The sequence below is a fragment of the Jatropha curcas genome, chromosome 2, assembly GCF_041381405.1.
Source record: "Jatropha curcas cultivar XTBG-Jc1 chromosome 2, XTBG_Jcur_1.0, whole genome shotgun sequence".
Lineage (NCBI taxonomy): Eukaryota > Viridiplantae > Streptophyta > Magnoliopsida > Malpighiales > Euphorbiaceae > Jatropha > Jatropha curcas.
Window position 1 is genome coordinate 27,634,586 of NC_143152.1, and position 71,874 is coordinate 27,706,459.

At 31.7% G+C, this 71,874-nt stretch overlaps 8 protein-coding genes across 11 annotated transcripts in view; 3 read left to right on the forward strand and 5 right to left on the reverse strand.

The window, feature by feature from the left end:
• Nucleotides 1-1,175: 1,175 nt before the first annotated feature.
• LOC149498525 (uncharacterized) lies at nt 1,176-2,276 on the forward strand. The gene is made up of 2 exons (XM_089717560.1): nt 1,176-1,910; nt 2,018-2,276. The coding sequence occupies exons 1-2, from the start codon at nt 1,181-1,183 to the stop codon at nt 2,044-2,046; spliced, it is 759 nt and encodes a 252-aa protein (XP_089573686.1). The 5' UTR covers nt 1,176-1,180; the 3' UTR covers nt 2,047-2,276.
• A 7,404-nt stretch (nt 2,277-9,680) lies between these two features.
• LOC149498526 (uncharacterized) lies at nt 9,681-11,169 on the reverse strand. The gene is made up of 2 exons (XM_089717343.1): nt 10,319-11,169; nt 9,681-9,936 (listed from the first exon to the last, which is right to left on the reverse strand). The coding sequence occupies exons 1-2, from the start codon at nt 11,167-11,169 to the stop codon at nt 9,681-9,683; spliced, it is 1,107 nt and encodes a 368-aa protein (XP_089573469.1).
• Nucleotides 11,170-15,253: 4,084 nt separating this feature from the next.
• LOC105648048 (CBL-interacting serine/threonine-protein kinase 14) lies at nt 15,254-16,754 on the reverse strand. The gene has a single exon (XM_012234310.4). It carries the CDS (start codon nt 16,598-16,600, stop codon nt 15,332-15,334), a length of 1,269 nt encoding a protein of 422 aa, XP_012089700.1. The 5' UTR covers nt 16,601-16,754; the 3' UTR covers nt 15,254-15,331.
• Nucleotides 16,755-27,668: 10,914 nt separating this feature from the next.
• On the forward strand, nt 27,669-30,366 carry SAUR21 (ARM repeat superfamily protein). The gene has a single exon (XM_012234309.4). The coding sequence runs from the start codon at nt 28,127-28,129 to the stop codon at nt 30,170-30,172; it is 2,046 nt and encodes a 681-aa protein (XP_012089699.1). The 5' UTR covers nt 27,669-28,126; the 3' UTR covers nt 30,173-30,366.
• Nucleotides 30,367-37,685: 7,319 nt separating this feature from the next.
• OFP1 (ovate family protein 1) lies at nt 37,686-39,085 on the forward strand. Its single transcript, XM_012234308.4, has one exon. It carries the CDS (start codon nt 37,701-37,703, stop codon nt 38,868-38,870), a length of 1,170 nt encoding a protein of 389 aa, XP_012089698.1. The 5' UTR covers nt 37,686-37,700; the 3' UTR covers nt 38,871-39,085.
• A 6,223-nt stretch (nt 39,086-45,308) lies between these two features.
• On the reverse strand, nt 45,309-49,349 carry LOC149498527 (2-oxoglutarate (2OG) and Fe(II)-dependent oxygenase superfamily protein). Of its 3 annotated transcripts, none has more exons than XM_089717719.1 (3): nt 48,748-49,349; nt 47,327-47,654; nt 45,309-46,037 (listed from the first exon to the last, which is right to left on the reverse strand). In XM_089717719.1, the coding sequence occupies exons 1-3, from the start codon at nt 49,242-49,244 to the stop codon at nt 46,005-46,007; spliced, it is 858 nt and encodes a 285-aa protein (XP_089573845.1). In that variant the 5' UTR covers nt 49,245-49,349; the 3' UTR covers nt 45,309-46,004. The 3 variants fall into 3 exon arrangements, with proteins under 3 accessions (XP_089573845.1, XP_089573844.1, XP_089573846.1); XM_089717718.1 differs by lacking the exon at nt 45,309-46,037 and adding an exon at nt 46,185-46,741; XM_089717720.1 differs by lacking the exon at nt 45,309-46,037 and adding an exon at nt 46,185-46,427 and having other exon boundaries at nt 48,748-49,348.
• Nucleotides 49,350-51,643: 2,294 nt separating this feature from the next.
• WNK5 (WNK family serine/threonine-protein kinase 5) lies at nt 51,644-56,593 on the reverse strand. Its single transcript, XM_089717717.1, has 7 exons — nt 55,681-56,593; nt 53,850-54,115; nt 53,526-53,749; nt 53,279-53,436; nt 52,864-53,176; nt 52,361-52,705; nt 51,644-52,286 (listed from the first exon to the last, which is right to left on the reverse strand). The coding sequence occupies exons 1-7, from the start codon at nt 55,768-55,770 to the stop codon at nt 51,886-51,888; spliced, it is 1,797 nt and encodes a 598-aa protein (XP_089573843.1). The 5' UTR covers nt 55,771-56,593; the 3' UTR covers nt 51,644-51,885.
• A 6,305-nt stretch (nt 56,594-62,898) lies between these two features.
• Nucleotides 62,899-71,874, reverse strand: part of LOC105648043 (PAP/OAS1 substrate-binding domain superfamily) — a 9,710-nt gene continuing 734 nt past the window's right edge. The window contains exons 1-9 of one of the 2 annotated variants that reach the window (XM_089717672.1): nt 71,175-71,874; nt 69,997-70,182; nt 68,690-68,782; nt 68,147-68,329; nt 67,961-68,063; nt 67,688-67,873; nt 63,916-65,096; nt 63,380-63,801; nt 62,899-63,285 (exon numbers count right to left, since the gene is read on the reverse strand). The exon at nt 71,175-71,874 is cut by the window's right edge and continues 39 nt beyond it. In XM_089717672.1, the coding sequence (XP_089573798.1) occupies nt 63,180-63,285; nt 63,380-63,801; nt 63,916-65,096; nt 67,688-67,873; nt 67,961-68,063; nt 68,147-68,329; nt 68,690-68,782; nt 69,997-70,107 (2,385 nt within the window). In that variant the 5' untranslated portion in view covers nt 70,108-70,182; nt 71,175-71,874 and the 3' untranslated portion in view covers nt 62,899-63,179. The remainder of the gene's footprint in view (nt 63,286-63,379; nt 63,802-63,915; nt 65,097-67,687; nt 67,874-67,960; nt 68,064-68,146; nt 68,330-68,689; nt 68,783-69,996; nt 70,183-71,174) is intronic. The other variant, XM_012234304.4, reaches the window with a different exon arrangement.

A 71,874-nucleotide genomic window follows, 5' to 3' on the forward strand; every position in this document is an offset into this window, starting at 1 on the left:
AAAAAAAAATTTTTTTTTCTCACTGTTCTTCGGATTCCCCAAGAACAGGTAAGAGGTTTTGAACAAACGCCATTGACGATTAATTGTTCGTTTGATATTTTATATATATATATATATATTTTTTTTTTCTTCTTCTGGCCGGATTTTGTTTAAAAAAAAAAAAAAAAAAAAATTCAGATCGTTTTTTGGTTGGCGGCGGACCTGTTATCGTTTTTGTTTTTAGGGTTAGGGATGGAAAATTACAGTTAGGTCCCTGGAAAATTTCGGTTTAGGCCCTTAAGTTTCTGTAATTTCGGTTTAGGCCCCTAAGTTTCTGTAACTTCAGATTAGGCCCCTTAATTTTCTGTAACTTCAGATTAGGCCCCTAATTTCCTGTTTTCTTTCGTCTAGACCCATGGATATATATTTAATTAAATTAGATCCCGAACTTTATTTATTCAAATTTATTTAGTCCAATTTTATAACTTAGTCTCTAATTTAGTGACTTAAAGACTAGATTATAATTTTTTTTTTTGACTAAATAATTTTAGATTATTAAATATTTAGACAATCAATTCATTTAATTGCAATTGTTTTGTTTTAATTACAATTAAATGATTTAATTTGTCGACTTGAGATTAAATTTTGGAGTGATTAAGTCCCTATTGTGTTTGATATTTGTTAAAATAAATTGATTTGATCAATAAGTCACCAAAGTGACCTCTATTGCTTGAATTGATTTGTTTTAGAATATTAGACATGTGTATTAGAATTCGTTGCGGATAGTTAATCGGCCCAAAGGAAGGTTGCTATCTGGCTGAGTTTTGAATACATGTTTGGCAATAAATATGTGATAATTGTTTGATTATTTTCCATGACAATGATATATCGGCCCAAAGGAAGATTTATTATTTGTCAGGACTATGTTATCAATATTTGATTGCTGCATTGAGATACTAATTACAAGTTAATGTTTTACATCCAAAGATGAGAATATTAATGTTGTGTCTGTATCTTATTTCCATTTTTTAATCTCTACTTATGTGAATTGTTTCATTTGTGGATTGTGAGCTTATACTTATCTATTTGTTTATTTTCTCTAATGTCAGCTAACATGTCATTTAATCCTGATTGTGTCCCTAAACTTGAGGGATCAAATTTTGAGTCTTGGAAATCAGATATTATAATCTTTCTGGGCTGTATGGATTTGGATCTTGCATTCAGGATGGACGAACCTGCTCCTCTTACTGATACGAGCACTGATGTTCAAAGGGTTCAGTATGAGAAGTGGGAGCGTTCTAATCGCTTAGGTCTAATGATCATGCAGAAAGGAGTCCCAGAACATGTTCGAGACTCTGTCTCAGCTGAAAAGAACAATGCTCAAAACTATCTTGCCGAGCTGGAGAGGGCTTATGTCAAGAATGACAAAGCCGAAGTGGGAACACTTTTAGGAAAATTAACCTCCATGAAGTTTGCTGGCAATGGTGGTGTTCGGGAGCATATTCTTAGCATGTCTCAGATTGCAAAGAGACTGAAGGCGCTGGGTATGGCTTTACCAGATGACCTTTTAGTCCATTTGGTTATGAATTCTCTTCCTTCTCAGTATGCACAAATTAGGACTTCCTATAATTGTCAGCCGAATAAATGGACTCTTAACGAGCTCATTTCTCATTGTGTTGATGAGGAGGAAAAGATGAATTCTAACAAAAGAGAGAGTGCTCATTTTGTTTCTTCAGCTGGGAAGGGCAAGAACAAGAAAAGAAAGAGGCCTTCTGCAAAGCCTGTTGAAAAGGCTATTGAGAAACCTGCTGCTGCTACTGCTGTAGATCCAGTACAAAAGAAGCCTTATGTGCCAAAATGCTTCTTTTGTGGAAAGACGGATCACTTGAGAAAGGACTGTCCTAAATTTGCTATTTGGCTTGCAAAGAAGGGTAAGTACCTTGTTTTAGTCTGTTGTGAAGTTAATTTAACTTCAGCTCCTAAAAACACTTATTGGATGGACTCTGGTGCTACCGCTCATATAAGTGTTTCATTGCAGGGCTGCCTCAACTACAGAAAGCCAACTGACGGTGAAAGATACGTCTATGTGGGAAATGGCGATCTGGTTGAAGTAGAGGCAATTGGACATTTTAGATTATGTTTAAGTACTGGCTATTTTTTGGATCTTATAGATACTTTTGTTATTCCCTCTTTTAGAAGGAATTTGATTTCTGTTTCCTTTTTGGACAAATCTGGTTTTCATTGTTCTTTTGGAGACAGTATATTCACTTTATCTATGAATTCAAAAGTTTTGGGTACTGGTTGCTTGAATGAATGTGATAATCTATATATGTTAGACATTGATACTAGTTATCATGAATCCCTGCATGTTACTACAAGAGGTACCAAAAGAAAGTTGAATATTGATAACTCAGCTGTACTTTGGCATAGACGTTTGGGTCATGTATCCAAATCAAGAATTGAGCGTCTTGTTTCTGATGGTATCTTAGATACACTTGATTACACAGGTTTGGATTCTTGTATTGAGTGTATTAAAGGAAAACAGACTAAACAAAAGAGACTAGGTGTCATTCGGTCATCCAATGTTTTAGAACTGATTCATACAGATATTTGCGGTCCATTCCATATTGCAGCTAGAAATGGCCAAAGATATTTTATATCATTCATTGATGACTATTCTCGTTATGGTTACTTATATCTCATTCATGAAAAATCTGAGTCTTTGGACGTGTTCAAATCTTATAAAGCCGAAGTTGAAAATCAACTAGGAAAGAAGATTAAATCTGTTCGATCTGACCGTGGTGGTGAATATTATGGTAAATATGACGGTTCAGGCGAACAACGTCCAGGACCTTTTGCGCTTTTCCTACAGGAATGTGGAATTGTCCCTCAATATACAATGCCTGGTACACCCAGCATGAATGGTGTATCTGAGAGACGTAATGGGACTCTTATGGATATGGTAAGGAGTATGATTAGTCATTCTACTTTACCAGAGTCTCTGTGGGGTGAAGCGTTAAAGACAGCAGCTTATCTTCTCAATAGGATTCCATCTAAAGCAGTTGCTAAAACACCTTATGAACTTTGGACTGGACGTAAGCCTAGTCTAAAGCATCTTCATGTTTGGGGATGTCCAGCTGAAGCAAGGCCTTACAAGCCGAATGAAACAAAACTGGACTCCAAAACTATCAGCAGCTACTTTGTTGGATATTCTGAGCGGTCTAGGGGTTACAAGTTTTATAATCCTACTTCCAGAACTTTTTTTGAAACGAGAATTGCAACATTTTTTGAGGATGTTGATTTTGGAGGGAGAAATAAAGAAAGAAACATTGTCTTTGAAGAGGAACCAAGTAAGGATGATTCGGTTCTCATTCCTTTTGTTGTTTCTGATAGCGTACAGACTCCAGTTGCTCCTGTAGCTATTCAAGATCCAATTCAAGACAATGCTATTCTTCCTCAAGAACAAATTCAACAACCTCAAGAATTAGAGCCTGTTCAAATGCCTTTGAGGAGATCTACTAGGGAGAGAAGAAGTGCTATTCCAGATGATTATATAGTGTTTCTTCAGGAACATGAGGATACTGTAGACATGATAGATGATGATCCAGTTAGTTTCTATCATGCCATGCAGAGTTCTGACTCTCATAAGTGGATTGAGGCAATGAACGAAGAGTATAAGTCTATGCAAGACAATCAAGTTTGGGATCTTGTTCAATTACCTGAAGGAAAGAAACCCATTGGTTGCAAATGGATATTTAAAACCAAAAGGGATTCTCAAGGTAATGTGGAAAGATATAAAGCACGTCTTGTAGCAAAAGGCTTTACTCAAAAGGAAGGGATTGACTATAAAGAAACCTTCTCTCCAGTTTCTTCGAAGGATTCTTTTAGGACAATCATGGCCTTAGTTGCAAATCTTGATCTTGAGCTTCATCAAATGGATGTTAAGACTGCGTTTCTCAATGGCGACATTGATGAAACAATATATATGGTGCAACCAGAAAATTTTGTAATTGGAGATCCAAAACATCTGGTATGCAAATTAAAGAAATCCATTTATGGACTCAAGCAAGCTTCTCGTCAATGGTACTTTAAGTTCAACCAAGTAATTGTCTCGTTTGGCTTTGAGGCAAATGCTGTTGAAAATTGTGTGTACCATAAGTTCAGTGGGAGTAGGTTTATCTTTTTGGTCTTATATGTGGATGACATACTTCTTGCTACTAATTGTAAAGTCTTGCTGCATGAAACCAAAGTTTTTCTTTCAAAGCATTTTGAGATGAAAGATTTAGGTGAAGCTTCTTTTGTTTTAGGGATTCAGATACATCGAGACCGTTCTTGAGGTATTCTTGGATTATCACAAAAGAGCTATATTGATAAAGTGCTCAAGAGATTTAGTATGCAGAATTCTAGACCATTGGATACCCCTATTGCAAAAGGTGATAAATTTAGTAATCAACAATGTCCAAAGAGTGAACTTGAAATTCAGGAAATGCAAAAGGTTCCTTATGCGTCAGCTGTAGGAAGTCTTATGTATGTTCAAGTTTGTACTCATCCAGACATTTCTTTTATAGTTGGCATGTTAGGTAGATATCTCAGCAATCCAGGAATGGATCATTGGAAAGCAGCCAAAAGAGTCATGAGATATCTTCAGAGGACTAAGGGACATATGCTCACATATAGGAGATCAGATCAGCTTGAGATCATTGGGTATATTGATTCTGATTTTGCTGGATGCCAAGACAGTAGAAAATCCACATCTGGCTACGTTTTTCTATTGGCTGGCGGTGCTATTTCTTGGAAGAGTGTGAAACAAACTCTAGTAGCAACCTCCACCATGGAAGCTGAATTTGTAGCATCTTATGAGGCATCCAATCAAGCTATTTGGCTGAGAAACCTTGTCACTGGGCTGCGTGTAGTAGGTGGAATAGAAAGACCAATGAAGTTGTATTGTGACAGCAGGTCAGCCGTTTTATTCTCCAACAACAACAGGAGCTCTTCTCGATCAAAACACATTGAGATTAAGTTCTTGGCTGTGAAGGAGAGGGTACAGAGTGGACAGATATCCTTAGAGCATATTGGAACAAACTCTATGATTGCGGATCCGCTTACAAAGGCAGTGATACCAAAAGTTTTCCATGAGCACACCGCTCATATGGGTATCGTTTTGTTTGAGACTGTCTAGTTTTAGTGGGAGTTTGCTCTTTATGTTTGCATTATGTTTTTTGAATGCTCTATTTTGTTTTGGATATGTTTTATTATGAAATTTTGTTGAGTACTCATTTTGGTTGATGGTTACACTCTGTATTACTATTATTGTTTTGCTTGATCTCACTTTTGTTGGTGACCAGTTGGAAACAGACATGATGATCACATTGCATGTAGTTTTCATGCTACACTTCTATAATGAATCTATGTCATTTAGGGATATTGGTAATGTAGTTGATAATGAACTTAGTCATGAGATATATGGCGAATGTTTCTTCAGCTCTTTATCAATATAACTAATGGACGAGATTGTTTTTGGATACCTTGTATGACTGCGTTTGTTGAGCTCATTTTGGTGTATGTATTTTATTTAACATATGTTCGCCCAAGTGGGAGATTGTTGGATTTAATTTTCTATTGTGGGCTTAATATGTAAAATTAAATATGTACAGCAGTCCAATTGTAAAGTCAATTTTAAATGTGGTCTTGATTGTGAATAATTGATTATTGAGGTATCAACTAATTATAGATATTAAGTGTAGAGACCATTATATAATTCCTATTACGTTAAAGGACCGAAATAGGAATTGTACTAACCCTACAGGTATATAAAGGTCGTGGTCCCCAGAGGAGTTGAATACGATTCAGTTTTACGTTCCTTTCGTATTGCTTCCGCTAAATCGATTCTTCAATTCTCTGGAAGGCTGCAAACCTAATTCTATACATCAAGATCGACAAACAACGATGTCAGGTACGCAACCTTTTTCTTATTCAATCTATTTTGTTGAATCTAGTGATTTGCACGATCTAGGTTATTGTGGAATTATTTGAGATTAATTCTTAACAATTAATTGCTGGATATTAAATGCTATTGAGGATTTATACAGTTATGACTATATATATAAAGTGTTGTTGTGTTATGATGATTAGTTGGAGATATTGAAAGTTTGAAGTTTAATTGGGAGTGTTTTATATTCATATTTAGCATACAAGATGATATCAGCATGACAGGATATAAGTTCAACCAGATTGTAGCGTTTCGGCTCGGTTCATTCGGGTTAACGGGTGGACCGGGAAGGGATGTTATAAGTATTCAAATCATAAATGTAAAGATCACGAGGCCTTTAACATATCATTCAGGCTAGGGATCATCAAGGGAAAGGGGAGTAAGCATTCGGTTAACAAAATTAAATTAGCTTGGATTCGGTTGATCTGAATATTTTTTATGATGACAGAATTTGAAATCAAATGACATAATAATTGATTTAAATTAAATTAAATCAATTTGGTTCGGTTTAAATCGGTTATTCAAAATTAAATTAATTATTTTATACTTAAAAATAAATTTACTTAGTTAAATATTATAATCAAACTGAAATAAAAAATCAAATAATTTTATTATTCGTACTCATCCAAAATTTGTTTAAAATACCCTTATACTAGTAGGGTACTTGCGAATTTTAACTATTCAAATCTGAACTTACTTAAAATATAATTTTTATTAATAGTGGATAGGATACTCTTAGGTGTCTAATAACGGGTAGCGAATATCCAAAGACCTATATCCGTACTATAATCGTATCCATTACGGGTCGTAATTTCACTATCCGTAACCGTTTTAAACTTACTTATAACCATTTATATTCTATTTAAACTGATCGGAGCGAGGTGGGTAGCCTTAAGTATTCGCATCACTTCCAGCCCCACCTCTTGCTAAATTAGAGGACACTTTTTGTAACACCCCTTCCCGGTCCACCCGTAAACCCGAATGAACCGAACCGAGACGTTACAAACTGGTTGACTTTATGTCTTGTCATGCTGATATCATAATATATATTGAATATAATAGCATGCTGATGTTGTATACAAAAATAATGTAATTTATATTTACAAAACATGATACTAGTGTCAAAATGAAATGGGCCCAACTGTATGCCCTATACATGCCATGAAAAGGATAGACAAAAGATACACATCCAAATGAGTAGCTACCCTGAAGACTGAGTCTTCTACAGATGAACTGCAGCAGTTGTAAGCTGACTCTCTACTGTCCAATCTCAAAACCTGCGAGTTAAACAGGTTACTCGCTGAGCAAATAAAGCTCAGTGGATATCTCAACATATAAAGAAACAATTAAACACATACATGTATAGAAAGAATCATGTAAACACATATGGCACATATAAGCACACACATCATGATACTTTCATGATACCTTGATTATCTTTTGTACTGTTTGTAATAATGTATGATTCATGGAATGTTATGTCAAGATATCTGTATGGCTCCATAAGGTTATAGTGAAACCGAAGTGATAAGAAAAACTGTATGAAACTGGATGAATACTGTATGCTTGGCTGCTATGGCCCATATATAATCATATCCACTCAACGGCCTGTAGCCGGAGTATCAAACTGTATGAGGTGCAGATCTGCTATCCTATGTCGCGACATAGCCTTATCTACATGGTTTCTACCTAACCTCAATGGAGCATAATGTTGGTATGTCAATAATATAACACAACATCATATTAATAGTTCATAACTTCATAATTCATAATGTATATTTGATTTCACATCATTTGCATGCTTGAATGTTGTTTTAATACATGATTTAATGTTGTATTTTGGTATTAAGATGATTGGAGGCATATAAGTGAAGCAAAGGAATACAATTGCATTGAAAAAGAAGTCCAAAAGTGCATGAAAACACAAGTCGCGAGCGCGCCTTGCAAGGTCGTGAGCGCGTAAAGCACCAGATGAGAGACAGTAAGTTATCGGGCACAAGTCGCGAGCGCGTACTTGAAAGTCGCGAGCGCGAGAAGTGCCAAATGAAAGACAGTGAGTTCCCAGGCCAAATTCACAAGCGCGCGATGAAGGTCGCGAGCGCTTACAGGCCAAGGCCCAAGTACGCGAGCGCGTACTTCAAAGTCGCGAGCGTGAGAAGTGCCAAATGAGAGACAGAGAGTTTGCGAGCACAAGTCGCGAGCGCGCATTTGAAAATCGCGAGCGCGAGAAGGCAACGCGAGCTCGTCATGCGATTCGCGCGCGCGCTTCGCGTTTTCCAGCCTGCACAGTCTGTACTCTTTTGGTCATATCTATCAATATACAACTCCGATTTGGATGATTCAAAAACTCATGTAAAGCTAACACATAGAGGAACAAATAACTCTTCTATGACACTTCCTAATTCCATCATTAAATGGGGTCAAAATCAAGATGAATTTACTGGTAAAATTCCCAGCAAAACCTGTTTCAACATAAACTCAATATTCACTTCATTTATTCAATACCTCCCCTGTTCTCCCCTGTTTCTCACCATTACCAGTCCTCCCACTCAACATGAAGCAATATATTGTCTCACTAGCAACACACACACAATTCTCATGCAAAGAAAATGGAAAATAACAAGAGATATCAAACCTTTACTCCAAAAGCTTGAGCTCCTCTTTAACTTCTTTTTTCTACAATCTTTGAACTCCCTTCACCTATAAATAAGAATTCTTATAAATTCTAAAATAATAGCACCAATTGATTCAATTATGAACTTCAAGAAAGTTTACTTACTTGGATAGAAGAAAAATTGAAGTTAAGGCTTAACTACCATTAAAATTGAAAGGAAGGTGGAAGAGGAAAGGAAGAAAATGAAGAAGATGAAGATAAAGATGAAAATGGGAAAGTGAAATGGGTATGCACGGGTAGGCTCTAAAATATCCATGACTTTGTGTGTAAAAGTTCTAAATGGTACCTCAATTGTAAACATGCTACAACTTAATACCCAAGCTTGATCTTTTAATGCAAATCAATCCTCACCCATATGCTTTGATCTTTTTCTCTCACTCAAGTAACTCCACTTATAACCCATTCTACCCCAACCGGGTTTGGTTCAACTCGACTCAACTCGACTACTCAACTCTATGCTAAGACTCGACTCGGTAGGATGTCACACTTTTACAATTTATTGGAACGCAGCAACGTTCAATAAAATAAAATAAAATAGAAAATAGACTGAAATAGATGAACTTGATTAAACTTGTTATACGATTGATTTGGTTTTTTTTTTTTAAATATAAGCCTAAATAGTTAAAACAAATCAAACTAAATCGATTAGAATTAGTTTAGTTTTAAAGTACTTGATTTAATTTCAGTTTGATTTTTATTAAGCCCCCAAAAAAATACTTACAACTAAACTAAGTTAAATAAATAAACTTGATTCGGTTGGTGTGAAAAAATGTCATTTGATTTTCAATTTTGAACCTAAATCCATTGGTTAAATATCTCTAATTTTGATTTACAACATGAGACAAGTGAAATTGTGGAATTTATATTTATAATTGAATGATGAAAAATATTTACCTGTTCTTCGTATATAATTAATTGTTTAAAAAATGTCACTTTTTATTAATGTTACAGTAACTCTTTCTTACTCTTCTACAAGATTTTAGACACAATCTTGTAGAGCAGGTTGCATAATGAAATAGGTCTAAAATCAGTAACAAATTATGGTCTATTTTTCTTGGGGATCAAAACAATTAGGGTATCATTTAGAGAGTCTGAGAAAATACCTTGTTGTAGCCAATGGTTACAAGCAGTTACCAAATCCCCACCAAGTAAAGGCCAAAATTTCTGATAGAAGGCAGGGTTCAAACCATTCGGGCCGGGCGCTTTATCAGGACCCATTTGAAAAACTGCTTCATGTGCTTCTTCGAGCGAGATGGGAGCTGTCAACATGCAATTATCTTCATCTCTTATTGTACTGCGTACCAACCTCAAAATGGGCTCAAAATTTGAGGCATTATGAGTAAAGAGATGAGTGAAATAGTCAACAAACAGCTGCTGCTTCTCACCCTCCTGGTCAACCCACTGCCCCGCAACGTTTTGTATTTTATCAATAGAATTCCTGCGTGTTCTTGCTTTGATTTTAGCATGGAAATATTTGATGTTTCTATCACCATGCTGTAGCCAAAATTGTTTACCAACCTGTCTTCTTCAAGCATCCTCTTGCGCCAGAATATTGCCCCACTCTCTAATTAAAGCTGAGTTATCGGCGTAAGGATCAACCTCTCTAGCAAAATCAATAGCACGGTTCAAGTTGTTCTTTTTCTTCCAAAATCTCGAATTCCTATCCATACCCCCACCTTTGTAGTGCTTCTATACAAGCTTTTTTACGGAGCATTAAATCAGACCCCATGGAGGAGGACCAATTGTCTCGAACTACTCCAACCAAATCTTCGTCATGAAGCCATGCATTATCAAAACGGAACTTCCTCTCCTTCCGATGAGGTACCTCACCCTCCACCGTCGAAACTAACAATGGATCGTGGTCCAATGTTGGTGAAACCAACGTAGTCGTATAAGCTTCCTGGAATAAACAGGACCGGTGATTATTGGCCATAGCACGGTCAAGTTTCTCACGGGTGATAATTCGGCCAAATCTTTTCAAGAACCAAGTAAATTGATATCCTTTTGTAGGAATATCACATAAGTCACTCTCCACTGCCGCCTCCTTAAAACCATTCAACAAGTATCTAGGATATTGGTTTCCACCAATCTTCTTCGAATCAGCCAATAAATTATTAAAATCCCCAACACATAACCAAGGACCATTATGTCTATGAGATAAATTTTTAATCAAGTCCCAGGAGTCCTGCCTTCTACATCTTTCCGGAAACCCATAAAAACCAATTAGGCGCCATGAAACACTAAAACAAAGAACCAAAGCATCAATAAAATTATTTGAGTAACGAGAAATGGAAACATCAACTTCATTCTTCCAAAGCAAACCAAGACCACCACTTCTCCCATTACAATCCACAGAAAAGCAAGAATCAAAACGCAATAAAGAGCAAAGTTGAATAAACTTCATTTTATGAACTAAAGTTTCACAAAGGAACAAAATAACAGGGCGGTAAATTGCAACAAAGTCATATAGAGCTTGTACTGTCCGAGGGTTGCCAAGTCCTCGACAGTTCCACGAAAGGATCTTCATTGCGTCCGGCCATCCTGCATCACAGGATCGATCGATGTATGTTTCTCCGACTGATTGATGGTCGAAGTGTTACCAGATGCAGAATCACTTTTATGAGAAACGACAGTGGTGTTAGGAGTTGTAGGAATAACTCGTTGTCTTTTTTTAGTCTCATCACTGATACATGAAGCCACATCTTCAATTCCGCCCACTTCAAAAAAGAATTTGTTTTCTCCACTGTGGATCTGTTGCCAAACAAGAAGATGTTTATTAAAGAACCAAGGATCACTGGTGACAGCCCTGTCCATATCAACCATATTGTAGAAACTGAAGAGAAAACGTTTGGCTTCAACTTCCTGGATGTCCATTCCGCCTACTGGATGCCAGAGATATGCTAGTGTGTGTTTCATAGCCTCAAAGTTGATTCTGCTATAAGTGAGAAATATGCCAACCAAACAGAAACTATATGGGTCAACTAGAGGGTTATGAGTTGGATTAGGAAGGGAAAGCTCAGTCTCCTCCTCATCTATAGAAAGGTGGGCGAAATTATCTTCCATGACTGAAATGGAAAAATTTCAGGCAAGAGGAAAGAGGTTGATGGTTTCGTTAGTGTCATGGAAATGGGAAGAAACTGGAAAAATGGGAGATGTTTATGGTTTCATGGCGACAAAATACAAGGCGTGCACATGGTTGCGTTAGTGGAAAACAAAAGTTGCATTGTTTAAGGCATCCAAAGCTTGCACAACAAAGAACAAGGCGTGCACATGGTTTCATTGAGTGGAAGACAAAAATTACATTGTTTCAAGGTATCCAAAGCTTGCACATGGCAGAGAGAACGTGCACATGGCAGAGGAAAACACCTAACCAATATTGATGAATCTTGGTGAGAGATTTAAGAACAAAACAAATTAGGCAGTCTAACTAATGCCAAAACAACGCGCATTTAGAGTAAATAAATTTCTCATTTGGGTCCTTGTCAAATGGCAATGCCAATGCCAATGCCTGTGCAACTTGTTATAATAGCTCCTATATTAGGAATAGGAATACGAAGGACGACTGAGTATCCTAGAAATTACAGCTGGGTATACTAATAAAATTTAAATTATTCGTATTCATATCAATTTAAAAATTTATTATCTGTATCCATTTAAAATTCATTTAAATATTCATTTAAATATATGTATCTAAACTTGTTTAAATCTTTACTATCCGTATCCATCCAAAATCTGTTTAAAATACCCTTATACTGGTATGGTACTTGTGAATTTTAACTATTCAAATCTTAACTTATTTAAAATATAATTCTTATTAATAGTGGATAGGACACTCATAGGTACCCAATAGCGGGTAGCGAGTATTCAAAGACCTATATCCGTACTATAATCGTATTTATTACGGTAGTAATTTCACTATCCGTAACCGTCTCAAATTTATTTATAACTACTCATATTCTATTTAAACAGATCAAAGTGAGGTGGGTACCCTTAAGCACTCGCATCACTTCCAGCCTCACATCTTGCTAAATTAGAGAAAACTTTTACCATTTATTGGAACTCAGCAACATTCAAAAAAATAAAATAAAATAGAAAATAGACTGAAATAGATGAACTTGATTAGACCTGTTATATGATTGATTTAGTTTTTTTTTTTCTTTTAAATATAAGCCTAAATAGTTAAAACAAATCAAACTAAATCGATTAGAATTAGTTTAGTTTTAAAGTACTTGATTTAATTTCAGTTTAATTTTTATTAAGCCCCCAAAAAAATACTTACAACTAAACTAAGTTAAATAAATAAACTTGATTCGGTTGGTGTGAAAAAATATCATTTGATTTTCAATTTTGAACCTAAATCCATTGGTTAAATATCTCTAATTTTGATTTACAACATGAGACAAGTGAAATTGTGGAATTTATATTTATAATTGAATGATGAAAAATATTTACCTGTTCTTCGTATATAATTAATTGTTTAAAAAATGTCACTTTTTATTAATGTTACAGTAACTCTTTCTTACTCTTCTACCTTATTTATGCTAAATTTAATTAATTTTGATGTATACAAATTGATATGCCAAGTCTTCGATGGTACTTCGCATATCCTAAGTATTACCAAATTTAGACTAAACGAACGTATTTGCCCCGCGCTGCGCCGGATGTTTTTTTAAATGTGTAATAGAATAAAAAAAAAAAGTAAAAAGATTATATTTGATATTTTTATAAAAGAGTGATGGAGTGGATAGTATAATTTACAGAAATTATTTTGAATAAATAGATTTTTTTTTCAAAAGTTATAAATAATTGGATAGTTAATTATTTTAGAGGTTATTTGAGTTGTAGGGTTTAAAGTAAGAAGATATTTTAGAAAATTATTAGGTATAAAAAGTATATTTTAAACAATTTAATTAATTATAAAAAATAGATGATGATTAAATTGTATTATAAACACTTTTAAAATAATTTATTTAATTTCTAAAATTTGTTGTTACTCAGCGAAGCAAATATTGAAAAAAAAAAAAAAGACATAAGTCACAGTCCAAATAATTGGATAAAATAATTGAAATTAATAATGTTTGCTATTATTTGATGACGTGTTAGATGATTGAGGCTACTATAATCTTTTTGGTAATTGAAAAAGGGCAAAAAAGAAAAAAAGAAATCAAATCACTATTGCTAATTAAAAAGCAATTCGAAGGCCGAACTCTACGCCTTTTTAGTAATATATTTATATTATATATAAAAGTGAAAATGAGAAAAATAATGTGATTATATATAATAACTTTAGTGAAATTTTATAAATTTCAAAATAATTTTTTAGATAATTAATAATAATTTGAATTTATTAAATAGCATGGGTTTTTAATAATTAATAAATTATGATATTAAATTATTAATCAATTGACCTTTTTAAATAATTATTTATTAATTAATTTAAAAGTTTACATTCGATTATTTCTCAATTTCACAATGAATTAATTACTCAATCAATCAATAATTATATTTATCTTTAAAGGTATCAACAATTATATTTATTTTAATGGTATTGAGAAGTATTTGTTTAAACTTTATTTTCTATAATACATGTAATTATTTATTTTATTACAATACCGGAATATGTTCTTTAACTTTTTCTTTAACATTTGTGTAAACTAAGTTATTATATAAAAAAATGTAAATATTTCAAACATATAAGGAAAAAACATATAAAAAACTTTAAAAAATTTTTAATACCAAAATAAATTTATTTTCTCAAAGATATAATGTGGTTGGGAACGCATGATATTTTCTTTTAAAAGAAAAGCAGTATGAACATATTATTTTCTAACAAATACATATGATAACGAGACATTTGAAATTTTATATTTTATTTTATTAAATTTAATTTTTAAATATTTGATTCTATTGTTATTATAATTTAAAATGTTTTATTTAGGAGAGATATGAAAAGGAAAAAAAGTATATTTTTTTTATAAAATAGAATATAAATAATTAATCCTTTTAAAGTTTTTAAATTGTTATATAAAATTGTTGTTTTATTAATTAATCGTTATATTTACATTAATTTTATATGAAATTCTATTTTAATATTATAAAATCTAAATAATATAAGATAAAAATTATAATTAATATTTAATATTAAAAAATAAAAATTAACATAAAAAATTAAATAAGTACGAATAACGAGTATAGTCAGGTGATAAAAAGATTTGTAATAATAAAATCACCTAAGTTGTTTGTTATCATTGTTATTAAAAATATTTTGAATTAATGTATGAGTCTATTGAAACTATTAAATTGTTATAGTCCAAAAGTTCCAATGTTTGAGACTTCATTTATATATTTAAAAATTATTTTGTAGGATTCAAAAATCAAATTATGGGTAGAAAGAATATTAGAAACAAAGTACTCCCTTCCCCGCCCCACCTCAATCAACCTTTTTCTTTTTATTTTTTTGAGAAATTTACCTTGTTTTCATGCATAAAAAGCAAAAGATAAAAAAGTACAGAGCAAAAAGTCCCAACTGCCAACCTAATTCCTATTTAGTTGCGGGTAAAAATTAGTTTTTGATTTTTGAATGCTAGATTATTGAATGTCATACGGAATAATTGAAATAATTAAAAATATACATCATATTAGATTCCAGAACAGAGATTCACAGCTAAGACAATTTTCCGGCCAGATAATCAGTCACCGAAGGAGGTGGCCTCCGGTTGATATATCAAGCCACCAAGCTGTGGCCATAGTATATCTTTCCAAATTTCATGGCCTGGATTTACATTTGCTTCCTTCCCTGTCACTTCTACAACAACAAGTTGTTCTGTTAATGGAAAAATATCAATAGCCATCACGAAACAACCATTCAATCCTTCCAATTTCACTCCCCACTTTTTCTTTTTCGTTACTCTTACGTTTTCGCCCTTGAAAACTTCTTCTACTCTCTCTATTATCTTTGCAGGCGATTTGGATGAAACGAACCGTTCACTGCAGGCCGAGATATCGTTGTCATTGAACAAACAAGATAAATCAAAGCCGGACGAAAATGAAATTATGTCGAAAGCGTTCAAACGCTTGTGATTGTCTTGCACCTTGGAATCAAAATCCTCCAAATGAAACTTTGCCTCTTTGTAATCCTTAATAAACCATGGGTCCCGAAGAATCTCATCGACGGTAATTCTAGTCTCGGGATTTGGGTCGAGTAGCCGAGACAAAAATCGTCGTAAATCGGGAGATATCCATCTCGGAAATTTGAACTGACCTCTATAAATCTTCCGATACAAGACCATGAGATTCGTATCATTGAACGGTAAATAACCGGCGATGAGCACATATAAGATGACACCGCATGACCAAACATCCACCTTAGCACCGTCGTAACCTTTCTTACCGAGGATCTCCGGTGCCACGTAAGCTGGAGTACCACATAAAGTGTGAAGCAATCCGTCCGGCGGGATCTGATCCCTTAGAGCGCTGAGACCGAAATCTGAAATTTTCAAATCCCAGTTCTCGTCGAGGAGAAGATTCTCCGGTTTCAAATCACGATGAAACACACCTCTGTCATGACAATATCCGACGGCTGTAATAAGTTGCTGAAAATACCGACGGCTAAGATCTTCACTGAACCGTCCTTTAGCAACCTTAGCGAAAAGCTCACCGCCTTTAGCAAACTCCATAACAAAAAAGATCTTACTTTTGGTGGCCAAAACCTCTAAAAGCTTCACCACGTGAGGGTGACGCAACCGGCGCATGATAGAGATCTCTCTTTTAACATGCGCCATAAATCCACCTTTCAAAACCTTCTGTTTGCTGACTGCTTTAATGGCGACGCTCTGGCCTGTACGGACATTTCTGGCATGATAAACTTTAGCGAAGGCTCCAACACCTAGAAGCTTTCCTAACTCATATTTGTCAAACAAATTAATCTCCGGCGAAGGGTTAATTGAATCGTCCGCCATTCTAGAGTTATCATGAGAGCAAAGTTAATTTAATTGAATAGGAATGGAACGTGCAGATTTTGAATTTGGACAAGTTCTGCAAATGCTAATTTCTAGTAAGGAAGCAGTATCAGAGAGGAACTTTATGAGTTGGAAGAAATATGAATATGAAGATGGAGGATGTGTTGTCTATTTAAAGGGTTTTTTTTATTTTTTCCGCCGAGGTTAAATACAAATAATAATACGGTGTACTATACAGTAAAAATAATAATTTTCCATTTATTAATTAAATAAAGGAGGCGAATCTAATAACTTTTAGATTCCGCCTTTTTAGAAAAGATTAAAACATGTCAGGCCACAACTGATCTAATAAAATTTTACAGTGTAACTGAAGAGGGACTGACGTGAGATAGCAGCAGCAGGTACCACCCACGTGTTTCCTTGGCGGGAATGATACAGACGTTGAAGGAAGGGTTTTAGGTTTCATGACTTCAAGGAACAATAGAACCGATGGCTCGAACCTTTTACTTGTTAATTGAACTTGTGGTTTCAGAAATTGAGTTTTATTAATTGATCAGCATATGAACCTAACTATGGCGATGTTTTAGGTAAGTAGTTGGTGAGGCTGTAAATGTTGCCAAGTTGGATTTTTCTTTATAAGGTATTCTCAACGGGTTGTTCATTGTACATACTATTACTTTTCAAAAAATTTTAGTTAAATACATTTGTATTTTGATGTTTATAGTATTTTAATTGATTGTAATTATAGCTTTGGTGGGCTTTTTGTCATCAGCTAATTTTTAAGCATACAAAAACAGCAACTACAGCCAAACTAGTTGAGGTTGGCATAAAAATAAACATAGAAAGTAAATTTATTTACTTGGTTTTAATTAAATGTAATTTTCTTCTTTTTTTTTTTTTTAGAGAAAATGTAATTTTTCATCTCTAGTTTAGTTAATATGAACCAAAACATCAATTCCTTCAATTGCCTGGGAAGAAACAAGCATGAAGCATTCCTTTCATCAAGCGTAGTTGTCTTTAACAGTAAAAGTGCATTCTCCCCGCTCTACCGGTAGCACTTAATTTGAAGTTTGAATTATTGATGTTCTCTCACTGTTTAATCATATCCACAGCCAAATTTCCAATCTAGAAATTGTTTTTGGAAAAATTACTATTTCAACCTTGGGATTTGATAAAATTATTATAGTTTCCTTGAAATTTCATATGACTGTTTCTATCTATGTGTCCATTTTTAAGTAATTTTTCAGCCACAAATTTGTAAAAATTAAGAAAGAGGTAAGTGAGAAAATTTAAATTGACAATAATTACCCTTACAATACCTTCCACATCATTTAAAATGATAAGAATTGCACTTATTCATTGTTTTTTTTAATCCTGAATAAAAAAAGAAATCCCAAAAATTGAAAATTGAAGAATAAATAACATAAATATTTTGAACCCTTGTGCAAATTGTCACCTTTTGGGGGAGTGGATTTTAAGAATTCCTCATTGGATAAAGGGCAAATAAGAGTGGAAAGCTAGCTATTGCATTGGATCAAGCTTCTTCGACTCTAACAGCCAACAGGTATCCTCAACTAGTGGAGGCTACTGCATTGCGGTCTTGTCTTTTATGGCTTCAACGTAACCTTTCTTCTCCTGGATGTCTTTTATGCGGATGTCAATCTATACTTTTGCTTTAAACTCTAGTGTTATTTATTTTTCTGAATTGAGTTTAATTCAAAGGATTGTGAGTTATTATTGGCATCTTGGTCAAACGTGGCAATTAGATGAATTAGGAGACAAGTGAATAAGGGGCTCACTCACTAGCTAGAGCTTTTCATTTTCATGCTCGTATCCAGTAATAAAACTCCATTCCACAGTGTTTGTTACTTTTTTATGATTATTAATGCAAATTTATGTAAATAACATGTAATAAATAATATATATAAATCGTTTTAGAATGGTTATTCTATTCAAAATATAAGATGCTTTTTTTTTAAATATTTTAAAAAATAATAAATAATATGCTTTCAACTTTCCCTTTATTTATATCAGGGAGAAAGTAAACGAAGGAATGTGTTCGAGAAATGTCCTCAAAGACATTTCTTCAAATACTTAGTTTGATTCACAGGGAAAATAGCGTTATTTGGCAATGTTGAATTTTGGGTTCGATTGAGGAGGGAAGTGACAGTGGCACTGGTTATTTCAGGTGGATTTTGCCGGAAAATTGTTGATGAGGAAAGAGGTAATTCAAGGTACTTTCGTATTTTCATTCCAATTTAAAAGGAAAAAACTATAAAAATGGATGAAAGAACTATTTAGCCAGACGAAGCTAAACTTTAAGAACGTCATACTAATTTATCAATTTGAAGGGACAAAGTCATTAATTTTGTCAAAATTTATTGATGAAATAATAATTTTCCTTTCTTTTTTAATATTAACAATTTTTATTGTAGTGTGCTAATTTCTTGACTTTATATTGTTTATTATGGATAAGCACATCTTTCTTTTCTATTTCTCTCAAATTATAGCTTACTTACGATTTTAATAACTTAGTTAATATATTAAATATCTATTATAAACATATTTAATATTACTTGTTAAAATTAATAACTTTGAAAATTGAAAATATGAGCCTATTAACCAATCTTAGATAATTAATTACTTTCGATTGATGCAAAAGTCTAATAGATTAATGAGTATATCCCATATTAAAATAATGGCATAATAGAAAAATACATGCATATTTACATTTTTAATTAAAATAACTAATTTTTTTTTAATTCTCGGGACATAGAAAATGTGTCTATCAATTGGAGGCGGAAGGAATATGCCATAATATGCTATATTGAGGTTTTTCTCCTGCCATTGTTTTAATTTTTGGCATTATGATGTGATGTCAACATTTGATGATGAATGTTTTGTTACTAATATTAAAATTATCCCTAGAATTATATGATTTTAAGTTTAAAATTTTAATAAAAATCAAATTAAAATTGTGAACTTATGATAATATTTATTAAGTATATTTTATTATTTTTATATTATAATGAAAAATAATTTTATTGAGTTGGTAATTTTATGATTTAGTACGTGTAATAGTGCAAGATAGGAGGTTACAATACATTATTTTTTTCTATAATATTTTATGAAAACAATAGGAACTGATAATCTTTTTTTTTTTTTATTCACAATAAACCGTAAGCCATTGAACTTTATCTATTATTTGAATACTTATCCATCATCTAATTATAGTGCAACAAATGGGAAGTTCAAAGTTTGAATAGTGTGGTTAAATGAGATAAGATTTGAGATAGAGTTTATCTCCGGTAGCCACTACTTCTCCTCCACCATTAAAACCAAAAGCCATAAATGTCCGCCGGAAAAGGCAGAGAATTGAAGGGAGGTGGGCCTAAGCATCAACTCATAAGTCACGACCATTAAAACCAGCCACGGTTTTGTTGCAGCTGGTTTATAGCCACTAATCAAATCCAAAATGCACTTTATTTACGTTATATAGGAGATTAGATTGAGATATATTATGGTTATCTACTTATATCCAATAGCCACTAGTTATCTTCCACCGTGAAACACCAAAAGCCACAAATGTCCGCCAGAGGAAGGCAGAAAGGTAAAGGGAGGTGGGGCTAATAAAGCATCAACTCACAGAACATTAAACACTAGGCGGACAGAATTCGTTGCAGCTCATTTGTTACCACAGCCACAAGTCAAGATTTCTACTCGCAACTTTGTCTCAATCCCATACCTCCTGCGTGTGCTGTCGACAAAGACAGTGCTACAGCAAAAGCACCACCCTATTCAATTTTTGCATAATTATCATATCCACATAGATTTTCATGAAATTAAAACCCTATTTCGAATTTAGGTCAATTATTAGGTCACCCATACATTTATTATTAGACTACATCTTAATATGCAATTGAGATTTATTATTATGAATTTATGATTATTAAATTAACTTTTATTTGAAATAAATGAATTTTAAATTTATTTATAAATCCAAATTTTTATTTTTTGTATAAAAAAATAAAAGTTTACATATCATTTAGTATAAATGAATTCAAAATATGAAATTTATTTATAAAGAAAAATGAATTTTTCATGTTTGGAATAAATTTAAAAATTAAAATTTTATTTGCATTTATTCCTAAAACACTCTTAGCATAGTTTTGTCATAAAGTTTAAGGTTGTTTAAATTTGAGGAATTCATTTGGAAATTCTATCTTTTGTTTAACTGAATTTAGTTGATTCATGTTCAAATCTATAAAATTGAATTCAAAGGATTTAATTCTTTATTTTTATACCAAAAATAAAAATTTAGATTTACAAAAGAATATCGTGGAATTCATTCATTCTAAATAATGAGTTAACTTTTATAAATTTCAATTTTATGAATTTGAATATAATTAAACTAAATTCTTTCAAAAAAAGAAAAAGATAGGATTTCTAAATGAACCCTTAAAGACTTAAACAATTAAAGTTTTATGACCAAACTATCCATCATCATGACCTTTTACAAATTATTATGCCAAGAATATTTTAAAAAATAAAAATAAATAAAACTTTAAATTTAAATCTATTTTAAATATAAAAAGTTTATTTACAAATAAATTCAAACTATATTTTGAATGTATTCATATGAAATGGAGCGGAAGTCATGCATGACGAACTTGGCGGTTACTTTCACATAGTCTTCTATACATTTCATGACATTTGTGATTATGGAACGATGTTTTTGGTTTGCTCATACGAGTGTGGGCCATATATGTTTCGTGACAATGTCTTTTGTTTTCCCATTTGAATTGATGAATCAATCATATTCTCATATTTACCACATGTTTGTTGCCTTTTACGCTGGTATAGTGATTTTAACTGCTCAAGTTTCCATAGTCCGAGAGTACTTATTTTACCATTCTACCTAGATTAACAAGTCAAAAGAGCCATGTATTAATCAAGGTCTTTTCTTGCAATGATTAGCAATAGGAAGAATTTGATCCACTCGATTATTATCATAAATATAAAATTAATATAAACGTCAGTTCACTTGAAAATATTTATATAAAAATAAAAAAATCATTCAAAGGAAACCAACTAATAAAGTGTTGTAATGCTAATGAAAGAGTTGATTCTTCTTACGATTTTTTAAACTTTACAATAGTTCAAACATGATCCAGTAGTTTTATATTTCATTTTGATAAGAAATATAATTATAAAAATAATGGATATTTATAAAATACAGGATCACAAGGATAATTGTTGAATATACAGACTCAAATGTATGTATTAAAATTAATTGCTTAATAGTCTAAACTAACAATAAGTCCATTCGACAAATTTAACTGTTTTGGTAGCTGTAAATTGTTTTATTTTAGTAGCATTTAACTGTCAGCTGTTTGAATAGTTTTTTATAAAATACTAAAAATTAAACATTACATGAATCAACTTTTTATAAAACGCTACTTTAACCTCTAAAAGCTAATTTAAATGTTATGTTACAAAACAATATAAAAAATAGTATTTAATATTTAAAAAAAAATTATTTAAAAAACTCTGAAAGCTAATTTAAATATTATATTACCAAACATTATAAAAATAATATTTAATATTTTAACAAAAATTATTTAAAAAGCTATCCCAGATCACAATGAATATTATGCAAACATGAGCATGCTCAATTAATAAAACACACAGACAGCTCTCCCCGTCTGATTCTGAGGTAGAACCTAGAAGAAATAAATGGCTTGAAGAAAAGAAAAGCAACGTTAATTGGAGAGAGAAATTTTGGAGAGAGTAATTAATTTGTGTGGTCCCTTTGTCTCTTCCTAATAATTGGAGAAAGAGAATAAATGCATCATGAACCAATAAAAAATAAAAAAGAAGAAAAAAAATTATTTGGACTTAATTTCTATTTTCACAAGTTATGTATTTTCTGGAATCAGTTGATTGGGAAAAATATAATGCATTATCCTTCAAACATGAAAAAATATTACTTCATCCGTCCAATAATTTGTGTCATGGCTTGATTGATATATAAATTAAAAAGATTTAGTTAATATAATTAAACTATAATTTTTACTTTTTTTTTCTAATATACCCTTATATTAAAATTATACATCTTAACTCGTTTTTTAAATTAATCAAGCATATAAATAAACAGAGTTGTATTCAAAGATTAAAGATTGATATATTGATTTTATTTATATCAAGATTTAATTAATAATAACAATATAATAGTTTGACTATATTATATTTGTTGGCCAATAAATGTATTAAATAAGGGTAAAAATAGTAAATTTAGAATATCATTCACTCCCAAAAAAGGAAATAAGGTAATAATTTGGAACAGATGAAAAATGAGTAAGACAAAAATTATAAGACGGAGGGAGTAAAAGGATTTAGAAATTTTATAATTAATTTTTAAAAATAGAAAATTTCCTATATTAATTTAATTACTCAATAATTTGAGGACAAATTTATTTTTTTTCCCTAAAATATATTAGAGATCCCAATAATAGAGACCGGTCTATATCACTAATGCCCATCACACAACGGTTGAGTGGGAATCTAACCTTAAAATAAAACCTTGGAAAAAACAGAAAGCCTTCAAGTTAACTGTTAAAGTCTTAAAAGCGCATCCAATATCCAAAAACTTTCTTTCCAATGATTCCGTAGGTTTGCCACTAAGGAATAACTTTGTGGCCTCAAAACCACACGTACAAGCCAACAATGGTGTAGTTACACATTATTTCAAATTATATGACCTAATGCATGAAATTTTTTCTCTAATTCAGAATTTTATTTTTGTGGTATTTTGAAGTACTCATTACGTCTCCAAAATTATAATTTTTAATATAAATAATCAGTTTCAAAGGTTTGATGAATCTCTAAAAATTATTATTATTATTATTATTATTATAAATTACACCCATCAACTGAATTTATAAAGTTGTTATTAAAAATTATAACTTTGAGGACATAATACATCTTCTAAAAACTTTAAGGTATTTAATGCATTAGGTTCAAAATATATAGAACATGTTCATGTTTGTGTATGTAAACAATAACATATGAATAATTTAGATTATCATTTTATATATATAAAAATGATAATTTAAAGATTATTTAAGTTGGACTGATACTTTGCTTTTGAAATATTAGTACTTTCTTTTTTAAGAAAGGGATTTTTTAATTGACAGAGTGCACTTCTCATTAGCCGAATTTCTCATAATCAGCGGCTTCCCTTGTGTATAAGGCGGGTCGGAATAGGTGGGAGTGAGATCACTTCAAATCATATGCCATAATTCGAAAAAAAAAAAATCATTCGACAAATTTTAAAATGACTAAACTCAATTTTAAAATGATTTGTCTGGCAATAAGTTGAATATCCACTTAAAATGTAGTGTCCGGCCACCCCCAATCCCAGATTTTCAACATATGTGATACGTAAGACGTAGTTATTCCATTTATTTATTTTTAATCCATAACTTAAAAAAATAAAAAGCGTCTCGTAGGAGAACGGAATATGTTCGATGAATGTTCCCTTAGAAACACTAAAACAGAAAAGGCCACACCAAGCAGAAAATAGCGAAATCGGTTGACAGAAGCATCAATTATTGAGATGCATTCATCCTTATGAGAATAATATCCCCTACCTACTTGGGGGTCTGAAATTGAATGATGTCACCTTCACCAGTAAATTTCAACTCGCAATTTGGCAGATTTCAATTTGACATATACAATTCCATCCTGCAATGTAAGATCACCATTTTCCAATAACAGATCAATAATATGAAATGGGTAATATTAATTTCTTTCCAGCCGCCGCAGAGCGGTGCTCAGTGTCCGTTTTAGGTAGGTTTGAACGGTTCATTGGATTTTATTTTTGCTTCATACTATTATAATATTGATTCATTTCATTATTTACTCTTGGATTACTGACATAATTAATTATTTTTGAAAAAAATATTACTGGCATAGTTTAATATAGGCAAATCAAATTTCATTAAATTTCCTGGTATTTGTATATTTGATGTGGTGCAATAGGCAAATATAAAAATCAGATAAGTTTTCGCAGAAAAATTATATAAAAATAAACCACCATATATTATTTCTTTTTATTAAATTTTCTCCCATTTCCGTGTAAAACTAATTAAATAAAAATATTAACGGAATTTATATGTAGTTTCCCAATTGCCCTGTTGGTTATTGGACGCGACACGTGCTCTTGTTCTTTTAGGTGCAAGCCCATGGTGCTGGTGACTTGTGCTCCTATAGGGCTTTGTAGTTCATTTAGGGCAAAAAAGATAGGCCTAACTCAAATCGTTGCATAAAACCAGAAGCCATTGTACTAAACCCAACAAGAAAAACACGGACCAAATCATCCTGACCCATGTCAAAATGGCCAGTTCATTGAATTGGTAATGAACCGGCAATTCTACGTCCTGTCCTGAAGACAATGAATCAAGATCAAAGCTGATCCTAAAATTTTGGTCTTGTTCCAGTTCAACCAATGATTTGGAATTGGAATCAGTCCCCCCACGATTTTGATCTAGGATTTATCGATTTAAGACCAGACTGACTATTAGCTTTACCTTGCATTACACTACTTATTTTGATTCATTTTTTAAATTCTTACAAATATTTAATTATCAAGAAATTGATTTATCTAAACTCGAATTATGGATCAACTCATATAACAGACCAATGAAAAATATTTTTTTTTTATTGAAACAAAAGTAAAGATAAAGCAAAAGTAATTTTTTAAAAACTTCCTATTTTCGTGGTTTCAATATTTTTTACATATTAAAATTTTATATATTTTTTTTGAGTATTAACAATTTACTTTTGGTTTTTTTTTTTTATGAATTTTGGTCATATCAAATATGCATTCACAAACAATTGCAAAAGTATTTATTTATCATTTTTTATAATTATCCAATCTCTAATTACCTTCATATATTCATGACCAGCAATTTGAGTGACAATGATTTGGAAAAGGAACAAAATCTAAATGCATTTTCCTTCTGAGGATTAATTTCAGATTTCATTGGATGATTTTGACAAATGCTCCAAAACCTAACCATAAAATGTCTACATAATTAGTGGGTGATTAATAAGTGATCTCTGATGCAACTTTTCAAAAATGTTTTTAACCCTTTTAATGAAAAATTAAATCAGAATTTAATTTTACTTAAATCATATTAATTGGTATTATTAACTTATAAATTTGATCAAATTGATGCTTAGAAATTAAAGAATCTTATCTTAAGTTGGTGAATGGATGGTGAGCAAGCAAGAGGAGAGGAACATATTCTTTTGGTGGTGCTTAGGACAAGCCTTAGTCGTCATTCATGGAAGTTGTTGTGACTAACCACACTCAAAGCAATCTTTGGTTGTATCTGCTCCATCTCTAATTTGCTTCCATCTTTGCTGGCTGTGTCTCATGCCTTTGGATATGAATCACAAATTATGCTCAACAAGTCTTCAACAAATCACCAAACCTATATGCTCGGATGTATTTCACTTTCTAATAATCCTTGTAACATAAATTAATTATCATGCAACTCCTAGCATTATAAAACAAACAGAAAAACATGTTAACTAATCTTTGTTCTGTGGATATTTATTTATTTTTTTTTAAAACTAAATACTCTCTCTACCCACTATAAGTCTTTTTAAAATTGTTCTTTTCTCCATAAATATAAATTGTTTTGAGAATATGTATAAGTAATTAATCAATTTTTTCTAATTTTATACTTATTTATATTAAATGCGTAATATTCCTAATAATTTAGTCAAATTAATGAAAATTTTATTATAATTTAAAAGAATTAAATTACTTCTTTAATCAACGTACAAACGTATTATGTTTATGAATGGAAAAAGTAAACATCTTTCAAGATTTGAAGTGATTAACTAACCAATACAATAGAATTTGTCCCACTAAATATTTCATGGGTTTTTCATGAATTTTAGAAGCCTGACAACACAAGCGGAAAGGATGTATTATGCTAACTCTAACTGTTATTATCTGTTTAATTAATAAATAATTTCCCTTCATCATTAACTAAGCATATAAACAAACCGACCAATTGGATAAAATGAAAATTAATAATAATTAAAAATTTGTGGATTGATATAATAATTTTGTGTATTGATACGAAATACTTGAGCCGCAATTAACCGCAAGTGTCGTGGCGTCTAAAGGAAGAAAACTCCATACCGTTTGCACATTCCCACCGATTTCTCCAACTTGCCAAATCTCCATTTTAGGAAATGACATTGACACATAAATGTTAGCTTCAAACCCTCAACCACACATGTTTAAACTTAATTACCCTTTGGGGATCGTTAAATTCATGAACAATCACACGTAAATATATAGCAACCATACTGATAAAAGTAAAATAAGAACAATGGATAAATTGAAATTGATAAAAAAACCATGATTCATTCCACGTGTATGTACAAAGGAGTTTTTATCGTCTGAATCCGAATGAGAGAACCAAGCGGATATCTCGGCTCATCAATCATTCTTTTGATCAAGCATTTAAAAAAACTAATTATAATCATCGTGTTCTCAACTAAAATTCTTCAAAACAAGGGGAAAAAAGTCTACAATAATTAAGTTTTAACTGATATTAAAACCGTTTTTCAAAATTATAAAAATTTTATTAATTCAAACACCCAAATAGAGAAGATAAGTTAAAACTCAGTTTTTAATTTTCGTTGAAGACTTGGGCAAACTCTAAGACCAATAATTGAAGCCAAACGATCTCCACATGTTTTAAAAGATTAAGCTTTGCTAAAAGCGAAAAGGAAAAACAAAGAAAAGTATCTTTTTTAATAACCTATAGCAGCTGGATATGCATTGGACATTATAAGTAAATGGGCAACAGCGCACGATAATGCATGAATATTATATTCACATATGGATAATATGACGGCTATCCAGAACAAGTCCACAACAACCGCTTACCATAGCAACAGTATTATCATCCCCTTTCTTCCAATATTATTATAACTGTTAGTTCATGCGTTGAATAATAAATATAAATTTAAAAAAAAAAAAAAACAAACATTTACTTACAAAAACACCTGCCGGCGGCTGTTAAAATAGTTCCATCATTGTTTGGTGGACTTAATCCAAGGGCTCAAATTTTATTAGCTAGCCATTCAAGAAATTCAGTTTTTATTATATCTGAAAGAAAAGTCTACTTGTCGTTCGTTTAATTGTTTGTTGAACTCTTTACCCAGTAAACCCGCCTGCCAAATCAAAACACCGGCTTTTATTTCTTTTTAGAGCAGAAACCAACTCGTACACAGTCAAAAACCACCTATCTTATTTCCTTATCTGACCCGTGCTTCATTTGTTTTCTCTAAAAAGTATATTAACCATTTCAAGAAACCTACTTTCTTTGCTTCTGCAACCAACCAATCATTTTTCCGTTGAATGAAATCAAAACCCATATTCCAAATCTAAAATCATTTCGTTCCCAGTTCTCCTCTTTGATTTCTGTTTATCTCATGACGGTTTCTCCTCAAGTTTTCCCGCCCAGAAAACGGCGGCCATCGGCCGGGGCTTTTATTGCTCCTAATTTCTCCGATCAGAAACTCGTCCAATCTCTTCTCATTCTCTCTCAGGAAATCTCCTCTCTTAAGCCTTTACAGTTCCTTCTAAAACGCAATTCTCTTTCGGTTATACGCAAAGCTAAGCTACTGGCTGTATTATTCGATGAGCTTCTTCGTAATCCAATTCCTTTTCTGTCACCAACTCTTCTGTGCTTCGAAGAAATGTACATAGTTTTACAAAGAATCAAAACTCTGATCGAGGACTGCTCAAATGGAAGCAAGATGTGGCTTCTTATACAAATCGAATCTGTCTCTAGCAGTTTTCATGAGCTGATTCTTGAATTGTCAACTCTTTTGGATATTTTCCCTGTCAAAGAGGTTGGTTTAAGCGAAGATATTCAAGAACTCGTGTTGTTAATTAGAAATCAATGTTCACAAGCTAAAGCCTTTTTGGATCCCAAAGATAATAATCTACGACACGGCGTCTTAACTTTGCTCGACCGAATTAAGAAACAGATCGTGCCTGATCATTCCAAGCTCGCAGAGATTTTTGATAAATTGGGTCTACGCAATTCTTCCGATTGTACAGAGGAAATCGAGAGTCTTGAGGAAGAAATTCAAAATCAGATTGATGACAAATCCAAATCTGAGGTGGTTGCTTTGATCGGACTCGTCCGTTACGCGAAATGCGTTCTCTATGGAGCGTCCACGCCCACATCCGATCACGGGGGTAGGAAGGTGTCGCCGGAGGTTAACATTCCAACGGATTTCCGATGTCCTATCAGTCTTGATTTAATGCGGGACCCAGTCGTTGTGGCGACAGGCCAGACATACGATCGCGAGTCAATTACTCTTTGGATTGAATCTGGACACAACACGTGTCCCAAGACAGGTCAGAAGCTGGCCCACACGAACCTGATTCCTAACCTCGCTTTGAAGAACCTAATTGGCATGTGGTGTCGCGAGCAGAAAATACCTTTTGAAACTACGGATGGTAACCAAAAAGCTGACGGCGTCATACGAAACAAGGCCGCGCTAGAGGCTGTGAAGATGACGGTGTCGTTTTTGGTCAACAAGTTGTCCCAATCACAATCATTGGAAGCCGCAAACGGTGTCGTTTACGAGCTTCGTGCGCTTGCCAAAACAAACTCTGATAGTCGAGCCTATATGGCTGAAGCTGGAACTATCCCTTTGTTAGTCCGCTATCTAGGCTCAGATGTAGGCTCGGAACTCCCGAACCTCCAAGTCAACGCCGTTACGACTTTACTCAACCTCTCCATTCTCGAAGCAAACAAAGCAACGATTATGGAAACAGACGGAACATTAAACGGAGTTATTGAGGTGTTACGGTCAGGTGCCACGTGGGAGGCAAAGGCAAATGCAGCGGCTACAATATTCAGCTTGTCAGGCGTGCACTCTTATAGGAAACGACTAGGGAGGAAAACACGTGTCCTAAAAGGGTTGATGGATTTAGCAAAATCCGGAAACACGATTTCTAAAAAAGACGCATTAATGGCGATTTTGAATTTGGCGGGAGATAGAGAAACAGTAGGGAGACTAGTGGAAGGAGGAGTGGTGGAGATGGTGACGGAAGTGGTGAATGTACTACCGGAGGAGGCAGTGACAATACTCGAAGTGGTGGTGAAGAGAGGAGGAATAGCAGCACTCGTGTCTGCGTATAAAGCGATAAAGAAACTTGGGGTTTTATTAAGGGAAGGATCGGATGCCGTGAGAGAGAGTGCATTGGCAACTCTCGTCACGATTTGTAGAAAAGGAGGGTCGGAAATGGTGGCGGAATTGGCATCTATATCTGGGATTGAGAGAATTATATGGGAGTTAATGGGAATGGGGACAATCAGATCGAGAAGAAAGGCGGCGAGTCTGTTGAGGATTCTTCGAAGATGGGCGGCTGGTTTGGATGGTGAACTTGCGGATAGGCAGAGTAATAGTACTGCTTCTACAGTCAGAACTACGACAAGATCAGCCACATTGGCAATTTAGTTAACATTTGTTTGCAAATGTTGATGAATTTGTAAAGAAATGATGTATTCTTTTAATTTTCTTCTTTGATGATGAGGCAATGAATGTGTAATGTATAACTCATTGCTGATCTTAAAACTTAAAAGGCATTCTTTGTTATATTCTTCGTTTTTTTCCTCCAAGAAAGAAAAGATAATTTCATTCTTTGTTATCTATTAGCTGGTGTAAGATTCTTTGCTATTTTTCGTTCAAGAATTAGCCTCAGAAATAAAGACATCTTTCTCAGCCATAAGACTAAAATCAGTGTGTTAATTAATGTTCACTATATATTCTATACAACGAAAATAAACTGAAGCACAGAATTATGTACTGATTAAATAATACCCTTTATATAGAAGAAACAGCATGATCATATATATATATATCAGGATGATGCCTGTTCTTCCAAATCTGATGCAGCAAATAAGGTGGAAAAGGTGTATTAATAATGGCAGATCATGAAACAATGAAGGGGGAAAAAAAAGACTCCTATAGTTAAAGATAAGGAGCCTTATACTAACAGGTAATCAAGAAAAAAAGTCTAAAACTAATATTGCAATGGCAAAATTAATTAGCAGATTGCTAACTTTATAAAATTTATTTATAAATCAACATGCACTTCCATGTTTGATATAAATGAAAATTTTTCATTTGGAATTTATTTTTTTAATTTCGTATGTTGTTGATTATTTTTTGTTAAATTCTTTCGAACTTGATAAAATTTATAGACAGATACAAAATTTAAAAGAGTTGACTAGCTATAATATAAATTACAAACTGTAGAAAAGAGTTAATATTTAGTTTCTTCCATTCTCATTAAGCCGCTGAGTAAGCAACATGATAATCACATGTGCACCGACACAAGATGGTGTTGAACGTTTTACAGATTTTCTTTAGTCAATCGTAGCATTTCACCGGAAATACAGTTAACTAAATCATTTATTAGTAATTAAAAAGTCAAAATTCCAGCGGCGGAGACGCGTAATATTGATCCCACCAAACCAAGAACCTTCAAATCAATTTCTGACTTCAATTCCTCCAAGTATAAATTGTTCAATAAATTAACCGATACCTATCTTCTTTATCTGCAAAAAATAATGGCCATTTCTTACAAAACTAATAGTGTAATCATAACAATTGTTTTTCTTTTCATTATCATGTCTGAATATTCTGATGCGAGAATCTTATTACATGGTTCTCTTTCGAACAAAATTCAAGCGGCAGGAGATGGAGAAGATGTTGCTCTTCTAAAAGTAACAGAGGAGAAAGTAGTTGAAAAGTACAGGCCATTGTTGCTTAATCTTCTTCCAAAGGGACCTGTGCCTCCTTCCGGCCCCAGCCAACGAACCAACAATTTTGTCCACTGATTTTATTTTCTTCTATTCTAGCTATAGCAATGGTCTTTGATTCTTTATTCTTCCTCTTTTAAATACTATATTCTCTTATTGTCTGGTCTGGATTATCTGGAAGTCCAGTTTTTGGCAAAAGCCATCGATTATTATAAAGATCCCATGAAACAAATAGCGAAAAGTTTTGATGCGACCGAAAAGTTATCTGTCGTTCATGAATGATAAGAAAACTTAAATGAATGGAAAAGTTTCCGTTCCAGGTAATCAGAAATTCACAATACAAGGAAAAAAAGATGTGAAAGAGAGAAATTTCTGTCCGCAAAAAAATTCCGGTTATGTGCTAGGCCCAAATGTATGAAACTTGGGGAATGCAAAATTAATCGGAGCTTTCGCCCAATAGCTCAACCAAGCAACTTATTCGCTAGACAACATGCTCGAAATGCGTAGGCAAGGGTGGGTAAAATTCTAATTTTTAAGTATTCTTCCTTAAAAAAAAAAAAATTTACGTATTCTACTAATTCATTCGTATTACTTTTTAAATAAATAAATACTATGAAATATTGTTATTAGATAGTGCAGGAGACAAACTAAAGAAAGAGTCCATTCTCTTGCTCAAGTTTCCTTTTATCATGCTAGTTTTAAAATATAAGAGGCTATCTTAGATTTTTTGTTATCTTTTTATAATTCTTAATGCAATGGTTTGATGTTTGCTTAAAAAAAATATATATAAACTTTATAACTTCTGATCAAATTTGCTTAATTATGTAAAATGTAATAAAATTAAAACATGTGTGTAAAATAAATATGTTTTGATAATAACCATAAAAACATAAAATTTCTTATAAATTGTTATAAAAATATGAAACATTATAAAATTTTACCAAAATTTTTTATACAAGTTAAAATAAAATATGTAAGGCAAGACCAGTCTATGAAAATAAAAATAAAAATCTTAAAATACTTATATCACTTTTTTAAATGCTTTATAGCCACGCTTAAAAATAAAAAATAACACGAGAGTCCGCTAAGTTTAACATATATTCTCAAACTTATTTAAAATTTTTATCATTAAATCTATTTCGAACTCATTTAAAAATTTCTTTTGAAATAATTGATACTTACATTTATTGCATCTCAAAAGCATTTCAAATATCTTTTCACTATTCATAAATATAAATTAAAACTAGACGATAACTTCAAAAAGTTAAAATAAATTTTAAATTCATAATAACAAAATCTATAAATGAATTAAAATTTTCTAAAAAAAATTAAATTCATAATAATATAACATTCACATTTGAATTGAAATTTTATTGTAATAACATTTAACTGAATTAAAAATTCATCATAGTATTCCTTTAAAAATAAATCATCATAGTATTATCAATATATATGAAATCTTGGACCCAATAAAGCGAATACTCTTAGATCTTAAATCTAAATCCTTACCCTTTATTTGGAAGCGAGAGAAAAGAAAATATTAAAAGAAGAAAAATAATATAGGAAAATAATGAGAAATTATCAATTTTCCTTCTAATTTTCACCTTTATATTTAGATATAACGAAGTAAAGAAAATAAATATTATTTTTCTTTGTTTGAATAGTGCAAAATTTTAGAGGAAATAAGTCCTTTTGCCTTTGAGAGAGAGCAAAAATTAATCAAATTTATAAATTGTTAAAACGAATGGAGGCCTGGATACCTTATATAAGTATAAAAAAAAATTTTAAAGAAATAAAATGTTATTGAAAATTAATAATAATATCCTCACTTAAATAATGAAATATTTAAGAAAGGGTTAGAAATTTGTTAATTAATTTTGGGTATTTGCAGAATTTAATAAAATAGGTGAAATTTTCACTACCCTCCATTATTTTGTATTTAAATTTAAGATTTTGTCTTTAAATCAAAGAGGTGAAATATTGATTCCATTAATATTTTCTTTCAATAATTATTTTATTTTCTTTAAAAAAAATCCGTCTAATCAAAGGGTTAATCATCTGAAACATACTCAATTAACAGTGAAGGTCATCTCAAATTAAATCACACGAAATTCCATATAATTAAACGTCATCTCAAACATACTCAATTAGACACGCCTACCTTTTTCTTTTGTCCCGCTCCAGCAAGAAGCTGAATGAAAGAAAACCAAATAACATGGACCAGGTGCAAAACAGAACAAAACTCCATTGTCATTTCACTTTTCTTTGATGGCAGACACTTTTAATTTCTTGGCTTTATATGTTATAGCGAATGTATGGCAGATTAATATTTTCAAATCGATTTTTTTTTTTACGGATGAGAAATTATTTTAGGGTTAGGAAGGTTCGCTTACTGCTAATTTAAGTTCTTTGTTCTTGACCTTGTCTCTATGCAGGGTGAGTACTGTGTTTTTTTTTTTTTTTTTTTTTTTTTTTTATAAATTTTTTAAGGTGAGCATTTATTTCTTGCTAGTGTCCTGAATAATAGAAAACGATATATATGAGAAGCATATTGTCGGGCGCAGAAGGGTAACCATGTTAGGTAATTTCGGTCGATATATTTCAAAATTGATTTTAATGCTCTTAGGAAGTAGTCCTTCATCCTTTTTCAGTACATTTTGTGAGTTTGCTTAATCTGGTTATTGTCTTTCTTTCTGTAGTTTTCACCCAGTTTTTAGGTCATATTGTCTTAAACTCAGGGTCAGGTCAGGTGCTTTTTTATCGTTGTCCAAAAATACTGCTGTAGGACACATGGCTGGAACAGTAATTCAATTCTCTAAATTAACAAAAGAGCAGGAGTATGTTGGTTCCTATCTTTTCACTAATTAATTAATGATTTTAAAATAAAAATTGGGCTAGCGTCTGTAATATTATATCTTTATTAAAAAGGAAATAAAAGAAAAGAAAAAGATAGGATAAGATTGCTCCTTTTTCTGCTTTAATTTTTTTTTAATGATTTGTTTTTGGGAGAATTATTTTCCTTAAGAGACAATACTGAGCTTATGATATGTAGAGGGACAAGTGGCGTAGGGGGCCACTCTTTGCGTAGGGGCCAATATGCTCCTTTTTTTTTTTTTTTAACAAGAAGATATTTCTTTGGCATATAATAGAATCTAAGACTGTGCATGATTCTTGGAGTATTAGAATTGAACTCAAGAATTATATTAAATCAAAAAGAATTAGTACAGAAAGAATTAATTCATTATTTTAATTCCGGTTCTACTTGTTAGTAAAAATTAAATTAGAACCAAACCGAAGAATCGACGTATAAGTATATAAATGTTTTTTTTTTAATTTTTAAAATATATTATATAAAGTATAAATCATCATATTTTATTATTTTAAAACATTTTTATTACTATTTTCTAAGGAAGATGATATATAGCTGAAACTACGTTACCCATATCAGAAATTACATCTACTTTTATGTGTGTGTGTGTATATATATATATATATATATATACATCCAATTATCAAATAAAAAAACTAGTTAAATTTAATTATATGTGCAGAAACAAAATTGCAGTATTAGTATACAAATAATAACATAATATTTAGCTCTGTGATAATATCTACTTATAAAACTAGAATATTTTTGTATTTTGACTTACTATTAACTAAGTTTTTTTTTTTTAGAATATCTATTAACTAATTTTTTAATCAAAAGACATAGTTGTAATTTTAATTTTTATAGTATATATTATATTTTTATGATAAACAATAAGTTTATGACAATATTAGGAATTAAATTGATCCAAAATATTAAATTAAATTTTATTAATTATTTCAAACAAATTCAACAACTAAATTGGTCTAAAATAAAAAATCTGACATTTTTTATTCTGTTAAATAAATTCAGGAACCAAATTAACATTTATTCCTTATAAATGCCGAGTAAGTTCATATTTAGAGTGTTAAATATTATGTCAACCGCAATCTAGTTGGGGTTGGCCAGCTCATGCTGTTAAAACACCTCATTTAAGTCATTAGGCTAATAATTCATTAGTGGAATCTGCATTTTATATTATAGAAATTTAAGGTATTAATCTCAATACTCCTTTTGTTTTAAAGACAATCTTTGAAACCAATATATATATATATATATATATATATATATATATATATATATATATTTGAGTATTTATTTTCATTTCATTTTCAAATGCAAAATGAGAAATATTTTGAGAATCTTCCATGCACCCACCAAAAAACAGGAAAGCAACAAGCTTTGCTTTTGGGAAAGTCAAGTGTATAGATACGATAATAATGCTATCTAAGGATTAATGAATAATGGGCCCCTGAAAATTTTGTAACGTTGGATTTAGATGTGCAAGTCTTGCTTGAAGGTGTGTCCTTTACTTCTCTTCAGCTCTCTGTAGGGCACTTTTATTTCTATCTTCCACAAGTTATATAGAAATGCAGTGGCTGCAGATATGCAATAAAGCCAGAAAATCTATGAGATATGCACCAACCAACTTACACCCATTCAATAAACATATTCATTTTATCTACAGGTCGTGGCTCAGTTGGCAACGCAGACTGAATATGTAGAAAGAACTCTCGGGTTAAATACCCACTAACACATCTACAGAAATTGGTGAAAAGCCTCAACTGTGACTAATCCTCGAATCAAATTTAATCAAACTCTGGTAATAGGGTCTGGATACCAGTGATTTAAAAAATTAAAAAAAAAAACTCATTTTGATTCAGCAGTCATACTTGTTGAGTATGGTATTTATGTTCTTAAATTTTATTTAACCTGAAATGATTGTTTTACTCGAGTGTTTGGACAATCTTGCATCCTTTCTCCTTGGCAAACAGTAAGAATTTGTTGATTTGGAAGGGTGGTTAATGACTATTAGATAGTGTTGGGTTTTCAAACACCAATTATGCATAATCAAGGGGCATGGGCCGGGCTTAAGTACCTATTCCCTAAGCTTTTGTTTATGTAAAAATTTCAGGGCAGACTTATAGTGTGTTTTTTTTTTTTTTTTAATTTTCTTATTTTATTTAAAAATTGTTAAAATTAAATTGTTATTTTTATGCAAAAAATAGAATATATACAATATAATATAAAAACTAAATTGTGTATTTATTTGTTGAGGTAACATAATATATTGTTTTTTTTTTTTTTTGAGCATTAGGAGAGAGGATTCAAACCCAGAACTACTTTCAGTATGCACTTATCATAAGGTTATGCCTTGGTGTGCAATATACTGTGATATATACTAGAAATTAAAATTATACACAGTACTTCTTTTGTCCCAAAATATAAGTCATTTAAGGTTTTTGCACAAGAATTAATGAATCAATTAATTCTCCTATATTATAACAAAACTAAAAGGAATTTGACTAGATTATCCTTTATAGTCGATTGTGAAAGTATATGCATCTAATATAAATAAGGGTAATATTGAAAAAAATATTATTTATTATTTCTTAAAACACTCAAAACGACTTATATTTTGAGACAAAATAATCACCTAAAAATGACTTATATTTTGAAACAAAAAAAATATGACGCAAACTTAATACATTTAAACTTGTGGCTTTTATTAAATACGAGAATAGATGAATTGAGTCACTCATGAATTACTAAAAATTTATTCGAAAACAATTGTTTGAGTTTATTCAATATATTTAATAGAAATATACATTAAAAAAAAGTATAATGGTAAGTGTATATATAATCAAACAATAAATCTAGTTTAATTCCTTTCCTCGATATCCTCTCAGAAATAGGCATAATAAAATTAAACTCATTATGGAAATGAAGGAAGAATTGATTATATAAAGAGAATATGCATGTATGCCACATAAGCATAAAAGAGAAAACTGATTAGCCGTAGTACGAGAGCGGATACATATGAGCCCATCAAAAACAGAAAATAAATTGAAGAATCTGTTAACAAATATACAAAAAACAATCATACTATCAGAACAAGTTTCTGTTTCGTTAGGTGATTAAAGCGTCAGAAACCAGTAAGCCAATTTACCACGCGGTCCCGCTCTTTTTTTTTTTTTTTTTTAAATCTTTCCCCCACTGTAGACCCCACCCCACCCTTCCAACCTCCCTTTTATTTATTTATCTTCAGCCACATACTCACTCTCGCCCCAACCAGACAGACGGACAAAATTTTTGTTTCAATACACTGACACACATAATACACAGAGAAAGAAAGATGGGTAACTACAGATTTAGATTATCTGATATGATGCCCAATGCTTGGTTTTACAAGCTTAAAGAAATGGGCAAAACCAGAAACCCTAATTCTAATTCTTTAAAGAAAAAGCATTTAGTTTCTCCTTCTCCTTCTTCTTCCTCAACTTCACAGCCAACCAAACCAAAACAAACTCACCACCACTGCTCTTCTTATCCAAGAAAGTCTTATTACTTCACTAGAGAACTTATCCAGAATAACCCAGAATCCGAAACCCATACCTGTTTCCATGACCCTCCACCGCCGAGAAAATCCTCTAAACAGAGACAGCTTAAAAGAAAATCTTCTCCAAAAAAGCTTGTCACCTCCTCTGTCTCCGCCGGTTGTAGCTGCCGCGCCACCATTTGGACTAAATCATCAGATTCTCCGCCGGATTACTCTGCTTCTAGTTCTGATAGCTTGCCGGAGTCCGATGACTCATTTCCACCGCAATTGAGGTCCGATCAAGTTCTTGCAACCGAGTCTTTTGATAAAATGGTGGCTTCTTGGTCAAGCTCTAATGATATTATTATAGATGTGGATAAAAAATCTTTTTCTAGAAATTTCGATGATAATAATAATCTTCTTGATTTATCTGATCTTGATCTCCCTCCAATTATAACCAAGCCAGCTGCTAAATTCGACGACAAAGTTGAAGAAATCAAGAAAAACGACACTAGAGAGACAACAAAGTACAGGAAAAGCTCAGCTAGATATCAAGAAACAAATTCCAATGATTCTTTATCAGTACAAGTGGTTAAAGAAGAAAGCGTAACCATGAAAGAACATAAAACGACTTCTTCTTTTAGACGACATTCTTTAAATTCTCCTGGTTTAAAGCTTCGTGTTAATTCGCCAAGAATTGCTAACAAGAGAATTCAGGCGCATCGAAAGAGTGTATCGTCGAGTTTAACAGCTTCTAGAAGAAGTCTTTCTGATAGTTTGGCGATTGTTAAATCTTCATTTGATCCTCAAAGAGATTTTAGAGAATCAATGGTGGAGATGATTGTGGAAAACAATATCAGAGCTTCTAAAGATCTAGAAGACCTTCTTGCTTGTTATCTTTCTTTAAATTCCAATGAGTACCATGATCTCATTATCAAGGTTTTCAAGCAAATCTGGTTCGATTTGACTGAAAATAAGTCCAAGTAATTTAATATCATTTCTTCTTAATTTTCTTTTTTTTTTTTTTTTTGTCAAATAATTAAAATCTTTTTTCTTTTTGTTATATAATCCAATAGTAGTGTAAAGAATTATGGCCTGTTGATTATATATTTTTATCATGGGCTTCTTTAGATTATAATTATCTGAATGTTTGGACTTTTATGTTTATGTTGTGAATGAATCCAATTTCAATTTCACTTGAATAGTGAAAACAGAGCATTCAATAAGCATAGTTAATTTTAGCAATTTTTAGATTTTGGGTCTAATGGAATTTTTTTTTTTTTTCTTGGAAGTGTAGTAATTTTGTTTCAAGAACGGAGGGAGATTGAAGATTTTTTTTTTATATAGTTTTTACACTGTAGAAAGACTAGGCTAGGACTGCTCAAAAAGCCTGTAACTCTTGTTACACATTTTGCTGACTCTGTCTTAAGTGCAATGCCATTTGGACCTACGTTGTTTTTTCTTCAGCAATAGACACCATTCTTTAATATTTACCTTTTCCAGAAGCCACTGCACTTGGATTGAATCATTTTTGCTACCAATCTCTTTAACCACTTTATGGTTTTTTTTTTTTTTTTTTTTAATAACTTGGCTCGGATTAATTACTAAATCGAAATTTCTCAATAAATTGTATATTTTTATTATTACTGATAACCAACAAACTTTATTATTTTGACTATATGATATTATTAGTTACAAGAAGTGAATTTTAACACCATAAACCATTAAGTCCTTGGCATGTAGTTTTTTCAAAATGCATTTTTTAAGAAATAAGAAATTGGGGTTTTGTCAATGTAAAGTTTTGCATTGGAAAAGGGTTTTTTTTTTTATTTTGTAAAGAAAAAAAATGAAAAATAAGATCCCAATTGAATGTGTAGAAGCTTGAATGAACAAAACCAATTGGAATGATGTAAGGCCATGAAAATTGATATAGAGGGGGCCAAGGAACAGCAACTGACTCAAAGTCTCAAACTACAGTTTTTACTCCAAAAGAAGACACCCTTTAAGGACAAGATTCAGTTTTTGATGTTTCTTCTTCAATATCTAGAACTCTTTCTCTAGGTAGCAAATTCAGATTCCAGTACACTCCATTTTCAAGAGAAGAAAGAAGGTAGCTTTTAATTCAAAAAAACCTTTTAAAAAAAAAAGGTAATGAGCAACGGCTTAATAATGAAAAAATAAAAGGAAAAAATTTAAATTTTAACAAAGTTTGAAACAAAGTTGAAAGATTTTCCCTTTTTTTTTTTTCTGATTTTGAATTTTCTTCACTCAAAAAGTAAAAGTATGCATAGGAGAAGTAAAAAGCTGAATTTCACTTTCAAAGCCTTAATAGACAGTACAAGAAGACCAAGCAAAGCAAGAAGTAGGACTCTGGAAGGGAGACCCATGCGCACCATCTTACTAAAGGGTTCAGATTTTGTATGGAAAGAGAATCAAGGGTCAGAAATGATTGTGTTATCAAAAAATTGTATAATTTGCATTAAAAAAAAGAAAAATATTTGATTAGAAAAGCATGGATGCTTTGGTGTTGTCTCTTTCTTGGACAAGGAGTTTCATGCTTATTGACATACCAAACAAAATTGGATTCTCACTTTAATTTAGCATTTAAAGCTCCCTAAGTTTGCGGTTTTCACACCCACAGTATTTACTTTTTAAAACCTCTAAGCCATTGACTCTCATATGTTTTGCAATTATAAAACCAATTAATGGATGCCTATTTCTATGTAATCTAATAAGTAGACCTTAGATATTAGAGCAAGTTGAAATAAATAGCGAAAGTTCTCATATTTGAATTCTATTGATAATGAAAGTTTTTACAATTTTATTTTTATTTTTATTTTTTATTTTTTGTTTCAAGATCTGAAATTAAGTGGAATAATTACAAGTTCAGCTTATGACATATATCCCTATTAACCAAAGAATGGGACAATATCATTACAGCTGTGAGTGATGATCTCAATGTTCATCCATAGCTGTAAGAAATAATAGTTACATCTTTTCTATTCAGTCCATACCAATAATGGTCACATTATTATAATTAGGTTAGGCCTAACCTAAAATTAATTGCTTCAATTTCAATAATACATCTATGTTACTTAGAGAGGTCAACAAATATTAACTTAGGGTCTTTGAGCATGGCTTTTTGAGGTCCAAAAATTAAGTTAGGGTCAACAAAAAGCGGTAGTAATTTGAGGAAGCATATATTTGTTTGGGTTGATACTGTTTGTAGGAAGATGAACAAGTGATTATTTATTTAATAGCCGTTGAGTAGAAACCCAGCTGGAAGGGAATGGTTTTAAATATAGCAATTTGGCATCTTAACCCCATTTTCAAATTCTGTAACCACCAACATAATAACATATTCTATTTTGACTTGAAAGACCCGAATAAGGACAAAAAAAACAAACTTTCATACTCAATATCTATTTGCTTTTTGCTTAGATTAAAGCATGTTTGATTAAGAAAAGATAAGATAACTTGGAATGTAGAAAAGTACAATCTTGGTTTAATAAACCGATGGTTCCAGGTAGGAGATATAATAGGGATAGAAGCTGTGTTATGGGTATTTTAAAGTACCATTTTCGATCCATCTGTTTAAAAATGATATTAGTAATTATAAATGGATTTGTGATGTATTGAAATTATTATTCATAATAAATACAGGTACGATACAAATATAATCTTTAAATACTCACTTTATTAAACGGGTTTAATAATGGGTACTCACTAAATTGCAGAGAAAAATGATGAAGAAATTAAAAATAAAAAAAGATAATTAAGTTTTATATGAAAAATATTATCCAATATTTTTCTTTTCTTTTTTAAAAAATATTCTAATAATATAAACCTCGCCAAATCTCACGCTCGACAGGCGCAAAGAAAAAATGAAAATCTTTCTTAATGTGCATATTTTTTTAGCTTTTAAATATTAAAAGCAGTGTTTTATAAAAGGTTAATCTCTATAATGTTTAAGTTTTAGCGTTTTATGAAAAGTTACTCAAACAACTGTTGGCTAATAAAACAACTAAATGCTACTAAAATATTTAACGGCTACCAAAAATGCAGCTACTAGTTACTAAAATAACCAAACATTATTAAAACACTTAATTGCTATCAAAAGAGCTAATTTTACGGAACAGACCCATTGTGTCGAAAATTTGAGGAGAGTCTAAAATCTGATCCTCTGATTTCAATCCGGTTCAAAATTGATATTTCGAAGCAATTTCAATCTGAAAACCAAATGGGTTATTACACCTAAAATACTGGACCCACAAAAGTGGGGTAGAATGTGTTTTTATTTCTAACCTAACTCATCCAAATCTTATTGATAATAATTAAGAGGCCATGAGGCCTTGTCTTCCTCGAGTTGTTACTCTGTAGGTATTTTATCATTAATTTTATGCCCCTTTTTGGCTTACACTGAATATTTTAAGCTTCTTTTACTACAATTTTATTGAAGTTCAACTTAACCGTTAAAAACAAAAAACCCAGAAAGCTTGTAAGGACTTGGAAGGCATCTCTGGGTAGTGTTGTTGGGTAATTTAAGGAGTGTGTCGGCGAGAAGCGGAGGGAGCGGAGAGGAAAGTCAAAGAAGAACTGAAAAAAAGTGGCGGGAAGGTAGACCAAACGACCAACATATATCCGGAGATTCTGGACGTTGTCAATTGCTATATTACTACAAATACATTTCACATTTCTGAGTCTGATTCTGAAGCTGACCCAAATGAAACAAACTAGGTGGCTACAGCCCTATCTATTTTGTAACAATTATTGCACAAACATACTCTTATTTCTAACCAAAATCTTGCACGTGTGTGTGTCACCACTGTTCAAACTCTTTTTTTTTTTCTCATTTTTGCTTAATTGGGTATATATTTTATGTTGCTGTAGTTACTTTCACTTTTCTTTTTTGCTATCCTTTTCATTGCACCGAAGAAAATGACAACCAATCCTTAAAGTTCATCCCATATTTTAAAATTAGGTTATGCCCTCTCTATGTCAAAATAATAAACTACATTCTTAATTTAAGATGTTTGATTCTTTTATTATTATTATTATTATTATTATTAAAATAGTAGTTAATTTGTCTGTCTAAATAGCTCATATTTTTTTGTGTTATTTTTCACTGTAAATAAATCAATAAATTAATAAAATTTACGGTTCTAGAAGTATTTTCTAATTTTCATCTCACAATCAAATTGAGCTATTATTATATCACATAAAGAATAAATGAATATATCAAAGTCCAGAAGAAACTGTGTTCAATATCATTGAAAATCTTGTTGATGATGAAGTTGAGGATGATAAAATAATTTTAGATTCTGTTACGTACAAGAAAGTCTTCAAAACATCACCAAATCTTCAATTTTTTTTTTTTATTGCTATTCGAGAATTTAACCCATTTAAAGAATTCAAGTTTGAATGAAGTTATTTTTTAATTATTTATCATATTTAATTATGTTTGTGATTTTAATAAATATAATATAAATGAAACCATGTGTGTATATATATATATATATATATATTGAAGGTCCAATGCATCGGCAGAACATGTGGAATACACAATAAGGATAACTCTTCCCTTCGCTTTGAATAACATTTACTGTATTGACGATACCTTACTTTTGATAGAATATCTACACTCTAGATCTTTTAAAAAATATAAGAAGATTGATCAGGACATATATGGTTAGTTAATTGAAGACATATAATTATGTAAGTGCTTTTCGAAAATTAATATTTTATAAATTTATTGACATTAATGCAAGTCGATATAAAAGATATCATACTAATAAAGGTTATTATTTAATCAAATCTTAATTTATAGAGATTATATTGTAGTTTAGATGAATTATGGCTTTAGCACATTTAAAAATAAAGCTTAATATATTAGACTATTTCAAAGTTTGAGTATTTTAGCAATTTCACTCTATTTTAACTTTTCTGTAAACTTACTCCAATTTCAAATGAAATTATAAACTAAAAAGAACTTTCAATAAGGTCCATTTATAATCTTGAGTCGACATTAATCCATGTTGTTTTATGTTCTAAACGTAGTTTTTAGATATTGAAAGAGATTATTAAAACTGGCATCATTTTAGATATTTCATTAGTCGTATTCCTCTCAAATCATTCCAATATTTTAGGGTTTCTTTAAATATTCTTTGAATCGCAATTATCAATAGTTCATGTTAATTTTATCGCAAAATATTTTTGCTAAAAGATTAATCATTTGGCCAAAAATGAATTTTAGAAATAAAAATGAGAGGAACGTATTGAAACTTTTTTTAATTTGCATTTTCATTATTAATTGGAGTTGAGATTGCTATTATTAAAAATTGTCAAAATTGAGATAAAATGGAAAAGTAATCAATAGGATAAAGTTAAAAACCGTCAAAATTAAGAATATACAGATACGTTAGCTCCAAAAATAATATCAACACTTCATTAAAAAATAATTATATTTTGATCTGTGCAGAAAGTTATTAGAAATAAAAATAAAGAATAGCAAATATTTTCTCTTTTCATGTAAAAAAAAAAAAAGAAAAGGAAAAAATAAGGAGAGAAATGGGGGGGTGGATGCACGTGTGGGAGACAAAAAATCTAGGGAAATCTGAAAATAGTTTAGAGTGTGCATTTTAGTAAAATTGGCCGACTCTCATCTCATGTGCGCATGTCGCTATTCTAAGTTTGTTTCTACGTTTACGCAAAACGCCAGCAGTAAAGACGAAATCAATACTTCCCTTTTGCCTCAACGGAACTCACGGATAGAAATCGACAATATTATTATTATTACAAATCCGTCGGTGTGATGTGAGCCCTACTATCCTATCCACTTTACTCTGTGCCTTTTTGTTTCTTTACTCTACGGTTTTTCTTTTCCTTTCTATATATTTTTATTTTAACTCTCTCCAATTATTATTTTTACTTTAAAATTAATAAGCTTTAACAATAATAACATAAATTTTTAGGTTGTAATTATTTAAATAATTTAAGATTTTCCTTAAAAAGAATTAAGTTTTGATTCCCATATTTTTTTATTAGTTAAATAGGAATTAATCATTCACAAAAACGTAGCAATTTTACAAAGACATACTATTTTATATAACTCATTCACATTCTTTTCACAACCCATATTAGATTCTGAATAATCAATCCACTTCCCAATAATTTATATAACATATTATTTATTAGTTAAAAAAAAGAAAAACACAAATGTAATCTATTCTTAATCAAATTAATTAAAAGTATGATGTAATTTTTGACAAAGTGCAAACATTCAAGTTTCAATCTCAAACGACCTGAATTAAGCTTATATATAAAGAAGGGTTTATTACCCAAAAAACCAAAACCATTTATATGTATTTTAATGATCAACTTGTATGAAAAATAGGCAAACTATCATCATCGATCAAGTTGTGAATAGAATAGTTGAGGATTTTAAGGCAAGTACCGTAAAGTTATGTACAAAATTCTGCTACAAACGTATGTCAATTAGCATTATACAAAATAAAAATAAAGAACCGACCACTACAGATTTAATAATTAGGGTAGACTTTTTGATGATATAGTTGTAGAAGAGGAGGTGAAGGTGGTCGCAGACACAATGGATTCGATGGAAATGTGACTACATATCCAAAATCTTAATCGAAGATTTATTTATCATTTAGCACTAAATGATAGGAATTTTTTTCTTCTTTTCTTTCCCCCCTTTGATGAAAGGAACATGAGGTTTTATTACAGCCGTTGAAAGAAAGTAAGCGTAAGAGAGATCTTGAATTGTTGTATCCTTAGATTTTATGTTGGGTCTAAAAAGTGATATCTCAACTAACTATACCAAGGAAGTTGTCACACCCACAGTAAAAAAACTGTCAATTTTATATTTTATAGAGTGACAATTGACAACCTGAAGCTTCTTGCTGTCAAACACTAATATAACCTAATCAATTGTTAAAACAAAATCTTTGAAAGATAATTTTGAATAAGACCCACCCGGCCCTCAAATGATTTAGGAAGTAATCATTGGATTAATAGCTTTTATTGTACGCTAACCCTTAGTTACGTGAGCATGGGTAAAATAGTCAAAAATAGGAATATAGAGGGATTTAATTAATACCTGGATTATTCCTCACAGTGTGACTTTGCCACTGGAAACTATCATTTACAAGAAAAGCAAACATAGTGAAGAACAGTAAAAAAAAACTAAAAATAATCATCAGACAAAAATTTTAACAATTTTGCCCTTAATGGGTTCTGAAGAAAACCATATATCCATAAATAAAATTCAGATGGAGAAAAAGATACAACAGTAAAAATACATGCTAGTTTATTCAAATCAAGTAGTATTATTACTGTATTACATGCCAGTTAAAAAAAAGAAGTACAAGCTAGTTTATTCATATCAAGTAGTATTACTGTATTACATGCCAGTTAAAAAAAAAGTACAAGCTTTTTTTTTTTCCATTTATTTTTGCACACTATAAATTCTATTTGTGTGTATATAACATTCCCTTACATCAAACTCTTTTACCTTTTCCAACGCAACTGTACATCAAACAAACTTGTGTAAAAAAAATATCATTTTTTTTTCTTTTTCTAAGAAAAATTGCATCTATCACCAAATAAAAAGCAATAAATCATGAATGTAAAAAAACAAAAACTTTGCACAAGAAAGCAATAACTAGCACAATAAGTATTTGATCCCTTATAGAGATTGTCTTACAATTTTTGTAAGAATCAGGATCAAAATTTAAAGACAAGCACTTGAGCTCTATAGAGAAAGGATTTTGGCTTCCTTCAAAGTTCGGCTCACAAATTACTTCCTCACAAACACATCTAAAATCACCCATGCTCCATTCCTGTGTGATTAGGGCAAAAAAATAGTTACTTTCTGGTTTCTACACATTTCACATATGTGCCTTCTATGAAACTAGACAATACGTAGCTGGTATGCAACTCCACTTCCATATGCAATTTTTTTTTTTTGTCACTATCTTTTTCATACCATAACACAACAGCACGAATACGCAATTCACAACCACTTGGTGCCAATAATGAAAAAAAGTCACTAAAATTTGCACTAGATTACATTTTATTTGCACATTTTAGTCATACACTGATTTTATGCAATTATGATATCATCACCAGGTTTCAGCAAGAGTCCAGTAATGAAAGTATATACAATTTCGCCATATTAAGCAATTATAGACCCTAAAGGACAGGAAAAACTCTAAATTTCTTTTTATTTCTCCCTATGAAGATCAATCTTGAATGGAGTGCCACATCAAATTTTCGGATGACAGAATAAAATATTAATAACCAAATAGCAACAAATTAAGTTTTGGTTCACAATGAAATCCAGTGCAAAGTCTAGTGACTGTGAAGATAATTTACCCATTGAGAATAAAATGAAAGAATAGAAAAGGGAGGTGGAACTAGGTTACCTCAATTCGTTGTCCTACAATGACAACAATGGAGTCTAGGTCTGCATCAAAAGAGAAAGGACATGTTGCAGACTGGACAAAAAATTGAGACTCTGTGGCAGGAAGGTGAAGGCACAATGTATGATCACAAGTTCTGCTGTTTCTTTCATTCGGTGGAGAAGAAGTCTTTTCCGTTTTGTAATTGTTGTTGTATTTATATAAACTAAGGATAGACTCTTTCCCTTTAATTTTCTTTCCAAATTGCAGTGTAGCTATTTTTTCTACAAATATTTTACACAATATTTCAGCAATTGCATCAAGTTTGCTTGCAATATTCTCCATCATTTCGCTGCAAATTCAGAAAATTATATGTTAACCACATTTATTGTTATCTATACTTAAAAATAAAAAAATAAAAAAAAATACAACATTTTCTCCTTCACCAGCTGCAAGCTACAAAAATTATTACCTCTGTCTACCATCAACTGCAAGCTACCAATTTTTTTGTTTGTTTCTGGGAACTCAAAGCGCAACTTAACCAGGTACAAGCAAATCAAGAATTTCATTTATTAAATATTTTCAATTTCCCTTTTTTCTTTTGTTTTGGGTACGAGACACCTCTTGTTTCAAGGTTCGTAGCTGCCTACAAACCTTTTTCCCATAACTTGATCCTCCACTAAACTTAAGCATGACTTACCATTGAAACCACCCCTTAAAGGATACACATATCTATTTTCAGTTTGTTCTGCATGACTAAGGTTACAAACAAATTCATATAACAATTGACTTTTCCGGGTTAAATTTTGATTTGCAATCAGTGAACAAGTCAGTAATCCCATTAACATTTCTTGGATTTCCTATAGCTGACGCAACTGATTTGAGATTGATGCTTAATTTATTTACTATTTAAGAGTTTTCTTCCTTTGAAAAAAAAAAATTTACTACTTAAGAAGTAACTACGTGACGTTCAATGAAGTGTCAAACTGTCTTTAAAAATTTTGAAGTCTGACAAATTTTATCACCGAAGCAAGGCAGCACATGAGGAAGCAAGGCAGGTCCAAAATAGGTGGGCTACATTCATTAAGGCCCAATTAGCAACCATCTACTAAAATAGTAACCAATCAAATTTTCAAAGACTAAAAATACAATTGAGTCCTTATATTGTATTCAAATCACTGTGACATTTTAAATTTATACTTCCGTTTCCGTTTCATTATTTGATCTTTCTGACAAAAAGTGTTTTCGAAATATGCTCAATAACAAGATAAAGTGTAAGTTAAACAGCGTCTTATCTTTCAAATATAAAAAAGATTTCTCAAATATAAAAAGGTTTAAGTGATAATTTAAATATAAGTATGGATCTAACCATATTTTACTCATTTTCAAATCAATTTCCGAGTTAATGAAACCGATATATCGGACAATCCGAAAAGAAAGTTTACCTAAAATCCTGATATCTTTCGTGCACGAAGTACTCTCGCACGCATTTCATTCTTCCCTTTCCGGAACGAACCCACGCAATCTGCTTCTTGTTCTTATTAAGCTCTCCGAAATCTCCAGGAAATCCCATATCTGCCTGCACTAAATCTCGGAAAACCCGATCGGCTTCATTGAGCAGCAATTGCAACTCTGGACTAGAAATGCCGTGGTCGGTGATCATAAAAACTCCGAATTCCTTGGCAGACCTGAAGAGCCGATCAATTGTCTCATAGTCTCCCGATTTTAAAGATCTGTAATCGATTTCCTCTGGAATAATATGATGAGTCTCATCGAGAGGAAGGTGGGCTTCCGGAAGGGAAAGTTCTGGGAGAGCAAAGGATTTTAGAAGGTACTGAGACAATGATTCATTGGCGGCTGAACGCGATCCTTTGGCGGTGGGGATCGGAGATGGAGGCGGAGCCGAGAGCGTTAATTCACTGGAATTGCGTAGAAGAGGCATTGTTGCGTATTGTGAAATGAACAAAGGAAGAGGAGAGAAGAAGAAGAAGAAGGTGGTGGGCTTGGTTTATGGTTATTAGCTCTAAAGCCACTTTTTGAAAGCTTGTTTGCTTTGATTGATTCAAATACCTAAAAGGGCCCATTGGGTATACACGTTTTTCCGTCGTTGGCACGTCCTCTTTTGTAATCGATAGGACGACACGTCGGATGAGATCAGCTATAATGGGCCCAAAGGATGATGTGGAAATATGAACTGGGCTTTTGTACTTTTAGGACTAGACTAGATAGACTAACTAGTAAGTGAGTCCGTTGTAACAAATTGTGAGGACCGTAACTAGAAATCAAAGCTAAGCGGATTAATAACATTTTCTTAAAGAGGATAAAATTTAAAAAAATGTACTATTTTAAAGAATAAAATTAAAAATTTATTATTTTATGAAATAATTTTTAAAAAAATTTTGGGTTAGGGGGAGCACGGCTGCCACTTTATATGAATAATATTTAATTAATTACTAAATTGATTATAATTTTTATAAAAAGTAAAAAATTAATCACTTTAACTTACATTAATTTTTATTTACATTACAACCACTAATGGAGCTAGGAGATCTAGGGGTGGCGGCCTCCGCACCAACCCCTAATTAAATTTTTTTTTTAAGAATTATCTCATAAAATTTTAAAATTTTTCATTTTACTCTTTAAAATAATAAATTTTTCAATTTTCGTCATCTTTTAATTCTTGAAAATTTTTAAATCCTTTAACTTTAATTCCTAACTCCTTTACTGCTTATAACATGACTGGTAAAGATAGTCAATGTCAAGCACCCACCCTTATTATCATAAAGTTCCATTCATTAGCCTTCAATACTGAAAATTAATAAATAGATTGAAAATATCTCCTTCCCAATTATATCCGAAATGATTTAAAAAATAAATGAAAAGAAGAGGAGAAGTAGGCTAAATAGAAGAGAAATCATGAATACGAGGCCCTAATTTGCGGTTGAGCCCACGGACGGATAAGGATGGACAAATGATGGATCTTTGAGAGGTTCCAATGCAATTTGTAGTCCATGGTCTGACTTCCACTTCATCTTTTGCTTTTTCTGAAACAGAACAGTGTTGGAGTTAGACACCGAGTCTCCCAAGTCATTCCCGTCTTTTTAAGAAAAAACAGAATAATTAAGGGACCTTTGAATTAGCCAAGTGGAAGAATTAACAGATAATTGGATCAGCAAAAGTATATTATATTTTTAGTAAAAAGTTTCATTAAAGTAATTATATTTTTAGTGAAAATTTTCATTGAAGTAAACTGCATATTCAACTTATATGGAAGATTAAATATTCAAAATTTAGGATTTACGAGTTAATCGATAAAAGAAAGAAAGAAATTTTTTCTCTTTTTTTCTCTAATCTTTAAATCCTAGTTTTGTTTTGGGGCTACCGCTGTTTATCAGCCGTAGCCGCTACCTCCTACCTTCTATTTTTTTTTTTTTTTTTTGCTTCACTTCCTTTTGCTTTTCATCTTTTATTCACTCTAATAAATTCAGATATATTTTTTCAATAATAGATTTTTTTTTTTTGTTAATGTTATTTTGTCTCCATATTTAGAGTTTTTTCTCCCTTTTTTATGAGGGTAGTCCCTTCATTGCGAGGGTTTATTACTAATTAAAATAATATAATATTTGATTTTATTTGGTTGAAGACTTTAGATCTTGATTTTCAAGTGTGAATCTTCGATGAATGAAGTCTGGTAGTGCGTCACATTTCTCCATTGAGACTATTGAGGCATAGCATAAACTTATCTGTGTTTGTTATATGTTGCAAATCCTTGGAAAAACAATCCAGGTACAGAAGATCCATAAGAGTTATTATTTTGTAATCCAAATCACTTAACGAACTATGAAGATTTATATCTTTTGTTAAAAACAAATCAAAGCAGAAGATCGAATATTATATTTTTTAATTTCAGTTTTATTGTTCAAAAGAATATGATTTCTTTTAGTTTGTTAAAAGATCAACGAATTCTATTATCGTAGAGTTCTATGCATGATCTGTACGAATTTTTGTAATTCTTAATATTATTATCAATAATTATATTTTAAAAAAAAATAGGATTTATCCTACTAAAGGGTTTAACTTAAATTGAAATGGTGAGTTACATACTAAAAATAAAGAAAAACTAAGGCGGTATTATAAAAAGACTAAATTTTATTTTTTATAATTACAATTAACTACTAAAACAGCCAGTAAAATAATTAATATTGCTAAACTTAAGTGATTCCTATTAGGCCAATGAATATACCAAATTTACATTACATTTTCGTTCATCATTTAATGCTTCAATAGCTTGATTATTACTAATATCAAAATATATAAATTATTATCTTGAAAGACATCAAGTTAAAAATGACACTGAAGTTAAAAATTTATTGAATAAATTAATAACCGAGTTTCTCCATCTCGCAAGGTACATCCAGAAGGACAATGGTTTTTATTTTTGGTCGAAATTGTTTAGTTGATTCAACTAAATTCAAGACCTTTGAAGGGTTTACAATTTTTACAAGCATTGCTTAGAAAACACACTGCAAAGCTTACTTACAATAGAAATTAAGATTACCATTACTAGATTACATCGGAAGTTTTCACCATTTAAACCTCTGCTTTTCATCATTATCATCTGGAAAACCAGGATCAAGAAATCCAATATTTTCGACAGCTCCAACAGTCTTGAACAATCTCCTTTTGTGTAACTCCTCCAGCAGTGATCGATGCAACATCTGGCTACGAATGTCAACGAGTGACCGAATCCTGCTTAGCTTCCTCTGGGGATTTGAGTTATTGCATTCCCCAGAATTCGTACATTTTCTGTATTGTTTTGCACACAAGCTATCATCAGGACAGAACTTTGTAGAGGAGAGAACCTCTCCCCCTCTGAAACTAGTGCCACAGTTATCTTCATTGCCTAAGCAGTAATTTATATTGGAGTAATTGAAGGAGTTGAAAGAGCTTTGAGAACTCGCATCATCATTCATAAATGGCTCTCCTGCAAAAGCCACATGTTTATTTAGTATTCTATCTTGAAATGCTCTAAATGGTCGTCAAAAGTACATTATGTACCTTGAAGCCAATCTTGGTTGCTTCCAGGATGATGGTGCTTCTTGCAGGATGAGCTTAAAGCCAAAAGCGAAGGCTGGGAGGAAGAACGCGAAGAGATGGAGCAGAAAGTAGGTTGGGTTCCATCATCATCATCATCATCATAATTAAAGCTGTGCTGCTGCTGTACTTGGGAGAAACCCCACTGTTTCCAGCTTGGAATTAAAGATGTTACCTGCTCTTCTATCATTTCAGCAATCTCCAATGGTTCCCAGTCAGTGATTTCCAATTCTTTCACCATCTCCACAGCAACTTCAATTGCAGTGTCACTCGTGGTGTCAAAGGGAAAGTATATGTTCCTTGTGTGACCTGAACTTGGCAAAAGCAAACAAATTAAATAAAAACATCAAAATGATCAATCCAACAAATCATCAGATGTATCTTAGACATGATTAACCTTATATTATAGTTACCAAAACTTTAAGAAATCTGATTCATTCATGTAATGTGAATGAGTATGTGCATACCATCCTTGTCAGAAATTTGCACTTTCAAGAAAATCGTGTCATCTTCAGCATTCATGCTACCCGTGATAGTCATTTCTGTGGCCTTGGTTGGATCAGTCAACAAAGATGGAATGATCTCTTCTGTTCCATTAGGAGAAGAGCTTTGAAATGGAGGTTTGATGGCAGGCAGCCATTTCGATTCATCAGAAGCTAGAAATGGGTCTAACAAGAGCTCCCATGCGGGCAATCTTTTTGAAGCAGTCTCTAAACATTTCCCCACAAATTGTTGGGCTTCGATATCTTTAATTTTGTAGAATGCCTCAGGTAATTTTCCCTGACAAGTCATAAAGCAGAAAATCACATGTTGTCCTCAGTCTCTCTTTTGGGGGTCATCTTGCAACTTAATAGTTTTAACAACTGATAGTGAACAACTCACCGAAGTCACTTTCTTGTATATTTGAGCAGGATTCGAACACTCGCTATATGGGTACTCAGAAGTGAGCATTTCCAGCACGCACATGCCAAAGGAATAAATGTCCACCAGTTCATTATATTCCTCTTCATATAATTCCGGTGCCATAAATTCTGGGGTACCTGAAAATTTCAATCAGAAGCCAAAAGTTCAAATTCTTGAGAGATCAAAATTACTTGTATGTAATCCAGAAAGAAGAAAGATTGATTGCCTATGACACTGTGAGCATGTTGTGATTCACGAAGAATAGCTGCTAAGCCGAGATCACCAATCTTGACTTGGCCAAGATGGCCATTAATGAAAATGTTATCACACTTGAGATCTCTATGTATAACTGGAGGATCATGGCCATGAAGATAAGCAAGTCCATGGAGGATTTGGCGTGCCCAGTTCTTTACTGCTCGAATATCTATTTGTTGATATTTCTTTCTGTACCTGCATCACATTCAAATGCATATTACATTCAAACTCACTCAATTAAACTAATTTTAGGATTAAAAAGTGTCACTACAAGGCTATCTGTTGTTTTCATTACTCTCTTAGGGTGCCTGAAGTCAGCATTTCAGTGATGAAGTTGAAGGATCTTCGATTGACGTCAATCCAAGATGTGTAGAATTTTATGATGGAGTCATGATTGAGGTTCTTAAGGAGGTGAACCTCAGAGTATAGTCGCTGCAACTCCTCTGGTGAATTTAAAACATCATTAAGCTTCACTTGATTCCATGCCACCTCCATTCCAAGAACCTCATCAAATGCCCTGTATACTGTCTTCATGGCTCCTTTACCAAGAATTTCTCTGAACTGCATCAAAATATGGACAAAGGCCCTTAGATGCATAGACACAAATCATCAAGGTTTGCTTTTGTAGTATACTAGCACCAGTAAATTCCGAAAGAGTGCCATTATCTTTCTTTGTTTCGTTTTTTTGCCCTTCTAATATATGAGGGTATGCAGGTGTCCAAGCATCTGTAAATTCTATTATATCCCATTATTTTTCTTTGCTTCATTTAATTACTGAATTATTGGCCCAGTGGCTGAAACTTCCCCTCATTCATGTGTAATTGATTGAACATGATTTGGTAAATGAGTCAATAACATGCAGCAAATACCAAACTGAACCTTTTCTAGTGCTACTGATGCAAATATGTTTCCAGGAAGTAAATGAAATCGGGCAGTGTGTTTGATAGGCCATAGTCAAAACGGCAATATGCTCATTGCATTCTAATGTTTAATGCTGTTGCAGAACACATAGTCTATTTATAATTTATTAGCATCATTAGTTTATTATAGTTATTAGCATTATCAGAACAGAACTTAAGGTCTATACTATAGAATCACCACCACTGAGTCCCCTTCCTCAAAATACTATTCTTTACCGCACAAGAAAGTGTTTTTGAATTGACTTTTTTTTTGTTCATTGGAGTACAACTCAAGCATATAAGAAGAAAAAGAGAGAGCAGTTGGTAGTTGTAATTGTATAACTTTGGGTTACATATATAAGTGGACTAAGTACTTGCTGCCACATGAGATTTATTTTTGGGATAAATATATAAAGAGTAGCTAAAATGAATAGGAGAGTTTATAAGGTCCAATCAAATTGAGTAGTGTCTCTTGTATAATTGAAGAAGCAGAGGTTGGGTTTAGAAATAGTGCTTCATCATCCATCAGACAAAAGCCTAGATCCAAGGACCGTTGACCAAATTAGCAGGAGCAATGTAATACTTCTGCTGCAGAGTTCCAAAATTAAAATCTAAGGCCAGCAACTTCATTTTAATAAAAGAGTAGTTACGGTTAACTCAGGTTAGCTGCATTAAAAAATGTGAACATGTTCAAAATTTTAAAAAATAAACATAATATTCAGCTTAATTTTCATAATTATTCTTAACTAGTTGCATGTCTATATTATTAAATTATTATTATAAAGTCCAAACTTATTTTTGGTTATGTATGAGCTAATACTGAAACAAAAAAATAAAAAAAATAAAAAAAATAAAAAAATTTGACATTTCCAATGAAATGGAGTCTCAGACTTCCTCACATCCCTGTTTCCAACTTTAACTTTTTCTTTCCCTTTTTCCCATTAACAATAACTGGCTTGTCCACTTGCCTTTTAAATGAATCCAATACTAGTTCTTGTTTGTAAATTTCACAGTTCAACGTTTTTTTTATTAATGAAATTCCAAATGGGATAAGCTACAATTAAGTTTCTTTTCTTCAATTCTTCTCACAGTGTTTTGCATTAATCACCATGTCCCAGAATTAAGAGAAAAAATTTAAATCCAATTGCATGCAAATTCATAATTAACCAAACAAGAAATTAAAGTTAATGACAGTTGCAGAACAAGAAGAAAAGAGGAAAAACTTACACGTCCATAGCGACCAGAAGGATCTGTTTCAACATATCCAAGCTGTGCCTTTGCTCCATCAATACACCCTCTTAGTCGCGTCTTATACATGGCTAAGAGATTAATCAAAGCAGAAAACTGCAGAAATTTTCACTCTGTCTATAAAGAAAATATAAATATATGCGCTAATTACCTACTATATATCTAGTATTGATCACTGTATAATAAGGCGAATAGAAAGCCAAAGCTGGTGCTAGATAATCCGAGGCTTTCCTTCGTGATTCTCATAAGAAAAAACACCAAACAATAACCAAAAAAGCCTGGAATAGTCCACACATAGCATAATCCAAGCCATTTCAACAACAACTGCACGTGCAAACTCGTAGTAGAACTTCTTGGCAATCATCTGTCTTATACGCCAATCAGAAATAAGCAGATATTTTGTAGAGATGGTGGAGAGAATCTAAATTAAAGAGTTGTGCAGTGGTTCTTTTTTCTCAACCACTAAGGTAATTAGAAAATTCAAAAATTGGTTGGTTGTGGAGACTGGAGAGGATTGTTTCAGATTATAAACCAAGAAATAATCCAAAAGAAGATGATGACAGAAAATAGATTGGAGATCTAAACTTGAAAAACCTATGGCTACGTTTTGATAGCACCATTTGTGGATGAGAGCAAACCTAAAAGGAATTGCTTTCCAAGAAGTAAAATGGAGAAAGAAATTCAAGAAATTAAAAGATGGGGAGAATCTGAAGAGAGAGATAGAGTAAGTGCCTGTTAAATCAAATTGTTTGGAGAAATAGAGGAATTGTACGAAAGAGAAAAGAAACAGAGATTATTATTAATAAAGAGACGAAAAGGTTATGGTGATGGCCGGGAGTTACAGGAGAAAAACGTTTCTATCCGGTCCCAGCTACCAGGTCGATGAAATGAAGGTGACGCAATTTGACGGAGTCCAATGAGAAATTTATTACTACTGCTGTTGGTGGTGGGTACTGTAACTGTAACCGCAGTCTGCTGCCTACTCATGAATGCATCAATATCCGCTTTTACGCCTAGTTTGGTTCAAAATCCTATATTTTGGTGAAATTATATTTTTAGACTTCGAAATTCAAATATATAAAATCACCTTTATATTTTTTATAAAATTTTTTTTGATATCTTCAATTTTTCTTTCATTTCATTATAATACTTTAACTAATGAAGTTAAATATTTAAAATACTTTATTTGACACATTTAATTTCTCTATTTATAAAATTATATTAATTAAATATTAATTGAATAATTAAAAACAATAAAAATTATTTCAAAAATTAATATTGAAAAAACATAACTTTGCGTATAGCCAAAAATTTTTAAATTTTTTTTTTAATTTAAAGAGATGTGAGATTATTATAAAAAGCGAACTTAGGATGGTAAAAATACCGAATATGGCGTTTGAAGGTATCCAATTTAAAAAAAAAAAATTCAAAAATTAAATTATGTAATCCGTCATATTTTATAAAAAGTATACTTTCAAAAAAATTACTTTAACGTATTTGGTATATAAATTAACTCCTGAAGAATTGCCCTCAAATTTTAAAAGACAACAATATCTATAATGTAAATTTAAGTGTATTTAGATAATAGGATGAGTTGGTAAATTAATTGTATTTAATTAAAAAAGTATAATTTTTCTAGTCATCCCTAAATAAGTTATTTCCCGATCTTGTGTAAGAAAAATTGATGATTTATTTCATGGGAAGTAGAATTCAAAATGTAAACTAAACATACGTATTTTATGTACTGTTCGAAAATTATATTTCCATGAATACTTATTCATTCACAACCAAATATGTTTTTGGTGGACTAAATTTTAACAGTAACCTCTGTTGTTATAAATTTTAATAATATTGCACAATTTTTTGAATTAAAACAATAATTTTAGATTGGTACTTGCATCAATTGGGACATATTTCTATTTGTTGGGTTTAAAGGCAAGCAAACATTTGTGCCCATACTCTTGCAAGGGAGGCACGTAATTGGAAAGTTATTCCTTTTATGTGTTGAGAAAATTGTAAACTCTAAGCTTGTTTCTAATTAATACAATATCCTTTTTATGTAAAAAAAAACAATAATTTTAGATTTTTTAATTTTCATATAAAATTTATTCATTTAATATATAGGTAGTATAACTATTTAAAATAATTATTTTTGGTTAAATAATTAAATTTACTCTTGTATTTTATTTAGAAAATTTTACAGCACCCTTTATTTTATTTTGGTCCATTAAACCTTTCAATTTATAAAATTGTATCTATTAAATATTTTAATTTATAAAATTTACTATATATTTCAACTTATAAAATTAAATCGACCAAACACTTGTTTTATATGTAAAAAATATGAAAATTATTGTTTTAAAAATTATAATAATCATCTATCAATATTTTAAATATAAAAGTTAAAAACTCTCAAATTATTGTTACCATCAACGTGAAGAGATATGTAATATTCAGAAATTCATAACTTTAAAAGTATAAAAAATTTCTAGAAAATATAATAAGCGAATTTTCATGTTTTTAAAATATTTAATAAGCAATCCAATTTTATTGATTAAAGCATTGAATAAAATATTTTTTATAAGTTAAATTTTGTTATATATATATATATATATATATATATATATATATTATAAATTAAAATATTTAATGAATTAAAATAATAGTTTAAGGTCACGATTTATGTATTTACTATTTATCCATTTGATTATACATACACATATATACATAGCTCTATTCCAAAATAGTCATGCACATTATTGTTTGGAGATATTTTAAATTAAGCTGTTATATTTTTTATTTTAATTAAAAGTTGATAAACTAAATATTATTTTATTAACAACATTTTTTAAATAACTGACATTCAGTGTATGATTTTAATTTATAAAAAAAATCAGAATTTCAAATCACGGTAGCAATCAAATAGCTATTATCATATTTGAAATTAAATTTTTACCAAAAGAAATTGACGTGGATGACGAGTTAAAAGTAAAAAACTATTTTTCAGTCATGTTATCCGAAAGTGATGATTTATGTTATAATTTAGATTATATAAATTTTATTAATATTTATATTACTTGAGTCATTATTATTTTTGCCTCCAATGGATTACGTGTCTAAAATTTTTAATTAATGCTTTTATTTATTTTTTTAAGGGGTTTTGTTTATTTCTTTTTATATAGGAATGAAAAGTCTAATATTTAAATTCTCCCGGTTACAAAAGCACCTAATAAAAAAAAAATCGATAGAGGCAAATAATTGTTAAGGGGGTAGATTTTAATTGGACCCCCGAAGAGCTGATGGTTTTGTTAACGTATTAATATAAATTTTATATATTCTTATCTAATTACGTGTCATCATCTTTTCAAAAAAACAAATTACGTGTCATCATCATCACATATGGAGAAGTACTATTTGTAGATACTAATGAATAGAAGCCATGCTTCTGTTCTCACTCTATTCTTCCCTTTCACACTCGTTTGCGACATCTAAAAGTGATATATTGGTAATTTATTTTATCATTTATAATCATTTACAGGTACAAGGTAATTTTAAAAATATTTTAAAATAAAGAATTATCAAAATTTAAATTTTTAATATTATGAGGTACACATTTGATTCCGTAGTTTAATTCATATATTTATATATATCATTAACAAAGAAATGTTCATATTTGGAAATTAATGCATCCTCATTAATTACAAATATCTCCTATAACTGTTACCAAATTAAAAAATTAATGATAAATAATAGCAAATGCGTTATTTATTATTTTCATTGAGCTAAATCAACAAAAAGTTTATCTAAATTTAATCTGAATAAAAAAGTTTCAATCTAGATTTATCATATGTTTTTATATGTAATATAGCATTTGAAATAATAATTATTTCATTTTTAAATTATCAAATAAGTATTTTATTAATTCAATTTTATAAATTAAAAGATTCAATTTGATGAATCAATTAATATGTTTAATAGGCACAATTTTATACCCGCAAGGTTTTTTATCAAAAGTATATTGGTGAATTTATGTTTTGAGCCTTAATTAAATTGATAACTTATTAGATGAAAAAATAAAACAACTCATACAATTATTAGATTATATTATATACTACTTTTTAATCATTTAACGATGAGCTTTTTATTATAATTTTTTAATCATTTAATTTACTTTATTTTTAATTTAAATTTAATATTCAGAATTTAACGTAAACAAATTATCCCTAAAAAAAAAAATATTACATAATATAATTGAAGGCATATATCAAAGCATATTTTATATGTTACCAATTTTTTGTGGCTTGAAGCCATTTGCCCATAATTGTCAACTTTATAATTTAAGGTACCAGCAAAAATAAAATAAAAAGAAAAATATAACCTATAATTGCGTATTTGAAGTGGCTATAAGAAATAAAACAAACTAATTAAAAATTTGTTGCTCTGAAAGTGACACTATATTTCCATTTTATTTTCTTTATTTATATAACCAATGTGCAACTTGTTTCTGAATTATTAATTTTTATTATTATTTGGGTTGATTTACCTATTACATCTAGATATTTGAAAAGGAATAATTGTTCATGTATATCAATAATTAATTGAAACTGATGGATAGCTGCCTGGTAAAAAACATTTGCGAGGTTGATCACTATAGCTTAGGTCATGAGTTTATTTTTTACAGTGCGAATTCTCCCCGACCAGCGGTTTTACCTTCGAAAGCGAGTGGGGATTAATCAGGTTTGTGGATCGTTAAATGAACACGAATCTGAATATCTCGTGCCAGTATAAAAAAAATTAATTGAAAAATCAAACAATGCAAAACCATAAAAAGCAACAAATTAATTAGCCGATATATATATATATATATATATATATATATATATATATCTGAATTAACAAACGATTTATGCTCAAATAATAAATGAAAATTTAATATAAAGAATTGATTTGTACCTACTTCTTTCTTTTTATGATCAATATAATCTTTTACAGAAATTATGAGACAACATGAATGGGGAAGATTCATTTTTTGATCATTTATTTAGACTTAGATCTTGAAATCTATCAATTTAATTATACCAAAAAAATATATATATTAAGTTTAAACTAATCTTAAGGGATTCTCATTAATTTTAGATAATTTTTAAATTGAGAAATCAAATTTAAATATTTCAATCACTATTTCAGCACTAAAAAAGTAAAAATGTTCGTATTTGAATTCTCTTCATAAATTATAAAAATTAGAAAAAAGAGAATGAAAGAGGGAAATGAATAACCCAATTATAAGAGAATAAAAAATCCTGAGAAGGAATACTTATTCCAATTTTGTTAATTATCTGAATACACTATGCATCATTGGACATAATTTTGATATTAAAATCACAATTTAAGTTAACATTTTCAATTTATATATTCTATCGTTTTATTTTCATTGCACATATACTCTCTTTTCTAAAATTTGTTACCCATAAACATTTTAAAAAAGAGACAATTACGAACAATCAAACAAGAATAGTCTCAAAAAAAGTTTATAATTTAAAGTTAAATACAAAATTATGTAAAAATGAAATTACGTAATTCTTTTCTTTTTTTGAAAGTCCCTAAAGTTAAAATAAATTAGTAATAAATCCATATTTCAATATTTATGATTTTTATTTATTAAAGGAAGAGGGGATTACTAAAAGAGGAAAAAAAATTTATTTAATGCAAATGAAAATATATTGGTAATTACAAAGTAGTTCTTAGCCACACACTACAATCAAAGGCCACTAATACTATCTCGAGAAACCACACAACAATATGTTTTTTAAATTTCAATATGTTGTGACCTTATATTTAAAAAATAAAACAGAGTTGACATTGCATTTACATGTCAATTCCACATTGGTCTTATTTTTTATTTAGTAATAAGATTTTAATTTTTAGGAAAATATTTTGCAAAATGGCATTGTCACCTCTCCCATTCCATTCTCATACTGGGGTTTGTACTAATGGCTATAATAATTAATTATTGAAAATTATAATTAATAATATGTTGTATCAACTGTTGGCCAAGTTCAAGAGACTCATCAATTGATATTGGCTTGTTTACCTTAAAATTTTATTTCAATAATTATTTAATTTAATTATTGTTTTTTAGTAACGAATTAATCAAATAAAGTTTAATATACGTGGCTGCTTAATACGTAACATGCTGTTTTTTTTTTTTTCTTAATGTGTACATCACATGAAATCATACAGAAGTAATTATATTCAGCTGACCCTTAAATAAGAGTTGAAACTTGAAATTCACAGAAGGTTATTGCATTCGTGATTGCCAGGCAAACAGTCTGGTTGGTACTCAAATGGATAAATTAAAAAAAAAAAAATAGTAAAGTGAAAAATTTTGCATTTTTTTTTCCCACCTAAAGCTTTTACACGGTTGAAAAAAAAATTACAAATTAACACTCAAAATTAAAGAAAAATAAGTGATTTTTTTTTTTTTTTTAAGATTTAAAAAGAAGGTATTTGAAGGTGGGAAAAGGGTGAGAACTGCTACGGAAAAAAATTAGGTTAAGGAATCAGGGAATAGATTTGGTATAATTGGCCAAACAATCTGCCTGAGGCTTTGAGGCATTAATGTTTTAATTTCATTTTAACAAAATTGATACAACTATAATTTTAAATTAGGCTTAATAAAACCTTTATGATTATATCAAGTTTAGTCTCAAGATAAAATAATTAATATTTTTTCATCATCATTTTGGTCAACTTTATGGAAGTTTATTTCTGCTTGGTGAACATTGCCATCAAATAAACATCTGGTTAGGAAAAAGAAGTCTGTCCCACCAAGCAAATTCGATTTTCCAAGGTGTAATCACAATCACAAATCCTTCCTGTCAAAGCTACCATTATATTCAAAATGCAAATAGATTTTTTTTTTTTTTTTTTTTTCAGGAGATTCTGCTACGATAAACCAGCTGAGAGCTTAGTGCAAGAAAACAAGTTAATCCCACCACAGTAGACACATTCCAGCAGCGAAATATATCATTAGCAGCCTGCAGAAGAACACTAAACTGCATTGAAAGATTATGGTAGGTTTTGGGCATCAAATTTCAAGAGACCAAAACCAATTTCTTTGATTGAAGTTCTCAACCATTGCCTTGGCTTCAACTCGCATCAAACACCCAAAAAGGAAAAAAAAAAAAAAAAAAAAAATTCCGAAAGGCAATGGTTCTCTAATTACAGCTGCAAAAGAAAACTATTTTTTTTCCAATTTAAGTTACATCAGAGGAGGAGGTAAAAACAAAACCTGAGCCAAAATCATAATTTGACAATTCTATACATAAAAACAAGACAGCTCAGGAGTCATTAGTATAATGTACAAATGGCACACGAAATAAAACATGGAACTCCATGCACTGAGCATCCTAAAAGTTGCCGCAGAGGCATCTAATTGAAAAACCTGACATAGGCTGTTTGGTTAGGATTTATTGTTCTCATTTTTCAAGCTTCTTTACCATATGCACAGGCATTCCCTTTCCACTGGAGTCAGATAAAGGGGGGAAATCATCATCTTTCAAATGGTATGATTGCACGGCTATCCTATATGTCCAGAAACAAAGAGAATAAACATCAAGCCATAACTCTACCAAGTTCGTTACCATGAAACAAAAGGAAAAAATTAGGATTTATTTACCTGTCCTGATTAATGGCTGAAACAGGTTTTGGCCCTTGCATTCCTGGTATTGCTTGGCTCACACGATAGTTATGAGCTGGTGCAGAACCTGGGTTAGGCTGCCAGCCACCTTCAATTGAGGAAGGCCCCATTGGTAGATGCCCAATTGACCCAAATTCCACAACCCTCTCAGAATGATGCATTGAACCATTTACATTGGTATAATGTTTGGTTTCAGGAGATCCAGTGTGATGAAGATCTGAAGGTCCAAGCTTTCCGCCATCTTGGTGCATGTGATATTGTGCCTGTGACAGCTCACGGTCCCTGCCGTTTCTTTCTGGCAAGTGTTTCTCCTGGGAAGTCACAGTTCGACCATTGGAACGAGGACTCATTGGTGCTTGATTTCTTCCCCTACCTGTCATGTTCCTATCCCTGTAGTGGTTCTGCAAAAAGTTAAGCATAACACCAATTTGAGAAGAAAAGGCCTGCCACCTGAACAATTTAATAAAACAAACAGAAGCTGCCAAATGACACCAAGATGCCAAGAGTGACCATACCGTGTTTGGAAAATATGTCCCTGTTCCTCGTGGCTTTGGCATTTCTTCCTTACCAAAGGATGCACCAGGCATCAAAGGAGGGTTCATGGGGGGAAAAACTGGTCTTGAGACAACACCGTTGACATTCATCTGAGAGAAAGCATTCCGCCTAAACTGCACCGACCGTCTTATTACATCCCATGAATTCTTGTTCTGGAACTGAGGAAACAGCTGTGGACAAATGGAAGCAACAGATGCATTAAATGCATACTCATACCACCACCGGCCCAGATGCAAACTGTTTAGATGACTCTCAAAATCTCCACCAAGATCTGACAAGGAATTGAAGGCTTCAGGGCATCCAGCAGTATCAGCACAAGGTCGATTACTGGAATGGCTGGGATAAAGGTCTTCAGAGGACCAAGCTACTGAGTTACAGAGTAATGGATGGTTTGTTGATTCAACAGGGGATAAAGCCTCATGACTAGCAAACTGCTTGTCTTCCCAGTCATTGTTGACAGCACGGACCATATCCTCAGCCAGTGCTGGCTGAATCCCAGATGACACCCTCTTCTCCTTAGAACCAGAACATTCTAGATGTTTCCAATCATTTATCATTTCCCCATTCCCCATGACTGAGGAAGAGAAACAGAGATGAGGTGCATGATGTGCTTTACCTATAGGAGATATACTCTCTTCAACACTCGGAGTAGAAAATTTAAGTGCATCCTTTGCAATTGAAAGACCTTGCATTTTAAAAGTTGCTAGGTCTTTTGCATCACCAAAAAGACGAAATTCTGAAACAGCAGCCTCATTTGCACAATTTTGCAGTTCATTAACAGTTCTGCTAAAATAGATCTTCCTTCCCGATATCTTAACATTGTCTCCATGCAAAGGTTGCTCTTGATCCAATCTAGATTCTCCAAGTATGCTGCTTGAATCAGAAGATTCTGATTCACAAATTGTCTGATCTTCTTGATTTGTCTCTGCACCAGAAAATGAAATTGCAGCAGCAAAGCCATGCTGACTCTCTGAAGGTGCAGGATCTTGAACGTCAGGCCTCTGTCCACTTCCATGCCTATCCAAAGTATTTGAAAAAAATTTTGACAGTTCTGCAGCTATAATTTCTTCTGGTTGAGAAAGGATTAGCCCAAGCTTTCGAGCCCCATAAGAGAAAGCACTCCTTATTCGGTAAAAGTTTCCTGCATAGAAGGGGTGCTTTTTTCAATAATTGCAGATTATAACAAATTCGGATGTGGCACCATTATGTAGCATTTAAAGTAATGTATATGCCTGTTGTTCCAAAAAACCTAGGAACAACGTCTAATATTATTCATTACAAGATCAGGCCCTTGTCATTTTGTCCTCAGGCTTTATGTCAACAAGTCAAGCAAGAGATGGGAAACGGCACCTAGATTTTTATCTTTTAAGGAAAACAAACCAAAAAATAAAATAAAATAAAGTTCAACTAACTTTTTTGAAGTCATGTAATGGTTTCAAGTAAAAAAAAATAGGTCGACTGGAATAGGAGGCAAGCTTCTTAGCACTTAACTGGGGTGGCCACTATTGGCAATAATTGAAAATCATTATTAAGACTGGTCTACAATAAGCCTTTTTTGGTATTTCAGCCCAGAGATGCAAATTGGCATAAGTTTAGCACTTTTTAGTTGTGCACATACGCACACACAGAGAGAGACAAATAACAGAGAGAGAGAGAAACTGAAAGATCGTACTGGCATTCTAAAATAAATTCTCATCTTTGAACAAAAATTGTTCTATAAAGAATTGATAATAAGACTTTGGATCTAGATGATATCAATATGGGCTCTTTTCAAAAGAATTGGAATGGCCCAACAAAGGGCATTTTGTCACTATTACAGTAATTATTTGCAAATGGATAGGATGAATTACATTAAGAAGCAATTTCGTTGCTCTAGTCCCTCATCAGAGTTAGACTAATGCCATTAAAGACAGGTCTATAGTGATATAAGTAATGTTTACAAGTTGTAGGCTTGTAGGCTACACTGCTCTCTCTTTTTATGTTTCCTTGCATTTTTTGTTCAAGGGAATGAAGGAGAGGATTCAAGGTTTGGATTCCTAAACTTCTGCACTACAAGGCAAACACTCGACTGCTAATCCAATGGTTTGTTTGCTTGCTTGGTGCTTAAGGGCATCAGTAACAAATTGGTGGATTTAATGCTTGGGGGTCTGAAAATGATTAACAAATTGGACATTGACAAAGCCTATTACCAAAGTGATTTTATATTCTTGAGATTACGAGATTTGGGATGCATGGAGAACATGCATTTAATTGGCTAGGTTTTATATGCTAGTCCTAGAAAAGATTTTCATCCAGTCTTTTTCTGACCAGCAGAGGGTAAGGTGAGAGGATCCTCTTCCATTCGGTTTATCTTGGTTCGGAAGTTTCAATAAGAGTTGGAAGATGGCACTCCAGCAGGACTTTCAAAATGGTTTAGGTAGCTAGGAGAATTTGTTCAAGCTCTTTTGTCCCATTTTTTCTCAGGACATGCTAACCAAATTCTTTAACGTATTTCTCTTTTAGAAGAGGATGATTAAAATGATGCTTTATGAAGAAGTTCCCAAATAAGAGAGAGGGGACGATTGGTGGTAAATAATCAATATCTTTTGAGATCTTGAGATGCAGGTTCCTATTTTTTCTTTCAATGGGCCTAAACTATGATGTTTCTTTTCTCAGGTGGGTGATGAGTCTTCTATTTATTTTTGTAATAAATAATCGGTAAACACTGGACATAAATCTCTTCAACATCCAATCCTGGACTTCCATCAGTTTCAAAGTAAGAGAGATTACCAATCATTTTGACATGAATGAAGATCAAAGTGGTAGTGGTTTGGAACAAACTTTTTAGAGATATCCAAGGACAGGGAACAGGAGCACCCTTTGAACTATACAAATCCTTTGTTTGTACATGTGGCAGACAATGGTTAAAACTGATGGGCATAAAAGGTAAGTTTAGCATGACATCCTTTTATGAAAATTTTTTATGAGTGATTTCCATAGAGGATATCCAGAGGCTAAAATTTTGCTTAAAATGTTCCTTTTGGTTATTTTTTTAGTTGCATGAGTTGCTTTTCAGTGAAGAATGTAAACAATAAACTGTTAGAGAACTGAGTAAAAACTTAGTGGGTAAAGATATATATTTGCTTTTCCAACAGCATGAGTAACTGGTGAATCCTTTACTTCTACATTGTGAATTGATGAGAACTCTTCACAGTTTACTAATTGCTCTTCTAATTAATTAGGAATCTACAGAGAATTCAAAGATGAAGCTTAATGTTTTCAGGAATTTATAATGCATTACACATGCATAATGAGATGTAAAAATGTGGTAATTTAGTTAGTTAATGGACAAGTTGAAAAGAGAAGTATAAGGGCTTTTTAAATGCAGAAACACCATAGGAAAGTGTACAAGGAAGCGATCCTAAATTAGGACTCTTTTCAGTTTTAGATTGCAGGGGCTTTTACTATTAAGTATTAACATTTTGCTGATAGATTCTTACCAAGTACGGGACATGGTTGAGTTTCAGTAGGCACAATTCATCCTTGATTTTCAAGTAATGGTAAGAACTCAAAGCAATATGTAAAAAAATTGTATAAAAAACCTTTTAGCAGATATATGCTTAAACAAGATGGTCTAAGATTTTAAAGAAACCCATAATCAATATCTCAAAACTAAATAGACTTCCTAATATTTCTTTCATATAGGAATGGCAAAGAAAAGGAAGCCTCCATCTGAGTAGAGAGTGGTTATACCTTTGCTTACACTCCGGCCAAGATTATTATTTTCTTTCAATGGATCAACAATGTTAAGATGCTTTGGGGAAAATGCTCGTGAGTTTGTCTCGTATCCTCTTGCAGGAACTGAAAATGTATCCACACATTCCTTGAGAAAATCATTAGTAAGCAGTAGATCACATGTACCATTTTCAGGTGTCTCAACTGCAAAAGGGACAAAGAGATGAAGAATCTCAATCAAGCAAGATCAACACTGTAACCAAGATCAAAAGAGAATGGATTTTTGCTCACCCAAAACTTCTGGCAAGGAGGATATTCGGACTGGACCATTCAAACTGATGCAGTAGGTGTCCCAATCAAATTTGCTAAAATAGTCCAAAAATTTATAGAGAACCTGTAAAGCATTACATGATAAATGAGATAAATTAACCCCAGAAAACTGCACAGCAAACTGCCAGAAACCATTACAGGACTCACAGCTAAAGGACCATTTAACGATGAATGGAAGAGATGGAAGATATATAGAACTAAAGTCTCCAAAGCATAGGTAGATATCAAGCCATGATGAGCACCAAGAATACGGCTCTCATAGTAGCACCAAGCTTTAATCAGTATAATGCTGCGTTTGAAAAGATGATCTTTGCCAATTAGGCGATCAACCTGTAAATAATCAGCAGAAGAACATTAACTTTAGCAGAAGAATACAGATACCTTTAGAGCAGAGACTGTTGATCCAGGTGGAGCTGAGACTTGTGGGTATTACTAGCCATACAACAAATTTTCTTAATTTGAAATTATCAAAACTCATATGTATCACATGTGCCTGACAAGTTTGTAACCAAAGCATATGACAGCTATAATTTACTTTGGTTCAAAGGAAAAAAAAGGCTCAGAACAAGAGGATCACTTCTTGTAGCTTAGCAAGATCTATCCACAAAAAAGTGACGTGGATCATTGTGATAATTTGTTAAAGTTGATATCATTCATCACTTAAATATTGACTTTTACAAGGAAAGATACCTTCTCAAGAAAGCATAAAGTACAAAGTCCTCCTAACTGATTGAAAGAGATATCTACCACAATGTTCTGTACGAGACATTTTACGAGCTTAACCTGCATCAAGGAGACCCAATGTTTCAGTACCAAGTATGGAGACAACTGAAGGGCATTTTAAAAGAACTTTAACTGGGATGAAAATTTTGAAAGAATTTCCAAGGTTATCTTGAAAATCCAACATTTAAAACAATTACAAGTCTGAAAAAAGGAACAAATCATATAACATGCTTTCTTTAAATAAAGAAAACTATGCAACCTCACTTATTTATTTAGGTCTTGGGTGATAGAGCTTGATCCAGTTGTAGGTTGATTAGATTTAACAGGCTGATGATAAAATCAGTTGCATAAAATTTAATTAGCCATCTCAAGAATTAAATTTGTAATACAGTTATCTTACAAAGCGAATGAGTGAAGAACAAAAAAGAATGCATGCAACAACAACATGCAAACTTTTAAATGCTTCCATGATGACTGATTGACTGGGCAATGGTTTTCACAAACGATATTCATCTAAGAATATACATAGATAAATAGCAAGTAGCAACTTAATCTAAGGATATATATATATATATATATATATATATAGATAGATAGATAGATAGATATATAGATAGATAGATAGAAATGCAATCTAAGAATAAATGCAGATAAAGGATATCAGATATACCACAACGTATAGCGAATAGAGAGGCTGGTGAATTCCACAGAAAAGTTGGAAGCCTCATGGAATTCAAAATAAGGCAACAGGGAAGAAGCCAAGAAGATAAAATTAAATACCTCATAAAGATTGGTTGGTGAGGAAGAAGAAAGATAGAGAAGAGAAAAAGAGAAGGGGGAGGGGGGAGGCCATAGTAGTATGTTCACAAACAATTAATTAAAAGGGACTGTAGGAAATAAAAGATTGGCTTTAAGAATTAAGAATGAGCAATTACCTTTGAAATAGTTTATACATATATCAACGTCACGGTGCTCGACAGAATCTGTAGTGCCAATAGCAGAAGGATACTTATTCCATATTAAAGCGCTTAAGCAATTTAAAATCTTGTTTTCCTTGTTGTTTTACTAACTCCATACCTTAAAAATGGTACACTGTATGTCTATCACAAAAATATCACAAGGTTCAGGTGTTGTACTTGGGCTCTCAGCATTTACATGTTAAATCTATAACTGTATCTACATGTGTGTGCGCACGTCCACAAATATATACATGCACATAACGTTATAGTTTGACACAAGCATAGACTATGGTAAACAAGGGTCAAGATGAAAACCTCTGCCCTGATTAATTGGACATCCTTCACTATAAACTCAGCAGTCCTGTTCTTATCTTCCCTTTCAAGTACAGAACACACGTCATTGGCCAGCACCTCCTCAACATTCATACCACCAAATGCTGTCAAATCAATATCTCCATCAGGAAGATAAGTTTTCAGTGGAACTGACCCAAATGGGAAGACCTGTAATGAACAATTACTTAGAAGATACTCTAGTTTTAACTTCAGACGAGATCAGATCATAAATTACAGAATTCAATTCCTATCCAACGAACATTTGATTAGACCACAATAGAAGCAGTGCATGTTAAAAATATAGAGTGTAAGAGTCAACTAAAGGAAATATAAATTACATGGAAGGACTGTAATTTTCATCATGCATATAAAAAGTCTACCATTCTAGTGATCAAAAACAGATTTAATTGGTAAAAAGATTTCATAGTCTCAAACTAAATTTGATTTCAGGTTTCACTTCAACAATGCACATAAAACATATAAATAAAGGTGAAACAACATATAATTATGGGATAACAACATATTCTTTTCAAAAACTAAAAAATTCACTTGATTCCATGTAAATGTATTGTTTATTGCAGACCTTTGCCAATGGTTTATCTTCCATAAGCTCCAATAAATATGCTATCAAGCTCTTGATCATTGACTTTCAAATCCAGCAGCCAATTTAATTAGCTTTGATTAGCAGAACATCAGCCTAACTGCCTAATTACAGTAATAATCTAAAAATCATCAAACTCAAATACACAGCAAATTCATTCATCCTAAATTCCTAACTCATTTAGTGAGCAAGTAACACTCACTTTCAACTAAAAATCTTTTACAACCACATGTATTGCTTCGTATTTAAACAACAATTATAGATCATCCCATATCTATATGTTTGCATGTACACATCTGAATTTATGTGTACTAATTTTGCTGGTAGTGATAATTGGAAAAGACCAATTCAATTGCTCAAATAATTTCAAAATTTGGCTTCACTTCAAATACACAAGGCATCTCATTAAAATTATCAAAGATAGAAACAAATAAAAAAAAACAGTATATCATTTTCAATGTAATTAACACACTTGAGTCCTTGTGTATAATATTTCTCGTATAATTTTTGTACAATGATTGGCCTTTGATGAGCTGAAACACATTACTCAGTAACTCACTTGACTAGTTTTGAATGTAATATTCAGGCATTCAGCTCACAGCCATTGAATTTCAAATCCAGCAACCAAACTTCTAGTTGGTTTCAATGCATTCCACTCCACTGACCAAAAATTCAACTCTCAGATTAGAAATACAGGGCTCAATCAGCTGTATTCACAAGGGAGATTCTCTCAACCGATTCATTAGTATAATGCATGCACTTGTAAACATAGATCACATTACAAACATCCGCCCCAAGGAACGGAGAAGACCATCAGATGCAGCATAGTGGCACCAGCAAAAAAATCAAAATACGTACAGTTGATCCTCCTTTCCAATCTCAACATACCCACAGAAAGTTAAAACACAGTCTATAACCACGACGAATAGTCAGACATCAAAATAAGATCAAAAGGGCACATTTCCCTATAGAAAAACTCAAATAGAGCAACAATTCTGAACAGAGCAATGATGATTGTGGTTGACAAGGATAAAGCCATAGGGTGTATACACCTAACTAAGCAAATTGACTGCAAGAATCAATTATATGGCCAGAATACAAAACAACAATCCATTAAGTTAAATACATTTTTTTTTTTTTTTTGACAAAATTGAATCAGTAGCAAACTCAACCTACAAAATGTGCCCTTTGACTTCACACACCAGGCAACACTCTCTTCCCAGCAAAAGACACTTAAGAGCATAAATTATCATTAGTCG

Bases quoted from the DNA above. Each gene is read 5' to 3' on its own strand.
- LOC149498525 (XM_089717560.1), top strand. From the start codon at position 1,181: ATGGATTTGGATCTTGCATTCAGGATGGACGAACCTGCTCCTCTTACT. The intron at 1,911-2,017 runs GTAAGTACCTTG...GTTTCATTGCAG, and splicing joins TATTTGGCTTGCAAAGAAGG to GGCTGCCTCAACTACAGAAA.
- SAUR21 (XM_012234309.4), top strand. From the start codon at position 28,127: ATGACGGTTTCTCCTCAAGTTTTCCCGCCCAGAAAACGGCGGCCATCG.
- LOC105648048 (XM_012234310.4), bottom strand. From the start codon at position 16,600: ATGGCGGACGATTCAATTAACCCTTCGCCGGAGATTAATTTGTTTGAC.
- LOC149498527 (XM_089717718.1), bottom strand. From the start codon at position 49,244: ATGCCTCTTCTACGCAATTCCAGTGAATTAACGCTCTCGGCTCCGCCT. The intron at 47,655-48,747 runs GTAAACTTTCTT...CTGAATTTGCAG, and splicing joins GAAAGATATCAGGATTTTAG to CGAAATGATGGAGAATATTG. The intron at 46,742-47,326 runs GTAACCTAGTTC...CTAATCACACAG, and splicing joins TTGTAGGACAACGAATTGAG to GAATGGAGCATGGGTGATTT.
- OFP1 (XM_012234308.4), top strand. From the start codon at position 37,701: ATGGGTAACTACAGATTTAGATTATCTGATATGATGCCCAATGCTTGG.
- LOC149498526 (XM_089717343.1), bottom strand. From the start codon at position 11,169: ATGAAGATCCTTTCGTGGAACTGTCGAGGACTTGGCAACCCTCGGACA. The intron at 9,937-10,318 runs GTGGGGGTATGG...GTTGGTACGCAG, and splicing joins TGTATAGAAGCACTACAAAG to TACAATAAGAGATGAAGATA.
- WNK5 (XM_089717717.1), bottom strand. From the start codon at position 55,770: ATGTATAAGACGCGACTAAGAGGGTGTATTGATGGAGCAAAGGCACAG. The intron at 54,116-55,680 runs GTAAGTTTTTCC...ATTTTGATGCAG, and splicing joins CTTCTGGTCGCTATGGACGT to TTCAGAGAAATTCTTGGTAA. The intron at 52,706-52,863 runs GTATGCACATAC...TGCCAAGTTCAG, and splicing joins GCAAATTTCTGACAAGGATG to GTCACACAAGGAACATATAC.